Raw genomic sequence first — 70,748 nt, 5'->3', positions numbered from 1 at the left:
TCCCTGGTGGGCTCAGGTGGCCGTAGCCATGCCTGGTCCTCACTCTTCCTCCTTGGGGTCTTGTACCCCATAGGGCTTAGGTGGCCATGGCTGTGCCTGGCCCCCACTCTCCTCCCTTGGGGTCTTGTACCCCATAAGGCTCAGGTGGCTGCAGCCGCACCTGGCCCACACTCTCCCCTGCAGGGTGTTGTACTCCATAAAGCTCAGGTGGCTGCAGCTGTGCCTGGCCCCACTACCTCGGGTGCCACCCGAGCCACCTGAAGGTGGGAGCTCAGGTTAAGGCATCCCGATCCGCCTTTCACTGGGGTGGTAACTGGCCTGACACTTCCTGGGGGCTCCTGCACTACTGAGACCCCACCAGACCACCCACTCCTGGCAGGGTGCAGTTTTAGGCCATGCCCAGGACCAGGAGCCTCCTAATCCTACCCCTATAGCTCCTGCCCCTATCTCCAGTTGATACCAGCAGCCTTGCGGCCAGTCAATATTGTCCTGCTTATATAGGCAGCCCTGATTCCAAAATGGCTGCCCTCAGCAGGCACCTGCTGGCTGCTGGGCTCAGGCCCTTAAAGCTGCAGGCACAAACCGTGCCCTGTCACAGTATTTATGGATCGCTGTAAGGCAGGAAAAGAGCACCACCATGTAGTCTACACTACTGGGTATCACAAACTAGATAGTTCCACTTGCTAGTCCTGACTGCCCCGGCCTCTTTCCAGGCTTCTTCTTGAAGCTGGCCCTTTTCCTATTTTCCTGTTCATTTGGGAACTGGGGGAAGGGGAAGAAAGAAAGAAAGAAAAGCGGAGATGTTTCTGTCCACTTGGAGTAATGTCCAAGGCTAAATCCAAAGGTCCCATTTTTGGTGGGGGGGTGGGAAAGGAGCATACCCATCTAGCACAGCCACATATCCCTTGGCTTGGTCTGGCCCTATGCATCTCCCTCTTGGCTGCCTGGGGAGGGAGTGAAGGAGCAGGGTATCATTTTTAAGTGAAGAGTACAAAAAGAGGCAGGTTAATTCCTAAAGTGTTTTCTGTCTTGTGATGGGCTATAATCTGGGTCTCCCATTCTCTCAAAAAGTACCCTAGTCACTAGACACTTGGCTTTAAAGATAGCCAGGTCCTCCTCCAGCACCAGCTAGTTGTTTCTTTTCTGTGGCAATGCAGAAATCCCTGGTGCATTTGGGCTTTAATATCAGCGGGATAACATTTTGGAGCCATTCTTTGGTGTTGCTATATCTCTGCGGGTAGTAAAAGGCTTCCATTTTCTATGGCATCTGATTACTCCATAAATCTTATTATGTATAACTTCATGTAATTTTTTTCCAGATATTTGCATAGCCCTCCTCACCCTATATCATTCCCAGCATGATATGTGTACCTGGAAAATCCTGTTTTGCTGCACAGCTGCTCAGCCAGAATGCCGTCCTACTGAGCTTACTCTATTCTTTCTAATTCAATGGTAATAATATTTACCTCTGAACATGATGCACAGGTTGATGTTTTCCCATTAAAATGAATTGGAAGTATGTACTCAGACCCCCTAAGTACTTATGACCACATTTGGCTTTAATGGCTGCAAGGCAGATCCCTAGCTGGTCTAAACTGGCCATGCCAAGTTGTGATCAATAGGCCAAGTCCCCAGTGGATGTAAATCAGACCCAGCTGCACTGCAATCAGTGGAGTCACATCTGCATATGGTATAGATAGATTTGGCTTCTGTGGAGGCAATAGGCCTGATCACCAACTGATTAAAATCTTTCTAGTTCCATTGGTCTTTTTCAGGAGTCCCTTAATCTGCCTGTGCCTCAGTTTCTCCATCTATGAAAAGGGACAGTAGCATCACTTTACCATAGCACAAAGTTGTGACAAGATAGTTCATAGATATTGCAGGGGATGAAGCCTATGTAGCTACCTAGTGAAGGTATTTCCCCCTGTCTTATGAATGATGTGTGGTTAAATGTATCACTGTTTATAGAGATACCTGTGATGGGAAGCATTTTGATACCTAGAGAATATTGCAGCCCCAAACAATGACCTCAAAACCTTATCCCACAGAAACCAGAGCTAGTTTTCCTTTGAGTTCAGGGTTACCAGGATTTGGGCCTACATGCTCTGTTTGATGATGAATTAATAAGAATAAAGCCAAACTCTTGGATGCGGTAACACTAGGGAGCATTCCCGACTCCAAGTGGGTAGTGAGCTCCCACTAGTCTGGCATGTGGACAGATCAACTGGAAGCTTTTGGGAACTGATCATAGACAAATAGTACAGACAAAAGACAGGAAATATAGATAATATCAAGCATATTTTTCTTGCCTTGAAGGATCCCCAGATGGCAGCAAAGGGTAAGAAATGATACATAAGCAACTTGAATAGAAACTGGATGGAAGCAGCTATTGCTTTAGAATGGGAAAGATACTTGTGATGTGAATGGTGAATGAGGACGAGTCATAATTTCAGAGTTATTAGGAGGCTCAGAGCTATTCTAGATATACCGTATATAAAATAGACACACAAATGCATTTCTCAAGGAAATCCCTGGGAATGAAAGCTGTCCAATGACCATTAAAAGCAAAAGTCAAAATAAATTTATTAGAATGCAAATTTGGATGTAGGTATGGGTATCTTATTATCATAGGTCTCTGTGCAAGCCTGATAACTTATTGACAATTATGAATGTTCCTTACTAACTCCAGATTAACACTAGTAAAGATGAAATCAGGCTCTGTCAAAAAAAGACATTCAGACAGCAAATATTTATTTATTCATGGTATATGATACAGCAAAAATGAGGTTATGACATCTTGAAAAAGGATGGCTTTTGCTCACTTGTGGTAACAATCCTTTTTTTCTGCCTTCCTGCCTTCAACAGACTTTGAAAAAATACTTCAGAGAAATAAAGAGAGGGAAATAATCGGAGAAGCAATATGCTTTAAATTAATATAAAACCCTGGACCTCAATGGCCATTTGTACACACAACTTTTTTTGCCCTTTCCCGCGCTGCATCTGTGTGACTGTTTGCATGAGCAGGATGGACACTTCAAAAGTCCTTCAGGTACATTAAATTAAAACTCTTTGGACGTAGTTTAGTTTGGCTCACCAGGAATTAAAGCATCGCACCCATGCATTTGTTGCGTGCACACACAAAGGAACTCAAAGACATGTAATTAGCCTCTGGTGCTGCTGCAACTTTTTTGTACTTCACTCCTGTGCCCATCAGATGTCTCTTCGAATTGTTGTGAAAGCAAACAAAGGTTTCATTAATGTCTTATGGAAAGTTTAGTTTGACACCCCATAAAAAATGAGTAGATGGGCTGCAAATGCCAGTCTAGGATCCAGAAAGTGTATTTATAGAGCAGGTCTCCAGAAAAAAATAAAAGAATTAATTTTGACAAATATTGGCTCATTAACATCAGTGGTCCGAGTTAGATACATGGGCATGAGGCATTTGTACATCAGCTGAGATATGTACAGTACAGGCATATTTCTATTTCAAAAACGGCTTTTTTATTACATACTTACTGTTTTACTACATACTTACTGAACATTTTTATTACATGTGAGCAGTTTTCTTACCTACTTACTGAAAAAAAATAATGCAACGGTACAATGAAGTAAATCAGGAATAATTTGTGACACCGTGAGAGCCACGACATGTGAAAATATTGTTATGCAATAAACTCTGGCAAAGTTCTCACTGGAGTTTATTGCTCTGGGCAATACATTTGCACCCAGAACTGCAGCACACTGAACTGGGGGGGAGCAGCCCCAGCTGGCAGGGGGCCCCAGGGTTCACCCTGTCAGCCCGGGTCTGCTCCAACCTGGCTCAATGTGCTGAGGAGGGGCTATCTGGGCTATGATGGTGCTCCAGTGCAGGGCTAGCCGGCAGGAAGGCCTTCACTATAGCACCCTTGTATCCCAGCCTGCCCTGCTCAGTGTCTACACATGCATTGTGGTAGAGTGAATATCTCCTCCATACAATAATACTTGTGTCTGGCAGCACTAGCCTACAGCTGAGCTAATTAGTTTACTCTGGCCTAATAACACTGCACATGTGCTTTACTTCACAGTTAATTAGTCAGCTTCACAGTAAACATCTCATGTAGATGTGCCCAGTGGATGCATCCATATGTGTGCTTTACTGCAGAGTTGACTAATTAGTTCTGTACTAAAGTGTCACCATCCACACATGTGCCCACATTAGGGCATAGTAGATTAATTGACTACTCTGTAGGATAGTACTGTCCAGGACAATTCTATCCTATGGTGAAGTCATTTAGTGCACTGAAATGCACGTGTGAATGATGAGCAGGGCTGGCTGGGGCTGCCTGCAGGCAGTAGCACCCTCATGCCCTGGCCAGTCCCTTCACCACCTGACACCACAACCTGGAGCCCAGGGCTGACCCCCCGCATCCCTACCAGCCCATATCTGCTCTGCTCCAGGTCAAACAGCTGTGGTCCTCAGTGCACATGTATACGCTAAGCCTGGGAGCAGCAGATTCCAGCATTAACTCCACCGGGAATTTTTGAGCCATGCTAATAGCATGTGTAGATGCACCCAGTGGCTGTGTCTACACATGCACTTAACTGTGGAGAAGACTAATTAGCTGCAGAGTAAAGCACCACTGTCTACATGTGTGATAGTATTAGGCCACAGTAAACTAATTAATGCCACAGTAAGATAGTACTGCCATGGGCATTACTATCTTATATCTTAAACCAAGGTAATTTACTGTGATTAAACTCATATGTAGATGCTGACTGCCAGTGTAAATTGTGCCCAGTCTGCCCAGCCAGCTGAGGCCAGACTCTTGCCTGCTGCCTAGCCACACAGCTCTGCACTTTCAGGACCCTTGTGCCCCAACCGGCCCCTCCACTGCCTGATGCTGCCACCTAAAGCCCAGGGCTGAGCAGCCCTGGTGTAAACTGCTCTGCCTTGGCTCAAATTGCTGCTGTCCTGAGTGCATGTTTAAATGGCATGTTAGTTTACTCCAACTGAAACGGATGCAGAGGTTATTGCTTCAAATTAATTGCACGTACAACATGAAAAAGAAAATATATGTCGCCATTGAGTTTGGCTTCTTTCTAAGCCTTTGCAAGAAACACAACTTCATTCCCCGAGGACTAAACATCTACAGCTGACATATGTGTTCTTTTTTATTATTGTATCATATTCCAGCCTCAGACTCGATGAAACTGAAAGCAGCAACCAACCCACAAATATTATCAATCTCTCCACACACACGCTTACCAAAACTGAAAAATCTGTCCTTCCTAAGGCCTAAATTTCTGTCCAGAAAAATACCCTAATAAAATACTTCAATGTGGACAGCTAGAAGAATTCTTCCGATGCCTGCGCCTCAAAGAATATTTCCATGACCAGACTGAACCCACTCCCAACAACAACGCATCCTCTGACGACATTCAGGAAAGGATCAACGCCAAAAAACCCTCCCCCAAAAAATCAGATTGGACACCTCACAGTGGACGAAACCCTAACCTTGACCGCTACATTGACTGCTTCAGGGAAAGAATGAACAATGAAATAATCAGCAACACACACCACCACAACAACCTCTCTCTACCAGAGAAAAAGGCCAGAGAATCTCTAAGATCCAACCACCAAATAGTAATAAAACCAGCAGATAAAGGAGGAGCCATAGTCATCCTAAACCGTGAGGATTACATAAAGGAAACCAACAGAAAACTCTCTGACACCACCTACTACAAAGAACTACAAGAAGATCCTATTCCCCTTTTCACCAAAAAACTCAACAATACCATCAAATCATTTCCATCAAGACTACAAGAAAAACTACAGACCTTGATCCCCCCACTACCTAACCCGGGGACTTTTTACATGCTCCCTAAAATCCACAAACAAGGGAACCCTGGCAGACCTATCATATCCAACCATGGGAACCTAACTGAGGAAATATCAGGTTTCGTTGACTCAATCCTAAAACCGCTTGTCACCCACAGAGCAAGTTTTATGCAAGACACTACAGACTTGCTACGGAAACTTAAAAACATAGACCACCTTCCCAGCAACACACTCCTAGCCATCATAGATGTTACCAGCCTATATACCAACATCCCACACCAGGATGGCATCCAAGCCTGCCTTACATATCTACAGGAACAAGATTACAACTCAGAATACAAGCCCAAAGATATTACTGACCTTATACACTTCATCCTCACACACAACAATTTCACTTTTAATAACACTTCCTCCAGATGATGGGAACTGCTATGGGCACTAAAATGGCCCCACACTATGCCAACCTTTTTATGAGCCACCTGGAAGGAGACTTCCTCAAGAACTGCACCATCAAACCCTTGCTATACTTAAGATACATTGATGACATCTTCATCATTTGGACTGAAAAACTTGTTGATAATGTTGGAGTGGCAGAAAGGTAACCAAAAAGTGTTACCAGTGTGCAGTGCAGAATAAAGAATAGCACTGACCCATGCACTGACTGCCATCTGGACACAAGCACTCCTCTTCATGATGGTCTCATAATGCAGTGGTTTGCAGATGGCAATACATCGATCGTATGCCATGATGGTAAGGAAGGCAAAGTTGATTGTACCGAAGAAGAAGAAAAGGACGCATCCAGCATAGGATATCAACCTGGTGTTCCACAGGGCATTGCCTATGGATTTGGGGACAATGACAGAGATGCTTCCCAGGTCTAGGATGGACAAATTCATGAGGAAGAAGTACATGGGAGTGTGAAGGTGGTGGTCGAGGGCTACCACCATGATAAAGAGGAGATTCCCTATCAGAGCTTCCAGGTACGCTGCTAGAAAGATGGCAAAGTGTAAAAGCTGCAGCTCCCGGATGTCGGAAAATTCCAGGAGGAGGAACTCAGTTACAGTGGTTTGGTTGGACATTGCCTTCTTCAGTCCATTGGGGGATGCCTGTGGTGGAAAGAACAAGGGCAGTGGTCAGGATCCGAAAAATAAAGCTCAAAGGCTCTGATTCTCCTGTCAGAAACATCTCACAAACTATCTTCCAAACATTCACATGTCACTCCTTCTTCTTCAAGGGTGTGTGTGTACTTATGTGTGTATATGTATATATATATATGTATGTGTGTATATATATATATATATATATAATTACATATCATATATATATTATATATTATTACATTATTATATATATATTACATATATTATTACATACAAGCTCATACTATTTGATATATATTTCAATAGTATGAGCTTCTATATAATAATTCCACCCCCAAGATTTGTGCACAGACTGACTGCCACCTGATGGCAGACTAACATATGGTGCTACATACCAGCTGGATTGTCATCTCTATGTGAAAAGCAGATATACTACTATCTCTCTGATACTTCTGCTCTGTATAACCACTCTGTCCCCTGCACCAAAAGCTGAATTTGGGAGGGAGTCTACCTTACTACTTCAATGCTCTTCTCATTTATGCACAGCATTTGGTTTCCTCTTGCAGCAACCTGGCCAGACACATAATCCCAATCTCATTGACTTTCTTTCTGTCCCTAGCTTCCCATTCTATGCATTCAGACTCGAAGCAATTTACCATGCTGTTTGTGGGTTTTTTCCACAAGCTTCTGTTGCATTTGATCCTTCGCTGACAGGATCCTTTGCTCAGTGCATAGCTCTCAACCTTCTTAAATACTCTTTCTTCTGCCACTGTGTTTCTAGAAGACAGGCACTGATATTTGATTCAAGCCTATTTCTATGTACAGATGAACTGGGTGTCACTGCCCCTGAGCATCCCTGTCATGAAAAAACAAAAGCTGCAGTAAGGTGCTTTATCTGTGTCCCTCTTCTAAGGGCTTGTGAGACTCATTCCCTAGAGCTCTGGATAGCTCCAAAGCAGAGGCCCAGAGGCAAACACCCTTGAACGAATTGTTTTTAAAGATAAAGAGACAATTGTGAATCTGTTGTTTGATCTACTGTAAGGCACAGGTCATAGGTTTCACCCAGGGCTCCCTACTTCTATGTATCCTGTGGGACGGAACAATAATAGATTTTTCGCACCCACATGCAGACAGATGCTCAGTTGAATTTAGCAAGCTACATAATCTGTTTGGCTAGTTCCTTTCGCTTAGGAGCTGTTTTAAATCGCATGAGCTGCTTACCTAAATCTTTAAGAATCTCAGTGCCTATGATACCCGATCCTGAATGTATGGCATCATTTATACTCTCTCTCAACACGGGGCAAACTGCCATGAGTCAGGTTGTACCAAACATGCACCAAGTTATCATGAAGTAGCAAGTCTTCCCCCTTATTTATTTCAGGGACACTTCTTTAATTTCCTGTCCTGATAGAATCCTTGAAAATCGTAGTCAGACATGATAGCAGGAGCAGCCAGGCACCAGGCACTGAGAGAAGAAGTTAAGATGACTAGGTCTAAGTGAGATCCAAGTCAAATGCTGCAATGAAGGCCAGGTAAAGTTTGCCCTCAATGATTCCTAAGCACCTAAGATTTAGCTTCTGTACACCTTTGGAAGCAATGCAATTTAATCACCTAGGAGCCTGTTTCCCTTTTAGGTTCACCTATAATCTAGATAAATGCTGGAGGGGTGACCAGTCCTTTGGGGGAATCCAATCCAGTGGGTGTGCTCCAAGCATGCCTAAGGCACACGGACAGCTCTGAGCCTAGAGCACCCACGTTGGGCTTTAAAAGCTTAGTGGTTGAAGCACTCACCCACAGATCAGCAGACCTGAGTTACAGGCCTTTCTGCAGTAGTGTCTGCTGTCTCTGCAGATAGGTGGAGTGGATTGATTTGGGACAGAAAAAATTCTCTTAAGCATCTCAATACATTTCTATTCCTCAGTCCTACTGCTTTGTGAAGCCCCTGCCACCCGCCCTCCAGTTCTGCCCCATGCCCTCACCCAAGCTGAGCCTGACTGGATGCTGGGTAGACCTGCAAGTTCCCTATGGCCCTCTTATTTCTGTGGGTACCTTACTGTTCCCAAGAGGTTTGTCACTTGTAGCCTGTCCTGAGAGAGAGAGAAGGGGTCCCATGCCAGTGGCCCAGCTTTTCTGGGAGGAGTGCTCCACTGCTGTCACTTCATTTGGTGGGTAGCGGCAGGAAGAAGAACCCCAGTGTATGTCCCCGCATTGTCTTCATGAAGGCTTGATGGTCAGGAGAAGCTGGTCTGGCAAAAAAATGCCTCTCTTCCAGAGGTCCGTGGGAGCCAACATTTCAATCACATGGAAATGCCAGTATTTCAAAATCTGTCTTAGCAACAAAACTCACCCTCTCAGATATTTTTTATTTCAGCCTTTCCAGAAAAATCTCAGAGCAGCTTATGCTTAAAGAGAAAACATATGGAAACATCATAAAATACCAAAATAAGAAGGTTAGAGCCAAGCAAGCCCTGCCACTCCAAATCTCCAGCATTCAAAGCAATTCACCCTCACTCTCCAACTCCTTCCTGCTCCTCTGCCTCTGAGCAAGGAGAGTGCCCCCACTCCCAACCCAAACCAACTGCCCATCCTGCATTCACAATCTCCATGAACACCAGCAACATTGTGTATTTCTTCCCCAGCTTCCCTCCTATCCCTCCCCACTGCCACTCCCCCGCTTCTCAGTTTCCTTACCCCCTGTTCATAGATTCATAGATATAAGGGCTGGAAGGGACCTCAGTAGATCGTTGAGTCCGAACCCCTGCCCTGGGCAGGAAAGAGAGCTGTGGTCAGTTGACCCCAGCTAGGTGGTTGTCCAGTCCCCTCTTGAAGACCCCCAAGGTAGGGGAAAGCACCGCCTCCCTTGGAAACTTATTCCAGATTTTGGCAACCCTTATTGTGAAGAAGTTCTTTCTAATGTCCCACCTAAATCTTCTCTCCATCAATTTGTGGCCATTGTTTCTAGTTGCTCCAGGGGGTGCCCCAGTAAATTGAGTGCCGTGCTGATTTCCTTTCAGAATTATTTTCCCTGCTGGGCTCCCACAAATGTGATCCTTAATGATTTTTTCCAGAGTTTTCCCAAGGATAGAGGTGAGACCAACTGGCCTATAGTTTCTCGGTTCCTCCCTCCTCCCCTTCTTGAGAATAGAGACCACACCGGCCCTTTTCCAGTCTTCTGGGACCTGACCGAGGCACCATGAGTGCTCGAACAGCAGTGCCAGCGGCTCTGCTATGACACTGCCAATTCCTTCAGCACCCTTGGATAAAGTTCATTCGGGCTCACTGATTTGAATATATCCAGCCCCTCCAAGCCCCCTTCACTAAGTCTGTGCTAAGAGTTGGTGGGCTGGTGTCCCTCCTGTGTCTATCTATGATCCAACTGGAAGATTTGTCTAGGTCTGTGTCTAGGAATACAGATGAAAGAACTCATTGAAGAGCTCAGCTTTGCCCCACTCCTATTCCTACAGTGTCTTACACCAATGGCAATGTTGTGTGGGAGCACAATCCAGCTGTCATTGTGTGGATGAACAATGCATCTTAGCATGTCCAGCTTCTTTGCTACTTGTGGTCATGTCAGAACTATGGAAATAGAAAGAATAAATAAAATAGGAAGCAAGGTGTTTCTTCCTGGACCAACTGCATCGTTGGGAGAGAAGTCTGGCAAGCTTCCAGGCACAGACTCCCCTTCTGCAGACCTGAGGAAAGGAAATGTGTGTTGAAAACCTTGGCTGACTTCTCTCCCAATTATGTAGTTGGTCCAATACAAGGTGTTGTGGAAAAAAACGGTTCTCATACCGTTCCTGCACCCTCATGGCTACAGAAACACTAGAAGCTAAAATGGGATCTACTGTTACCAGGGGCTTCATGGGTGTCAAAGAGCTCCAAGTAGTGTAAAGTTGGTGTGTAGGAGAGAAGAATCTGCAACATTTCGAGTTAGACTCTCAGCAAGCCAGCACAGGTCTGCTGATTTGATGAAGCTTAACGGATTTATGCACTTTGGGGATCCCTTCTCGTGCCTTCAACGGAATCTGTTTCTATCAGATAAAGACTGGTCGATTTGCTTTAGTGGCATGATTCATCAATTCATAGTTGTTAGGGGCTGGAAGGGACCTCATGAGCTCACCAGGTACAGCCCCTGCTTCCTTGGGCTGTCTCTGGCACCCAAGAGTAACACAATACATACCCTAGTGTGAGGCACCTTGAAACAAAGACTCCAAGATGAAGAAATGGAAGGAAAGCAGGACAAAGCAAGAGTCCCAGGAAAAGAAAGTTTGGTCTTTTGACTAATGGGACTCTATTCTTGACTCGAGCCTAGCAATGGTGACACAAGGACTCTGCTGGCTGTATTGCAGTAAGCCAGTAAATGCAGTCTTGCTTCACAGGGGCTGCATGCTTTCTGCACATGTGATCCTTTCTCTTTGTGAGGCAAAGTACCTCTCCAGGAGTTAAGCCAACTGGAGCTCATTGTGGAGCTCAGCTAACTCAAGCACCAGCTGGAAAGCCTGGTCTTGTAGTTTGAAAAGCCATGTGTTCATCTCTCTAGAAGCTACATCTGGGCTTGGTTTTCAGCAGGACACAAAGAAACCACATTATGGTTGAATATTCTCTAGAAAGAGCCCCTCTAGAGAACGCGTAATAGGGTGAACTGCAGTTCATCAGTGGATTCTGTAGTCAACTGTCCAGAAATTCAATTTCATGAACAACATATACTTACTTTCTTTATTTGACATGATAAAAAGGACCTTAGTTAGAGTAATACATGGGCACACATAGTTTAATTACTCAATAATACTGGCAGCCTTAAAATAATGATTTCAACAGGAGCTGAGCAATGCTGACACTTTCTACTTGTCTTTTCCACTCTTCATCACTGTGGAGAGAAATCCATTCCCCCCCCCCCGATTCCCCATTTACACAAAAACAAGGCTATGAGGAAATAATAGCTGAGCAATCATGCAGATTTCCCTCTAAGCAAACATTTCCTACCCCGTCATTGCATCCATCTTCCCAAGCACTTCCAAATACCTGTCCTGAAGAAAAAAAGTCCACTGCTTGGCTGAAGAGGAGTATGGATTTAAGGCTCAAAGATGAGGTCTTAGCCTACAGAATGCCAGAGGTTCCCTGAAATCCACTTCTTGACTTTCATCTGCTATTGATTTTACAAGGAAGTTGATTAATTAGCACAAGTATGGCTTTTAAGTCTTAATGATCTGTGAGTTCCAGGGGTTAGCATGATTTACATACACCAGTTTCTGGAGTCAATAGCACATAAGGAAGCTAGCATCACATCCAGCCACCTTTGCTGTGAAGGACTGTTAACCAAGTACATGCTAACAAGAAGATTGAATTAAGGGGGACGTTAGCACAAAGCCAGAGCAAGGTTTAATTTTAACTCACTGGAGCTGTAACAACATACTGTAGCACTTTGTCAGCAAGCTCCTTTAAGATGGGAAAGAGGGTAGTATAAACTTTTAAGGAAAGAAAGTCTAATTGTAATCTTTAGGCACTTTAATTTCTTCAGTGGAGTTGGATTGCACATTGCCTTACTTTTGTGGATTTATCTACCAGTTAAATACCTATACGCAGAAAAAGATAATCAAATGACATTTATGAGAAAACGATGGGCTCTTTATTCAACTGAACAAATTCCAGGCAATATGTTTCCCAAGGGCAGCTTTGATTTCCTTGTTCCTAATGCTGTAGATGATTGGATTGACTATTGGTGGCAGTACGGCAAACAGAACATTCCCCATGAGATCCAGACCTGATGGGGAGTTGGATGTGGGCTTCATGTATGCAACCATGCCAGTGAAAATAAGCAAGGAGACCACAACAAGGTGAGGAATACAGGTTGAGAAAGCTTTATGCTGGCCCTGCCTTGAAGGGATTCTCAGTACCACACTGAAGATCTGAACATATGATACAACAATGAAACCAAAACAGATTAAATATAAACATGCACTAAACACAATAATCCCAAATTCACTGAGATAGGAGTCAGAGCAGGAGAGCTTGAGCAGCTGGGGGACATCACAGAAAAACTTGTTGATGATGTTGGAGTGGCAGAAAGGTAACCGAAAAGTGTTACCAGTGTGCAGTGCAGAATAAAGAATGGCACTGACCCATGCACTGACTGCCATCTGGACACAAGCACTCCTCTTCATGATGGTCTCATAGTGCAGTGGTTTGCAGATGGCAATGTATCGATCGTATGCCATGATGGTAAGGAAGGCAAAGTTGGCTGTACCGAAGAAGAAGAAAAGGAAAACTTGGGCAACACATCCAGCATAGGAAATCAACCTGGTGTTCCACAGGGAATTGCCCAAGGATTTGGGGACAGTCACAGAGATGCTTCCCAGGTCTAGGATGGACAAATTCATGAGGAAGAAAAACATGGGAGTATGAAGGTGGTGGTCAAGGGCTACCACCATGATAACGAGGAGATTCCCTATGAGAGCTGCCAGGTACGCTGCTAGAAAGATGGCAAAGTGTAAAAGCTGCAGCTCCCGGATGTCAGAAAATTCCAGGAGGAGGAACTCGGTTACAGTGGTTTGGTTGGACATTGCCTTTTTCAGTCCATTGGGGGATGCCTGTGGTGGAAAGAACAAGGACAGTGGTCAGGATCAGAAAAATAAAGCTCAAAGGCTCTGATTCTCCTGTCAGAAACATCTCACAAACTATCTTCCAAACATTCACATGTCACTCCTTCTTCTTCAAGGGTGTGTGTATATATATATATATATATATATAATATATATATATATATATATAATTATTATTATTACATACAAACCCACACTATTTGATATATATCTCAATAGTATGAGCTTCTATATAATAATTCCACCCCCAAGGTTTATGCACAGACTGACTGCCACCTGGTTGCGAACTAACATATGGTGCTACATACCAACTGGATTGTCATCTCTATGTGAAAAGCAGATATACTACTATCTCTCTGATACTTCTGCTCTGTATAACCACACTGTCCCCTGCACCAAAAGCTGAATTTGGGAGGGAGTCTACCTTACTACTTCAATGCTCTTCTCATTTATGCACAGCATTTGGTTTCCACTTGCAGCAACCTGGCCAGACATATAATCCCAATCTCATTGACTTTCTTTCTGTCCCTAGCTTCCCATTCTATGCATTCAGACTCGAAGCAATTTACCATGCTGTTTGTGGGTTTTTTCCACAAGCTTCTGTTGCATTTGATCCTTCGCTGACAGGATCCTTTGCTCAGTGCATAGCTCTCAACCTTCTTAAATACTCTTTCTTCTGCCACTGTGTTTCTAGAAGACAGGCACTGATATTTGATTCAAGCCTATTTCTGTGTACAGATGAACTGGGTGTCACTGCCTCTGAGCATCCCTGGCATGAAAGAACAAAAGCTGCAGTAAGGTGCTTTATCTGTGTCCCTCTTCTAAGGGCTTGTGAGACTCATTCCCTAGAGCTCTGGATAGCTCCAAAGCAGAGGCCCAGAGGCAAACACCCTTGAACGAATTGTTTTTAAAGATAAAGAGACAATTGTGAATCTGTTGTTTGATCTACTGTAAGGCACAGGTCATAGGTTTCACCCAGGGCTCCCTGCTTCTATGTATCCTGTGGGATGGATCGATAATGGATTTTTTGCACCCACATGCAGACAGATGCTCAGTTGAATTTAGCAAGCTACATAAGCTGTTTGGCTAGTTCCCTTCACTTAGGAGCTGTTTTAAATTCCAGAAGCTGCTTACTTAAATCTTTAAGAATCTCAGTGCCTATGATACCCGATCCTGAATTTATGGCATCATTTATACTCTCTCTCAACACGGGGCAAACTGCCATGAGTCAGGTTGTACCAAACCTGCACCAAGTTATCATGAAGTAGCAAGTCTTCCCCCTTATTTATTTCAGGGACACTTCTTTAATTTCCTGTCCTGATAGAATCCTTGAAAATTGTAGTCAGACATGATAGCAAGAGCAGCCAGGCACCAGGCACTGAAGAGAAGAATTTAAGATGACTAGGTCTAAGCGAGATCCAAGTCAAATGCTGCAATGAAGGCCAGATAAAGTTTGCCCTCAATGATTCCTAAGCACCTAAGATTTAGCTTCTGTACACCTTTGGAAGCAATGCAATTTAATCACCTAGGAGCCTGTTTCCCTTTTAGGTTCACCTATAATCTAGATAAATGCTGGAGGGGTGACCAGTCCTTTGGGGGAATCCAATCCAGTGGGTGTGCTCAAGGAGAGCAAGGAGAGTGCCCCCACTCCCAACCCAAACCAACTGCCCATCCTGCATTCACAATCTCCATGAACACCAGCTACATTGTGTATTTCTTCCCCAACTTCGCTCCTATCCCTCCCCACTGCCACTCCCCCGCTTCTCAGTTTCCTTACCCCCTGTTCATAGATTCATAGATATAAGGGCTGGAAGGGACTTCAGTAGATCGTTGAGTCCGAACCCCTGCCCTGGGCAGGAAAGAGCACTGTGGTCAGATGACCCCAGCTAGGTGGTTGTCCAGTCCCCTCTTGAAGACCCCCAAGGTAGGGGAAAGCACCGCCTCCCTTGGAAACTTATTCCAGATTTTGGCAACCCTTATTGTGAAGAAATTCTTTTTAATGTCCAACCTAAATCTTCTCTCCATCAATTTGTGGCCATTGTTTCTAGTTGCTCCAGGGGGTGCCCCAGTAAATAGAGTGCCATGCTGATTTCCTTTCAGAATTATTTTCCCTGCTGGGCTCCCACAAATGTGATCCTTAATGATTGTTTCCAGAGTTTTCCCAAGGATAGAGGTGAGACCAACTGGCCTATAGTTTCCTGGTTCCTCCCTCCTCCCCTTCTTGAGAATAGGGACCGCTCCGGCCCTTTTCCACTCTTCTGGGACCTGACCGAGGCGCCATGATTGCTCGAACAGCAGTGCCAGCGGCTCTGCTATGACACTGGCCAATTCTTTCAGCACCCTTGGATAAAGTTCATTCGGGCCCACTGATTTGAATATATCCATCCCCTCCAAGTGCCCCTTCACTAAGTCTGCGCTAACAGTTGGTGGACTGGTGTCCCTCCTGTGTCTATCTATGATCCAACTGGGAGATTTGTCTAGGAATACAAAGAAAGAACTCATTGAAGAGCTCTGCTTTGCCCCACTCTCTGTCACCAATTGCCCTAGTTTGTCTTATAGGGGTCCTATGCTTCCCTGCACTTTCCTTTTTCTCCCTATATACCTAAAGAAGGACTTTTTGTTGTCCTTAATTTTTGATGCTAATCTAAATTCTAATCCTGCTTTGGCCTTCCTAACTGATTCCCTGCAAGTGTGAGCCAGGGAAAACCCCCTGTTTCCACAGCCTGTCTACCTCTTTCTTTGCCCTTGGGCTTCCCTGGACTTCCCTGTTCAGCTATTGCTAACTATCCTTTCCAAGCTCTTACATTCCTCTCTCATGGGCTGTGGCTGTTCCCCAAACTCAGTCATTCTCAAATTGAAACAATAACAGGAAGCGAGGCAATACCCTCCACCCCACTTGGCAGTGGTACCTACCCTGCATGGCCATCCCAGAATGGCCTGCAGTCCTTTTGAAAGCCAGCAGACCCATCACCTTTTCATCTCAGGTAGACATGTAGTGTTCCTGCTGCTTACTGTCCCAGCATCCCTGTGGTCTCTGAGCAGGTGGAAAGTGGGGCAGCAATGTTAGCAACCCCTATAATAATACTGGTAGCCTTAAAATAATTATTTCAACAGGAGCTGAGGCCCGGATGCTGGAGTATAGCAACTTTGGATGGTGGAAAGAACTGGGTGTTCCCTAATGCCCTCTGATTTCTGTGGATACCTTACTGTTCTTACGAGGTTTGGCACTTGCAACACTTTTATCCCCAGTGGATGTGTCTACACATGCATTTACTGTGCAGTCACTTACTGCACAGTAAACCGTTTTTAGACCGGCATCTACACATGTAGGCATTACTGTGCAGTACCTCTGTGTCTGCACTAGCTTTGGAGCAAAGTTACTCCCAAGTCAGTCCACATACACAGTGTTACTGCTCAGTAAGGTGTCTACTCATGCCTTATTCCTCACTAACTAAGTGGGCGTAAATTTGCTAACTGCATTATGCAGGAAGCAAATTTGTTCCCAAGTCAGCATAAGTTGCCATAGTTACTGTGCAATACAGGTGCACGTGTATAGATGCATGCCTCTACTGTGCAGTAAGTGTGCACATATAGACGCGCTCACTGATAGATACTCTTGTCTTTCTCAGAGCTGGCTATAATGTTCCCATGGAAATGGGATTTGAAAGGAGAACTCAACTCCTTGACATGTCATGGGGATTAAGGCTAGAGATTGTCTTGCTGTTTCAGGAGGCCCTCCAGACCACAGTCTCTTCCCAATCTTTTTCCCAGTGTTTAATTTCTGCAGGATATCACCCAGCAATTAGGTAGTGATAGCAACCACAGAAGTCAGACTGCATAAGGAATCCTTTAGGAAATACCCAAGAGAGACACAAAGCTTTGATTATCCCATGGAGAATTAACAGAAGTCTGGGTGGTAAACAGCTCAAAAGACCGGTCCAAAATAATTCCATGAAAAAAAGCATGGATTTCCTAAAACAGAACCAGGGATTGGATTGACACTGCAAAGGGACCTGACAGACTTTGAAGCATCTTGGACAATTTTTGCATTAACACATTTTTTTGTTCATTTTGCAGAGAATGGAAAAAAACTGGGTCTTCTTACTTCACATCACGATTTGCATCTGAATGGGACTAGATTTTCATAGATTTCATAGACATTAGGGCTGGACGGGACCTCAGAAGATCATTGAGTCCAGTCCCCTACCCCAGGGACAGGAAGTCAGCTAGGGTCAAAGGATCCTAGCAAGATAAGTGCCCAAACATTTCTTAAAGGAGTCCAGAGTAGGTGCTTGCATCACCTCTGGAGAGAGTCTATTCCAGGCCTTGGGGGCTCAGACAGTAAAGAAGTTTTTCCTTATGTCCAGCCTAAAATGGTCTTGGAGGAGTTTGTGACAGTTGGAACTTGTCATCCTTTGGGGTGCTCTGGCAGGCATTCCCCCAGATCCTGATGCAACCCCTCATGTACTTTTAGGCTGCCTCCAGGTCACCCCTAAGCCTGAACTAGTCCCTTTGACTGTACACAGGGAATTTAGCACTTACCTGTCTTTGATTATGCCAGCCTTAATACACAGGGTTCTCTACCATGTCCCCATACCTTCTATTTTAACTCCCTTTCTTGTAGCCCTGGGGGTGAGATTTAATCTGATGTTGAACTGTCACATTTCTCAAAGAAATTGTAAAAGGAAGGGTACTCTCATATTTGCAAGCTTGTCTGAGTCTATCCAAACCATGTTTACAATGTATGTGTCACATTCCCACCTGGTGTGAATATGCATCACACCACTAAAGCAAATGGATCCAGTCCGTATCTGGTGGAAACAGATGTAGCTCCATTGAAAGCACTAGAAGAGATCCCTAAGACGTGTAAATCTGTTAAGCTTCATTGAAGTCAACAAAACTGTGATGGTTTCTTGAGAGTCTAGCTCTAAAAGTTGCTTTCTGATTCTTTTCTCCTATATACCAACTTTATACCACTTTCAGTACTTTGACACCTGTGAAGCCCCTGGTAAAAGTAGATCCCATTTTAGTTTGGAGCGTCTTTGAAGCCATGAGGGTGTAGGAACGGTATGAGAATCAAATGTTTTGTTGCAAAACCTCTTATTGGACTAACCGCATTGTTGGGAGAGAAGTCAGACAAGGTTTTGAGCATGTGTTGCCTTTCTTCTGGTCTGCAGAAGGGCAGTGTGTACCTGGAAGCTTATTAAACTTCCCTCCCAACAATACACTTGTTCCGGGATAAGACACACTGCTTCCAATTTCATTTATTCTTTTTCTTCTCATAGCTGTCATGAGACAACTGTCAGTAGAAAAGCAGCCTTACATTTTAAGATGCGTTGTCTCTCCACAGAATAAAAGCTTGATTGTGCTCCAACACAACATTTCCATTGGTTTAACTACATAACTGAGCTGTAGGTTACTTTGGTGTGAACTAGCCCAGCTTCATTGTCTTTAGTGGGCACTGGAATCTGGACCCTTTTGACCAGATCCTTTTTCCTCTATTAGGTGCCTCCCTGGACTTGATTACATAAATGCGTTACTAGGAGTAGAAACCTATTGAGATGCCTAATAATTATAGGCAATGGGAGTGGGAAGGGACCTCAGGAAGTCATGTAGTTCAACTCCCTGCTCAAAACGAGGACCATCCTCAACTACAGCATCTCAGCAAAGGCTTTGTGTACCTAGGAGTTGATAACTGCTAAAGATGGAGATTCCAGAAACTCTCTGGATAACCCACTCCAGCTCTTTACTATCCTCCTCATTAGAAAGTGTTTCTTAATATCTAACCTAAACTTCTCTTGCTGCAAGTTGAGACCATTGCTCCTTGTTTTGCCATCTGCCACCACTGAGAACAGTCTATCTCCATCCTCCTTGGAACCTGCTTCAGGTGGTTGAAGGCTGTTGTTAAAAGCACCAGACCACATAAACCCAGTTCCCTCAGACTCTTCTCAGAAGTCATGTGCCCCAGCCCACTAACCATTTTCTTTGCCCTCCACTGGACTCTGCAATTTGTCCACATCCTTTCTCTAGTAGGGGCCCCAAATGTGGCCCCTTTCTCTAGTAGGTGCACTCCAGACCTGCTGAATATTATTTTTAGGGGGAATAATCACTTCCCTCAATCTGTTGGCATAATTCCTACAAATGCAGTCAGGGGGTTCACTGGGGCTCTCAGGGGGTGCATGTGCACCCCTGTGCACCCCCTACGCATCACCACTGAAATTAACCTGGGAACTGACCCCTGGCGCACTCTACTTCATACCAGCTGCCAACTGGACATCAAGCCATTGGTTACTGCCCTCTAAACTTGACAATTAAGCCACTTTTCTATCCACCTTGAAGTCTACTTCATCCAACCCATACTTCCTTAGCTTGCTTGCAAGAATGATGTACAAGACAGTATCCAGAGCCTTGCTAAAATCAAGGTATGTCACATCCATTGCTCTCCCTGGATCAACAGAGCCCATCAAATCATCATAGAAGGCAATCAGGTTTAACAGCCATGACTTGTCCTTGGTGAACTCATGCTGACTGTTCCTAATCACCATCTTCTCCTCCAAGTGCTTACAAATGGATTCCTTGAGAATCTGCTTCATGATTTTTCCAGGGACTGAGGTGAGGCTGACTGGTCTGTACTTTATCAGACTCTCCTCCTCCTTTTTCTTCAAGATGGGCACTATATTTGTCCTTTTCTGGACCTCCTCCGATCACCATGAGTTTTCAAAGATAATGCCCAGTGGTTCTGCGGTCACTTTGGCCAACTCTCTCAGCACCCTTGGGTGCATTTCAGTGGGCCCTATGGACTTGTACACATCCAGCTTTTCTAAATAGTCCCTAACCTGTTATTTCACCATTGTTGGCTGCTCTCCTCCTCCCCAAATTGTACTGCCAGGTGCAGTTGTCTGGCACTTGACCTCTCCTTTGAAGGCAGATGTGAAAAAGGCATTGAGCACTTCAGCCTTTCCTGCATTTTCTGTCACTAGGTTGCCTTCCCCATTCAGTAAAGGACCCACCCTTTCCCTAATCTTCCTGGTGTTGCCAACATACTTATAGAAACCCTTCTAGTTAACCGTCACATCCCTTGCTAGCTGCAGTTCCAATTGTGTTTTGACTTTTCTGATTTCATCTCTGCATGTCCAAACAATATATAATATATAATATACTCCTCCCTAATTGTTTGTTCAAGTTTCCCCTTCTTATACCCTTCCTTTTTGTGTTTTGTCTCACTGAAGTTTCTTGCTAAGCCAAGCTGGTCTTCTGCTGTACTTGCTAGTCTTCCTGTGCACTGGGATACTTTGTTCTTGCTCTCTCACTAAGGTTTCTTTAAAATGCAATCTGTTCTCCTGGACTCCTTTCCCCCTTAGACTGGCTTCCCAGAGGATCCGGCCCCTTAGTTCCCCGAGGGAGTCCTAGTCTGCTTTTCTGAAGTCCAGAGTCCGTACCCTGCTGCTCTCCCTCCTTTCTTTCCTCAGGAGCCTTCCTTTCCTCGATTCCTCTGTCCCAAAACAATTGACTCCAGCGCTCTGCAGACTCAATAGACACTGCTGCAGAAGGGCCTGACACTCAGGTCTCCCACTTGGTGGGTGAGTGCTCCAACCACTAATCCTTTGTGCTAAAATAAGGTACACGAAGGTCGCAGCTGTCTGTGCGACTTAGCCATGCTTGGAGAGCAACTACAGGATGAGATTCCTCCACAGGATGAGGCACCCTCCCAGCATTAACATGGATTACAGTGGAGCCTAGAACGGAAACATGCAGTTAGGTGATAGAATTTCATTGCTTCTGAACATGTACAGAAGGTGCATTTTAGGTGCTTAGGAATCCTTGTAGGCAAACTTTATCTGGCCTTCATTACAGCATTGGGCTTAGATCTCACAAGCCCTAATCATTTTAACTTCTTCTGTCCAGTACCTGGTGCCTGGTTGGTCTTGCTGTCAAGGTAGACTATGATTTTCAAGGAACCTAAAGGGATAGGAAAAATAAGTCTCCCAGAAGTAGAGGAGGAGGAGATTTCCCTAGTTTGTGATAACTACCTCTGTGCATGGTTTTACCCCATAGTGGCTGCAATCTGAGTCATGGCAGTTTGCTCCTTATTGAGAAAGGGTATAAAGGATGCCATAGATTCAGGACCAGGTTTCCATAAGCATTGAGATATCTAAAGATTTAGGTAAGCAGCTATTGTGATTTTAAGCACCACTTAAACAAAAGGAAGTAGCCAACCAGCTCATGGAGCTTTCTAAATTCAACTGAACATCTCTCAGCATCTGCGGGTGCCTAAAAACCTTTGTAAATATGTCCCAAAACTTACACTAAGCTAGGAGCCAGGGAACCCTGGATGAAACTTATGACCTGTGCCTCACAGTAGGTCTTTCATCAGTCCCATGGGACGCCAATGCCCGCTACAGGACAGGGAAGTCCGGGTGAGGGTGATCCCCTGCCCTCCATTGATGCTGACTTCGTGAAGGAACATCTTGAGAAGCTGGATACCTTCAAGTCAGCCGGCCCTGACAGTCTTCACCCCAGGGTACTCAAGGAGCTGGCGAGAATCATAGCCCAGCCTCTAGCGCGGATCTTTGAAAACTCTTGGCGCTCTGGTGTAGTGCCCGAAGACTGGAAGAAGGCCAATGTGGTGCCTATCTTCAAGAAAGGGAGGAAAGTGGATCCAGCTAACTATAGGCCCATTAGCCTGACGTGGGGAAGATCTTAGAAAAGTTTATTAAAGAGGCCATCCTTAATGGACTGGCTGACGCCAACATCTTAAGGGATAGCCAGCACGGGTTTGTTGCGGGTAGGTCTTGCTTGACCAATCTCATTTCCTTCTATGACCAGGTGACCTATCACCTGGACAAGGGAGAAGAGATTGATGTCATATATCTTGACTTCAAAAAAGCCTTCGATCTGGTTTCCCATGATCGCCTCTTGGAGAAACTAGCCAATTGTGGCCTTGGGTCCTCCACAATCCACTGGCTGGAAAATTGGCTCCAGGGTCGGACCCAGAGGGTAGTAATTGATGGAAGTCACTCATTGTGGTGTCCTGTGACCAGTGGGGTCCCCCAAGGCTCTGTCCTTGGACCCATACTGTTCAACATCTTCATTAATGATGTGGACACTGGAGTCAGAAGTGGACTGGTCAAGTTCGCCAATGACACCAAACTTTGGGGCAAAGCATCCACGCCAGAAGACAGGCGGGTGATCCAGGCTGACCTGGACAGGCTCAGCAAGTGGGCGGACGAGAATCTGATGGTGTTCAACGCCGATAAATGCAAGGTTCTCCACCTTGGGAAGAAAAACCCGCAGCATCCTTATAGGCTCGGCAGTGCTATGTTGGCTAGCACTATGGAAGAAAGAGACTTGGGGGTCATCATTGACCACAAGATGAACATGAGCCTGCAGTGCAGTGCTGCGGCTAGTAAAGCAACCAAAACGCTTGCTTGCATCCATAGATGCTTCTCAAGCAAATCCTGGGACGTCATTCTCCCCTTGTACTCGGCCTTAGTGAGGCCGCAGCTGGAGTAGTGCGTCCAGTTTTGGGCTCCACAATTCAAAAAGGATGTGGAGAAGCTTGAGAGAGTCCAGAGAAGAGCCACGTGTGTGATCAGAGGTCAGGGAAGCAGACCCTACGATGACAGGCTGAGAGCTCTGGGGCTCTTTAGCCTGGAAAAGCGCAGGCTCAGGGGTGATCTGATGGCCACCTACAAGTTTATCAGGGGTGACCACCAGTATCTGGGGGAAGGTTTGTTCACCAGAGCACCCCAAGGGATGACGACTAGGTCGAATGGTCATAAACACTACAAGACTGTTTCAGGCTGAACATAAGGAAGAATTTCTTTACTGTCCGAGCCCCCAAGTTCTGGAACAGCCTGCCACCGGCGGTGGTTCAAGCACCTACATTGAACACCTTCAAGGTGAAACTGGATGCTTATCTTGCTGGGATCCTATGAACCCAGCTGACTTCCTGCCCTTTGGGCAGGGGGCTGGAGTCGATGATCTTCCAAGGTCCCTTCCAGCCCTAATGTCTATGAAATCTATGAAATCTATGAAAACTACAGACCCAGGATGGTCATTTTGCCTTTAAAAACCATTAAATCAGGAGTGTTTACTTTGAGGCCCCTGCTTCTGAGCAATGAAGAGCTCTAGGGAGTGAGTCCCACAAGCCCTTAGGAGAGTGACACAGATAAATCACCTTACTGCATCTTCTGCCTTTTCAGTACAGGAGACTCAGAGGCAGCTACAGCCAGTTCATCTGTAGACAGAAATAGATTTGAATCAAATCATCCGTGTCTTTATTATCTAGAAGCTATAGTGGCAGAGGCAAGAGAGACTAGATAGATTGAGATCTGGGTAATGAACAACGAATACTGACAGCAGAGGACCAAATGCAACAGAAGCTTGTGGAAACCCCGACAAAGACCAGCACGGTAAGTTGCTTCAAGTCTGAATACACAGAACTGGAAGCGAAGGGCATAAAGAAAGTCAGTGAGGCTGGGATTCTGTGGTTTTGGCCCCGTTACTGCAGGCTAAACCCAACTGCTGTGTAGCAATCACCGGAGTAAGGCAGACTCCCTCCAAAATCCTGCTTTTGGTCCTGGTGGCAAAGTGACAGCTTGGTTATACAGAGCAGAAGTATCTGAGTGATAGTAGTACCTCCTTTGCACATAGAGATGACAATCCAGCTCTTATGCAGCCCCGTATGCTAGTTTGCAACCAGGTGGCAGTCAGTCTGCGTGCAAACCTTTGGTGTGGAGTTATTTCTTACAAGCAGGTCCTGTGTGGTATATCCTCGGGAAGATGGAGCGATGCCATGCTGAAACATTACTGTTACTGTTTGCTGGACACACTGTATGGTTTTTTTCACAGTGGGGTTGGGACCTTTTCACCTAAAGCTTTAAACCTAAAGGTTGTGTTTGCTCTTATTTTTTCCAGCTGAGTTTTGGGACAGATGCTGCAGGTGACTCAGCCCTGCGAACGCTACAGAAGTTCTACCATGTAACAGTAGTTTCATAATGAACCTGAATACAACACTAATTTTGAAAGCGTAGTGAGTTTACACCTCCTAGCTGATAGCAAGAATGTCATCTGTCTCATAGTGCCTGCTGAATAACGCTATTGCTCAGTTTTGTATCCAAATCAAAATATACCTTCAAAACCAAACTTTTTCCGTAGACTAAAGATTTGGCTCCAGTTGATCCTGTGTGTATTTGAAAGTGAGCGTGTGAGATGTTTTTGACAGGAGAATCAGAGCCATTCTGATACTGATTGCTGAGCTTTTTGTTCCCTCCACAGGCAACATACAATGGTTTGAAGAAGGCAATGTCCAACCAAACCACTGTAACCGAGTTCCTCCTCCAGGAATTTTCTGACATCCGGGAGCTGCAGCTTTTACACTTTGCCATCTTTCTAGCAGCGTATCTGGCAGCTCTGATAGGGGATCTCCTCGTTATCATGGTGGTAGCCCTCGACCACCACCTTCACACTCCCATGTACTTCTTCCTCATGAATTTGTCCATCCTCGACTTGGGAACTATCTCTGTGACTGTCCCCAAATCCATGGGCAATTCCCTGTGGAACACCAGGTTGATTTCCTATGCTGGATGTGTTGCCCAAGTTTTCCTTTTCTTCTTCTTCGGTACAGCCAACTTTGCCTTCCTCACCATCATGATACATTGCCATCTGCAAACCACTGCACTATGAGACCATCATGAACAGAAGAGCTTGCATCCAGATGGCAGTCAGTACATGGGTCAGTGCCATTCCCTACTCTGCACTGCACACTGGTAACACTTTTCGGTTACCTTTCTGCCACTCCAACATTATCAACAAGTTTTTCTGTGATGTCCCCCAGCTGCTCCAGCTCTCCTGCTCTGACTCCTATCTCAGTGAGGCAGGGATACTTGCCTTTAGTGTCTGTTTATATTTAAGCTGTTTTGTTTTCATTGTTGTATCGTATGTTCAGATCTTTACTGCAGTACTAAGAATCCCTTCAGAGCAGGGCCAGCATAAAGCCTTCTCCACCTGTGTTCCTCACCTCATTGTGGTCTCCTTGTTTCTTCTCACTGGCATTTCGGCTTACTTGAAACCAACTTCCAGCACCCCATCCATTCTGGATCTCATAGAATCTGTCCTTTATGCCATATTGCCGCCAATGGTCAACCCTGTCATTTACAGCATGAGGAATAAGGAGATCAAAGCTGGCCTCGGGAAAGTGATTGTCTGTAAAATATTCACCGGGAAGCAAGTGTCCATCTTTTTCTCATAAGTGTTATTTAATTATTTTTTTTTCTGCATTGAGATATATATATATAAATATATATGTGTGTGTGTGTGTGTAGTATAATTGATAGATATGTTCACCACAGTAAAGCAGGGTGCAATCCACACCATCTTCACTGATGTAAGTAAAGTTCCTCTAGATTTAAATCATCTTAATTGCAATTAGACTTCCTATACTTAGAAGTTGATGCTACCATCTTTCCCATCTCAAAGGAGCTTGGTGTGAAAGTGCTCAAGGTATGTTGCTACAGCTCCAGCAAGTTAAGATTAACCTTGCTCTTCCCCTGTGCTAATGCCCCTGCTTATTCAGGTCACCTATGAATGTGAACTTGGTTAATAGTCCTTCATGGTCAAAGTTTGCTGGATGGGATGCTAGGCACAAAGCTTCCTTATGTGCTATTTTGCTACTGGAACTGGGTCACTGTGGTAATTCATCACCTTCCTTGTCAAATCAATAGCAGAGACAAGTCTGTAGTGGATTTCAGGGAATTAAAGGTGTTCTGTGGGATGAGAGCTTACCTGTGTTTCTTAAAAGCATACTTCCCATCAGTCAGTCAGTGGGCTTTTTTTCTTCAGGATAGGTATTTGGAAGTACTTGGGCAGATGGATGCATGGGGGGTGGGGTGGGGTGGTGGTGAGGAAATTAGGAATGTTTGCTTAGATGCCCATCTGCATGATTTCTCAGTTAGTATTTCCTTATATCATGGTTTTTCTTTTTAAATGGGGAATCCCAAGAGACAGAATATTTTAATGCTGCTGATACTATTGAGTTATTAAAATTGAGTGTGTCCATATATAACCTTGACTAAGGGTCATTTTTTTAATCACGTTTAACATCACTGAGAACAGCCCAGTTGCATCCTCTTTGGTACCACCCTGCAGGGAGTTAAAGGCTGCTATTAAATCCCCTGTCAGTCTTCTCTGCTCCAGACTAAATAAGTCCAGTTCCTTTAGCCTCTCCTTAGAAGTCATGTGCCCTAGTCTCCCTTGCCATTTTTGTTGCCCTCTGCTGGACTCTCTCCAATTTGTCCACATCCTTTCTGTAGGGGCAGGGGACACAAACTGGACACAGTACCCCACATTTGGCCTCACTGGTGCTGAATAGAGGGGAAAAATCACTCCCCTTGACCTACTGGCAACACACCTACCAACGTGGTCCAGTATGCTGTTAGCCTTCTTGGCAACAAGGGCACACTGCTGGCTCATATTCAGCTTATTGTCCACTGTAGCCCCAAATCCTGTTCTGCAGAGCTGCTGCCCAGCCAGTCGGTCCCCAGCATATACTGGTGCATGGGATTGTTCTGTCCTAAGTGCAGGACTTTGCACTTGTCCTTATTCATAGATTCATAGATGTTAGGGTTGGGAGGAACCTTGGTAGATCATCAAGTCCGACCCCCTGCCCTGGGCAGGAAAAAGCACTGGGGTCAGACGACCCCAGCTAGGTGCTTGTCCAGTCTCCTCTTGAAGACCCCGAAGGTAGAACCTCATGAGTTTTCTTTTGGTCCTATCCTCCAATTTGTCCTCCAGGTCACTCTGAATCCTAGCCCTACCTTTTAGTGTATCTGCTACTTCCCACAGCTTGATGGCATCTGCAAACTTGCTGTGGGCACGCTCTATGCCATCTTCTAGGTCATGGATGAAGATATTGAATAAAATCAGCCCCAGGACCAGGCCCTGGAATACTCCACTTGATACCAGCTCTCAACTACACATCAAACCATTGATTACTATCCTTTGAACCCAATTATCCAGCCAGTTTTCTATCTGCCTTACAGACCATTTATCCAATCCATACATCCTTGGCTTGCCTGTGAAAATGGTGTGGGAGACCATATCAAAAGCCTTGATATCATATCTACTGTTCGCCCTACATCCATAGAGCCAGTCATCTTGTCATAGAAGGCAGTCAGGTATGACTTGCCCTTGGTGAATCCATGCTGACTGTTCCTAATCAGTCACCATCTTCTCCTCCAACTGCTTAGAAATTGATTCCTTGGGATCCGCTTCCATGATTTTTCCAGGGACTGAGATAAAGCTGCCAAGTGGATCCCTGGATGGGCACTAGATTTGCCCTTTTCTAGTTGTCCAGGATCTCTCCCAGTTAACCCCAAGTTTTCAAAGGTACTGGCCAGCAGCTCTGCAATCAAAAGTTTCCTTAAAGTTCTAGTGCCCAGGTTCACATTTAGTGGCTTACACCCAGTCTTGAATTCATATCCTTGTACTTGCTAGCTCAGCATGCAGACCCTTGAGCTACAGAACAGACCAGAAAAGTAGTATGACCAAACTACCACCAGTGAATGCAGTGAACATAGTCTATTTGGACTTTAGTAAGGCTACGGATATAGTCCCACATGACTTTATCATAAAATTACTAGAAGTCAGTAATTGGTTCAATAACTGTTTGCAACATCTAATGATAAATGGATTAATTTTTGACTGGCAGAAGGTTTCAAGTGGGATCCCACAGGAATCTGTCCTGGGCCCAGTAATGTTTAACATGTTTATTAGTGGTTTACAAGCTCAAGGAGAAAGCTTCCAGATCAAGATTGGAGATGACAGGAAGCTGGGAAGGATTGCAAACTCATCCAAAGATAGAACTGAAATTAAAAAGGATCTTGATGATGTAAATTATGTGAATGTGATGAATCTGCATGTGTGAATCTTAAGTTACTTTCTGGTACTTTCTGTTGAATCAGCTCACACCAATGCAGGTAGAGTTTTACTTTATGTTTTCTATATAAGCTGTGCCTGCCAGCCTGGGAGGGCTCTTTCCTACTCTAGTGGCTGGAGTCTTATTTATGGAGGCCCTGAGACACCACCAAAAATAGGTTTGGGAGCTGGGCTAGAGTCAGTAGAATAAAGTTAAGAGCAGACCTACATAAGGTGCTGCATCTAAGAAAGAAACATGAAATGCAAAATACAGAATGGGAGACAACTGCCTGGGTAGCAGCACTGCTGAGATGAATCAGGTGGTTTTAGTGGATCACAGATACACCATGTGTGAGTAATGTGATGCACACAAAAAAGTACTTGTAATTTGGAGCTATATCAACAAGAGTTTTAGGCTCAAGATACAAGAGATGATGATATCTTTCCACTCCACACCGGCTCTGCCAGACCTAGAGTATTGTGTACAGTTATTGGCTTCACATTTTAGGAAGGAGGTAGGGAAAGGGAAGAGGGTCAGGAAGGAATTTTACCCCATGGTCAGCTTTTTCCATGGATGGTGAGGGGTTTTGCCTTCTTCTGTACTAGGTGGTGTGGTCCTCTTCCTTGGATCTCTTGAGCATATTTTAACAAACTCTTTTTTTGCTCTTGCAGTAGCACTTAATTGATAGCACACTCACTCCCCACCTTTGTTTGTGGCAAATTAAAGGGTGTTTGATATTTCAGGTTTTATGCCTGGTAGGTAGGTGTGAGGGTTTGTTCTTAAAACATTAAGAAAAAAACTGATAAACACTTGTGCAAGGTGGTTTAGATAGGGATGATTCTGCCTTGAGTGAAAGGATGAACTTCGTATCTTGTGAAGCCTCGGAGCTGCGCAGATATCTATGGAGGGCAATGCTAGTCATGTCTGCTCTCCCACAGAGGAAACAGGAGGGCAGTGCACCTGCTCTGGATACCTGTGCGGTGAGGATAGGCAATGATTTCAGGACATCTCCCTCCTCCCCAACATACATACCAATGTGCCAGCAACTGTCTGGAAGCTGTGTCAAGGCAGAGGCTCTGCACACTGGAAGGCTACAGAACTATACCTGGGCACCTTTCTGCCCTGGCCAGGGAAAACCTGCTACTCTTCCTAGGGCATTGCAGCAGGAGATTGTCGACTCAGCTCCTAGCACATGGGCAGAGGGCACATTGTCACAGCAGCTCTCATATAGAGAGATAAAACTCCGGCTCAGGATGTCAGTGGATTCTTTGTCCCTCTCTATTAAAAAAAACTTGCCCTAAAAGAAGTATCTGGTTAGCAATGCTGTCTTGATGTTGTGCTCAGGCTGCCTCTCCCTTGGCTAGTGCCTCTACAGGCTCTCTCATAGATTCCCTGGATACCTGAGTCAGCTTGCCCATGAGCCCTGAATTTGGTCTGGACCTTTGGGTACCTAACCTGACTCTGGTTTGATCTCCTGGATACCCATCCTGGCTGGCCTCCTGACCCTCTGGATCTCTGACTCTTTTCCCCAGGTAGCTTCTTCACTCCCTTAGACTCAGACTCTGCACACTCCCCTCAGATACTAGTTTCTTCTTGTAACCCTGGGTGACCCCCAGACCTGGCCATCCAGAATGACACTATGCCTACTTTCTTTTCTCTCTACAGCCACATATGGCCCTGGGGTCCCCTTTTATGAATAGGCTGCTCAACGGTCAGCAGCTACATATGGAACAACTGGCAAAGTCCTGGTAGCTGTGCTTTTAGCACAGCTATGTTTTCTAGACTACCCAGGGCCCATGTAGGCTGTGGACAGATAAGGGTGTGTAACAGAATTGCCCAAGAGTGCAGATAGCTACCACACATCTCTCTGGAGAGGGTGTGTAGCTCCATGCAGCATGTTCAATGGCTGCACAGCCAATTTACATGGTTAAAACATAGCCATGCAATTCATCTATATACATAGATCATAGAAAGTTAGGTTTGGAAGGGACTTTAAGAGGTTGCATCTAGTCCAACCGCCTGCTCAAAGTAGGATCATCCCCAATTACAGCATCCCAGCCAAGGCTATGTCTAGCCAGGTCTTAAAAACCTCCAAGGGTGGAGATTCTGCAACGTAATTATGTAATTGCAATCAGGCACATAGCTACAGAAATTGTACTTACCAGCCACTCAATCAGCTATCTGGGGTAATAGGCTTCTACCCAAAGTGCTTGAAGAAAGAGCTCATGGCCATAACCCCCATTTTATAGGCAGGCAACTAAGATAGATAGAGGGGAAGTAATTTGCCAAAACTAACCAGCTGGCCAGGGACAAAAACCACATTTAAAACCGAGATCTACTGAAGCTGTCTGAGCTCTCAGTTATCTAAGTAGCCTTATTTCTGCATATGAGACAGCTATTAACAGTAATGGTAAAGAACAATTTACCAACCGACATAGTGGTTTGTCCTTCACTTGAAGACTCTTGAGTCAAGATTAGATCCCTTTTTCATAAAATATGTTTCATAAAATATACCACATATTCCCTGATTGCTTTCTTCAGGGGCTGCTTTATTTCTTTGCCTCTGTGATTGTATGCGAGGTCTGAAGGAAGGAGTCAGAACACAGGACTCTGTTTGTAGTGGAAGAGAAAAAGGAAAAAGAGCACTTCTTACATTTCTCTTAGGGTATGAGCAGACCTCACATGTGTCCTGAGCCCAGTCTTCCCGGCATTTGTGCGTGATCCAGAAAGTCATGGGACTGGCATGTACACCCATCACCCTTCCAGTTGGGGCTTAGTGAGTGTTTGAATGCACTGCCACTTCTCCATCAGCAGGAGGCTACTGAAAGTGTCTGTAGTTTCTTTGGGTTTCCTCAGCCCTGAGCAAAGCACCCATTGCATGTTCAGCTGGGTGGGAATGACTGGTAAAATGTTTGTGGGAAGGACTTTGGTGGAAGTCACTGTGCTGCTCTTGCCCTGGCGTTTTCACTGGTACCACAACCACCTATGGCTATTAGCCAGTCTTCAGAATAGATCCAGACATGGGCCTTGTTTTGCAGGCATTGTAAGCTTGTGCTCATGGTTGGTTGCATGGAAGAGGTATCATCAGTAGACCCTGATGTCCTTCACTTGTTATACAAATGTCTGAAGTCAGGTTGGCCAACACCCAGGGAATAAGCTCGTGCACTTCCAAGCACCAAGAGGCCTTCCTTGTGGCTATGCCTTGCTCTCCCTTCATGCCAGCAGCTACCACACCAAAGATATATTCAGGCTAATGTGGGAGCCTCTCCAAACCAGGGAGGCCAAGGAGAAGCCCTTATGTCAGCAGCTGATGGTTGAAGCAAGAGCTGTCCCTGGAAGCTACATGAACTGTGCTACAGATCATGATGGGGATGTCAGTCACATGGAAATGCATATGTGTGTGTGCCAGGTGCCAGAGTCTGGGATGAGGGTCTGCAAGGTGATTTGTAGAGAGGTCTTCTCTTGCAATCCATTAAACATTGTCAGCAGAATCTGCACTCTTGTGTGATTATTTCCAGCACTAGGGGTGTGTTAAGATGCAAGTACAAATGTATTAGTCAAGGCTAGAAAAAGCAAGCAAATAACACAAAGCAGATTCACCTTACCTGCCAAAGACAGATTCCCAATTTATAATGGATATTTAGGCGTTCCCACCATTACCACTTTTCTTACGAGGATCTCAACACAACATTAGAAAATCCAGCTTCCTACATTCCTGTGTTATTTCAGCAGTATAATTCTCATGTCCAGGCAGGAAAAACAAGCTGTTCTGTTAAATCTCTTGTTCATTCACTAGAGTGCAGTATAAACCTACACAGGGCTGGCTGTGACTTAAGTGAAACACATATTTACCAATGAACAATTTGAAAGTGAGTTACAGATGGAATAAAGTTTGTGTTCAAGTCATTTCTGCCCATTCTTTTAGACAACCTAAACTGTTTGAGCGATAGGATACAAGAGTGTGAACAATTAGTCCAAGAGATTAGGTTTTTACCACATCAGCTTGATAACACCCTGTCTGTGTGCAACGTAAAAGGAAAGCTAGACTTCAGATTTGGGCCTAAGCGTAGGAAGCCTTTGGTTGAAGACAATCTGTGTATACTGGCTTGAAGCACAGAGAAGTTATCCTCTTAAAATCCATTCACTATTTTTATCTGGAGCAATTTTTAAGTGAACACTGTGGTAGCAGGACAATCCGTTCAATAGAACAGGGTGTGAAATGTAATAAATCTCTCAAAAGTTCCTCTTCCTTTTAGAATTCACCAGAAAACCCCTGGGCCAGGAGCCATTCATTTTCCAGAGCTCTGATTCCTGTTATTTCCATTTTGCTTCATCCTGCTAATAGAGTTTAACAATGTTTGCATTCCTCTCCAATTCATAAACACACAGACAGCTTTCCGTACAGCCTCCTTGACTTCCTTGTTTCGCAGGCTGTAAATGAGAGGGTTGGCCAATGGAGTCAGCACAGTGTAGGAAAGAGAGAATACTTTGTTCAGGGCTCTAAGGGTGTTGGTTCTTGGGAACATGTACACTAAAATTAGGGTCCCATAGAAAATGGTCACCACAATAATATGAGAGGAACAGGTGGAAAAGGCCTTTTGTCTCCCAGTAGTGGAAGAGATTCCCAGTATGGTGGTGATAATGCAGACACAGGACGTTAGAGTCAAAAGGAATGGGGGCAAAAGGAAAATAAAGCTAAGACTAAAAACTGTCAGCTCAATCTCATAAGTGTCACTGCAGGAGAGTTTAATCAATGGAATGTAGTCACAAAGAAATGGTCAACTTGATTGGGCCCACAGAAGGTTAATTGTAACAACAAGAGAGAGAAAATGGAGGCAACTATAAACCCACTGATCCATGAGCCAGCAGCAAGGCTGAAACAAAATCTGTCACTCATAAGGGCTGCATAATGCAGTGGTTTACATATGGCTAAGTACTGATCATAAGACATCACGGATAAGAGACAACACTCTGTAACTATCAAGATACCAAAGAAAAAAAATTGGATGAAGCAGCCAGAGAACGAGATGGTTCTGTCTCCAGTGAGGAAGCTGGCCAGCATCCTGGGCAGGAGGGTGCAGCTATAGCAGGTCTTCAAGCAGGACAAGTTCGCCAGGAAGAAGTACATGGGGGTGTGCAGATGCTGAACAGCTATGATGAGTGCAATAATGAGGACGTTCCCGGGCATGGTAGCAATGTAGAGTATGAAAAACAACGGGAAGAGAAGTATTTGTAAGTCTGGAAGAATTTCAAATCCCAGGAGGATAAATTCAGTGACCAAAGTGTGGTTTCCTACTTCTGCATCTGCCATGGCATCGGAGATTTCATACAGCTCTTCAAAAAATGTGAGAAAACAGACACGTTTGAATTGCAAGGAATCAGTCAATCTCCTGAGTTTTCAAGATACTAATTTTCCCTGAAAATGATCCATCTAGGTTCGCGTTCCAGAGATCCATCCAGGAGGTGAATAGTCCGGCATATTCATTTCCAGAATGCTTTCATGGAAGCCATTGCCCCACCTGTGTCATTAAGAGAAAAATAAGGGAAAAATTCTTTGTAAGAACTGTTTTACAAAATCTGTAATACTGTAATAAAATGGTGGTAGGGAAAAAAGAGCAAATTTTGCATGTTCTATATTGAGCTACACACTCAAAATTACAAATGATATGTTTTAATTTTACACAGCTGATAATATTAACATGTCATTCACAGTCTTCCTGTTGTTTCTGGAATTGCGCTGCTATTAGAAGTTGGCTCTAAGAAGGTTAATCAAAGGTTTATAGTGTTTTAGGCTTAAATTTAATGAACTCCAGATAATAATTCTAGTCAGTCCCTACACTATAAATGAAAAATGTAACAATTTCTATCATTGCTAGTTGTATAAATATGGTTTGGCATCTTAAAGCACTGGAATCTTTCTGATTCCAGAATCAGTACATCATGAAGAATAACGAAGAGATTCTGAGTCAGAATAAAACTCCGCGGTCTCCATAAGCAGATGGAAAGCAGTATTTTGTCCTGTTATAATTGTTGGGTTGCTCTGTTACTGCATTGGAAAGTACTGCTGACCCTAAAGGTTTGAAAACATTCATGAAATTCATCAAATCACAAATCATAGCATTGAATCAACTTGAAAGACATGTCATTTGAGGAGTAAGTACCTTTTTTTCCTCCCTACAAACAGAGCTTGTTTCAGGAAAAATGCAAGTGAGTAAAATATGTCCATATGTGTTGCTACTGAAATTCACACTAGGTACTTTGAAACAACGCTGAGAACCAAGTGTAGAAAATTCATTACACTGGTTCTGCACTCTAGTCTAAAAGACAGAGATGCAACAGGACGCTTGAGTGTCCTGAACGATAGTGTCACACACAGCAGTGTCCCTGGCTGCTGTTCCAATGCCAAGGTTAACTGAAGGGGACCAACCAACCTATGCACTCCTGCCCTGGCTCCTGAAGTGGTATGGCAGACATCTCTTTGACCACTTCTGGATCCACCTATGAGGACAGTGGTATTTTCTAGGGCTGTGCGAAGCTTCGGTCCCTGACTCGATTCAGCAGAGATTCGACCTGATTTGGTGGCCAAATCTCCAAATCTGAGTGTCTAGAATGACTGAGACCCTGAATGCTTGGACTCTGTGACCTGGTCTTCTGATCCCCATATTTACCCAATGTGATAACCAATTAGGAAAATGAGGTATACAGCATAATTGTAACATAAACACACCCAACTTTTAGCAAGTTTCTTGTAGTGGGATTCAAAAAAGATTAAAAATGTTAAGACTGCATTATTCCAGGAAGAGCACGCAGCAGCTGCTGCAGCGTCCTTAGCCTGACGAAGGGTTTTTGAACCCGAAAGCTTGCTTAATAACTATTCTCCAACCATTTGGGTTGGTCTAATAAAAGATATCAAATTCACCCAAGGAACTTTGTCTGCCTATATCCTTAGACCAACACGGATACAACCTAAACCCCTGATAAGAAGTGAGACATTTAAGGACTTTTAATTTAAATACTGTCTGTAGATAAATATTTTCAAATCAACACAAAACACCATTGTTCCTTAAAGATATATATTTAGTCTATACATTTTAGTCTACACTAAAATAGCAGTTTACAGGTTTTTGTTCTGTTTTGTTCAGCTTCTCTGAATAATAGAATATGGATCAGTATTGAAAAAAAAATGTGTATATTCAAATAAGTTAATTAGTGTATATTAAAATGGCCAAATGCTGATATTCTAACATGTGAATACTGGTTGTGTTTTGGCACATTAAAGCACAACCTTATGCTTCTGTTGCATAAATAGCTCATCAGTATACTGTATATATAAAACTTATTTCCATTTGTAAGTGGACAAAGCAGTTCCATCTCTTTATCTATCCATCTCTCTGTCCATCTATTTACCTACCTAGCCAACAATTCAACCCAAAGCAAAGATAAGAATCTTTAAAGAAAAGAAAAATGTTTCTTTACCTTACAAGGATGCAGAACAGCTTAAATCTCTGATGTGGTCCCTTCCATCATTATTCTGGAGATCAAAGTAGGGGTCTGAAATCAATCTTCTATCCTGGTGCATTTCACATACATCATTTCTCCCAGGTAAGAGACCCACATATTTTCAGAAAGATGCTGTTTCCCAGATCTCACATGCAGGTACTGCTGCTTGGCACCCATAACCACCCTGAACACCTACGTCCCCTCTGTCCACCCTGCTAGCTGCAGGTGAAGGGGAAGCCCACCTCCATACTGCACAGGAAGAAACTTCACGCTCAGGAGTCATAGCCATGGGGACCAGGGAATAGCACAGAGCAGGAAATCTCTCTGTAGCAAGAGGGACTGCAAGGTTTCCTTGGCCATGGTCTGGAGCAAGGTGGTTGTGGAGCTGGCTGGCGATGTGGAACGGAGCCTGCTGAGCAGGGTCGACTCAAAAGCCATCAAGGGGTGCAGAAAGTGTTAGGCTAAGCCTTGCCTTGTGTCTGCAGGGAAGGGGATACCCCCAGTGTGAGAAACACCCCCTTTTCCACCTCTTGGGAAGAGAAATGAATTCTTGTGCGCCAAACCCCTGCCGTTCCCCCCCCCCCCCCCCCCCCCCCACACACACACACACATAGAGAGAGAGCATCTAGGCCAGTTTGCAGTTGCAGCTGTTTATTGCAAAAAGCAGCTGGAAGGTTTAGCTCTGTCACAGCTTTGAGGACTCCTCATCAGGATGCTGGAGGATTGGCTGCACGTTCCTGCTGCCTCTGGATTTGGGCAGGGAGGGGAGATGCTGTTCTGTATATTGGGCGCTAGGGGCCAGAAGAGGAGAACGGCTGGGCTGGGAGTGCCTGTTCTGTATACTACATATGAAATAAGCAGTAGCGCGACTAAGGAGGGGAGATGGACATGGGACGTGGGACGTAACTTTAGATGTGGGAATGACAGCGGCTGCCAAAGTTGTGCAACCACGCCATAAGTCACCGCTTCCCCACTGCGTTGTCCCTGCCCTGTGAACCAGGCTGCTCTGTTGCACCTCTGACTGTAACTAGTGAATGAGGTGGATTTGGGGCCTCTGTGACCAAGCCTTTCGCTCCAAGCAAAAGCTGAGGGATGCAGCGGGGTCAAGGCCTGCCCCACCCCTGGCTACTTGGGGAAGCACTCATAGATTTCATAGACATTAGGGCTGGAAGGGACCTCGGAAGATCATTGAGTCCAGCTCCCCGCCCAAAGGGCAGGAAGTCAGCTGGGGTCATAGGATCCCAGCAAGATAAGCATCCAGTTTCATCTTGAAGGTGTTCAATGAAGGCGCTTGAACCACCTCCGGTGGCAGGCTGTTCCAGACCTTGGGGGCTCGGACAGGAAAGAAATTCTTCCTTATGTCCAGCCTGAAACGGTCTTGTAGTAGTTTATGACCGTTCGACCTAGTCATCATCCCTTGGGGCGCTCTGGTGAACAAACGTTCCCCCAGATACTGGTGGTCCCCCCTGATAAACTTATAGGTGGCCATCAGATCACCCCTGGGCTTGTGCTATTCCAGGCTAAAGAGCCCCATGGCTCTCAGCCTGTCATCGTAGGGTCTGCTTCCCTGACCTCTGATCACACACGTGGCTCTTCTCTGGATTCTCTCAAGCTTCTCCTCATCCTTTTTGAATTGTGGAGCCCAAAACTGGACGCAGTACTCCAGCTGCGGCCTCACTAAGGCCTAGTACAAGGGGAGAATGAGGTCCCGGGATTTGCTTGAGAAGCATCTATGGATGCAAGCAAGCTTTTTGGTCGCTTTACTAGCCGCAGCATCGCATTGCAGGCTCATGTTCATCTTGTGGTCAATGATGACCCCCAAGTCTCTTTCTTCCATAGTGCTGGCCAGCGTAGCACTGCCGAGCCTATAAGGATGTTGTGGGTTTTTCTTCCCAAGGTGGAGACCCTTGCATTTATCGGCATTGAACACCATCAGATTCTCGTCCGCCCACTTGCTGAGCCTGTCCAGGTCAGCCTGGATCACCCGCCTGTCTTCTGGTGTGGATGCTTTGCCCCAAAGTTTGGTGTCATCGGCGAACTTGGCCAGTCCGCTTCTGACTCCAGTGTCCACATCATTAATGAAGATATTGAACAGTATGGGTCCAAGGACAGAGCCTTGGGGGACCCCACTGGTCACAGGACACCACGATGAGTGACTTCCATCAATTATTACCCTCTGGGTCCGACCCCGGAGCCAATTTTCCAGCCAGTGGATCGTGGAGGACCCAAGGCGACAATTGGCCAGTTTCTCCAAGAGACGATCATGGGACACCAGATCGAAGGCTTTTTTGAAGTCAAGATATATGACATCAATCTCATCTCCCTTGTCCAGGTGATAGGTCACCCGGTCATAGAAGGAAATGAGATTGGTCAAGCAAGACCTACCCGCAACAAACCCGTGCTGGCTATCCCTTAAGATGTTGGCGTCGGCCAGTCCATTAAGGATGGCCTCTTTAATAAACTTTTCTAAGATCTTCCCCGGGATAGAAGTCAGGCTGATGGGCCTATAGTTAGCCGAATCCACTTTCCTCCCTTTCTTGAAGATAAGACACCACATTGGCCCACATTGGAAAATCAGTATATTCATTTCCCAGTCCTTTCGGCATGCACAAACCCTTGCCCCCAGCTGCATGTGCAGTCGTGAGCACGTGCACTCGAGCATACATTCCTCAAGCTGTGCAGAACACATCACAGCTGTGGGGCACAGGCCCATGCTATACACAATCCCTTTTATACTGGGATCTTGAGAATTGCCCACTGGATTATTTTACTATGGTTTCAAAAGCCCAGCAACAGCTTTACTCAGCTGGCATACAAATTGACAGGTCAGGAAAAGCCTACGTGCGTAGGGAAGGGGGTGTCATACAAACTGACAACTATTTAACAGCAAATGCTGGTTTCCTCTGCAAGCATTCATTGGGTGGTTCCTTTAGAGGTGCAAGTTCACGTGCTGTGTGTCACTTGTGGGTTGAGGCCACCGTATCCATCCATCCAAGCTCCTGCCAAACCCCCAGGCCAATTGTGGCAGCTCGTGTTACATGTCACTTCAAACCACAGATGCCTCCCGCCCTCCTTCCACATACCCCACAGCCCTGCCAGTGTTCCTCACACCTCAGCCCCAGCTCCTGTGATCCGAGCCCTGGGCTCCCCACACACAGCTCTGCTGCTGCCCCTCAGTAACCACAAACAGTCCTCTCCACCCTCAGCCCTCGGTCTCCATTTTGGGGCCCCTTTTTCCTGGCCCTTTCCCAGCTGTGCCAGAGTTCAAACCCACGGATGCCAACACACAAGTGCATATTCTGGAGAGAGAGTGCCATTTGAACATGCTGTTGCAATATAATGACACTGGGTGTGTGCCCCAGTGAGATCTCCCAGTGGTGTCTGACTTAACTAATTTCCAAGTCTACTCTTGGGGCCTAATTAAAATTGATGCTCATTTCTTGCTGCCGTGGAGGGAGCATTTGCCCTTGCCCCTTGCTGCTGAAATTCTCTGCTGGCAATGGCAGAGCCTGGGTTCACGTGGGAAGTCCTTAGTGAAGACAAGCCCCAGAGAGGCCTTTGATAACACAGGGCATCAGCTCTTCAACTTCCTAGGCCAACAGACCCATGTCAGCCCTCCAAATGCCTTGCACAGCATGGTGCACCTTCATCTGCAAACTTCTGGCTGAGCATGGTGAGGCCTACGGGCCCTCAAAAGACAGCCTAGCATGGCCGTGCACCAGCATCCCATTGAATTAATCCTCCTGTGTGCTTTAGCACAACACTTTCCCTTTCTGGACAGGGATGTGTGAAGCAGCTGCTCAGGGCACACCCGACGGTGGTTCAAGCGCCTACATTGAAAACCTTCAAGAGCAAACTGGATGCTTATCTTGCTGGGATCCTATGACCCCAGCTGACTTCCTGCCCTTTGGGCAAGGGGCTGGACTCGATGATCTTCCAAGGTCCCTTCCAGCCCTAATGTCTATGAAATCTATGAAATTCTGAGAAAGTTTTGCATTGCAGGCTGCAGTATAACAAAACCCTCGTGGTCCAATAAATAATAATGATTCAGACAAGCAACGGTCGCACATCTCCACGAGAAGAAGACTGTAGCATGTAACACTAATGCTGCTAGCTGGAAAATATTGCCCCTGCACCTCTCTCTTCTTGACCTTTCCTGGCTTGCTTTTGTCTTAAACTGCCATCTAAACCACTTCCTTCTGCTCAGCACGTTGCTCTTGACCCCCTTGACTAAGGGTTTCAAGAAACAAACCGTCTCCAGCATTTATAAGTTCAATGAGGCTTGAGGAGAACCGCTTAGTTGAGCCTTGGCCTGTCGTGCTCTCTATACGAATTGATTTTGGTTCATCAGCGAGATGTATTTTTTATCTGCATTTTTTCCCTTCAGCATATTCTCAGTTTTATTAGTTATGACCTTTTTTCCTCCTCTAAACAGGGTTTTGCAATTTGCTGAATAGCATCAACGGTCAGCGTTCCCCATTAGATACTTATCCAAAGGTTGCAAAATGAACTGACAGACTGATACCAATCTTCAAATATTGCAAAGGGTGCTGCAAAGAGGAAGGCTATAAGCTGCTCTGAATGTCGGCCTTGCACAGGACAAGACACAATGGACTTGAACTGCAGCAGGGTGAATTAGGCTAGACATCAGGAAAACTTTTCATGTGTGATGATAGTTAAGCCCTGGAATAGAGAAGCAAGGGAGACTGTGGGATCAAGAACAAGCTAGATAAATATCTGTCAAGAATGATTTTGGGATGCTTGATCCTACACAAGGATGACCAGATGAGTTTTCAAAGTTGGTTCTACAATATTGGCTCCAATTCCCAAGAGATCCTGTACTATAATCACGTGCTTGTTGCTAAATTTGGATAGGTTTTACAAAATGTGGGATAGAAAAATGGACATTAAAGCCCTGAGAGAATAAACAGCTTTTGCAGCGTAGCTGGCGTAGAGAGGGCAAGACCAGACCTGCATAGCAGTACTCATGGTGGTGGTGTCGGTGCTATCTGACCACTAGTGCTGCCCTTCCTACAGTGATATTTGCTGTCTCAAGTCTGATAAAGGGAACATGACAGGGAGGAGATGCAAGACGGGATCAGACTATGTATCTAGTCAGTTTGACACCCCTGGGATTTGCTCCTCAGCCGAGCCAGCCCTAGCCTCCTGCCTCTTCTATCCCACATGAGCCCCTGGCCAGGCAGCCCGGTCTCTCCCTGCACTTCCTTCACATCAGCTCTTGGGCCCAGATACCTTAGTGTCCAGGGACTCCTACACAGACATGGCACACAGGCCAGCCCTTTTCAAATGGCCTTGCTGCTGTAAGAGGATCGGTTCTTTACACCTGGCATCACCTGTCCCCTGCCCCCTTCACCCATTGCTCTGCTGCTTCTGCCTAGGGCAGCACACAGGTAGTAACATGATGGCTGGGCTGTTGGTCTGAGAGGTGAAGGGGCACTAGACAGGGAGGACGGGGAAGGGCAGCTGTATCCTGGGCAAAGGGGGCAGCAGGGTGGGAACAGGTAGCAATGCAGAATTACAGTTATGGAAAGCGACTGGGACGTTTCAGTGGAGGGGCCCCAGGTCCAGGAGACCCAGGAGCAGGTCAGGAAGAGCCAGAAGCACCCCCTTCTCTATGCACCGAGGTAGAAAGGACAGCTAACTCATTTTCCCAAACCTCCCAATCTTGGTGTCTTCTTGCTCTTTTCCAGATTTCAGTGATCTGTGGACAGGAGGAGGGTGAGGAAAAAGTGCAAATTGTTAGCACCACGTTTCTACAACCACGCCCTGACAGCGAGGTGGTGGAGGAGGTCCTGAGAACAATATGGGCTTCTCCCAGGCAGGGAAAGAGGATGCAGCAAAGACACCTCAGCAATGCCAAAGAGCAACATGCACAAACAAGGCAAAGTGGAACATGTACAAATGCCAAAAGGACTGGGAAATGAAGACAATGATTTTCCAAAGTATTAATAGCAAATTATGATGAACAAAATAATGAGTAAAAATTCCTAGCAAGGGATACCAAAAACTACAGCTAGCCAGGAGAAAGTCCTGTGTGCTTCCTGCATTTCCCCACATGTCAAGGACCTCCAGTTTGCAGCAGACAAGCGTAACGATCCCATGAACAGTGCTGAGCTGCATGCTTTGACTTGCCACCTTGAAAGGGGCTGCTATTCACCCCCTGCTCTTTTGAATGTCTTGTGTGTGATTCTGCATGACTCAATGTACAGGTAAAAATGAGAAAGAGAGAATGTGCTTGTGTGTCGGCATCCGTGGGTTTCAACTCTGGGACAGCTGGGAAAGGGCCAGGAAAGAGGGGCCCCAAAGTGGAGACCGAGGGCTGAGGCTGAGCAACAGCCGCCTTCCAGTGCCCCCTATACCTGAACGCGGGACATGCCGTGGGTGTGCATGTGTATCTGTGTGGGCGTGTTGCCTAAAGGTGAAGAAAATCAGCCCAACCTGAAAGAGGGAGAGGAATGACTGCCCACGGTGAAGCCATTTCCAAGCTTCATCTTGCATGAATCCACGCTCTGGCATTGCCAGCAGAGAATTTCAGCAGCAAGGGCAAATGCTTCCTCCACGGCAGCAAGAAATGAGCACCAATTTTAATTATGCCCCAAGAGTAGACGTGGAAAGTAGTTAAGTCAGACACCACTGGGAGATCTCCCTGGGGCACACACCCAGTGTCATTATAATGCAACAGCATGTTCAGATGGCACTATCTCTCTTTAGGCCTCTAGCTATCCCCATATCCTGCTTTCCCCCACTCCCTACACCAGTGCAAGCCTTGCTGGGACATCTATCAATCTATACTGCTCCCACAAAGGCTTTCCTAGCATTGACCAGAGTAAGCCTAACCAATAAACCTGACTGAACCATGAACTCCTTACTTAAGCAAAACTGCAGATCCTGAGACTTCAGCACTGACAGCATTTCAATGACACCGGATGCGGACAGTGATGAGAGCCAGCCTACATTTGACAGCCCAGAAAAGAGAGAGAGTGGAACAGAAACAGGGCCTTGTTACGCATGAATTTTAGGCAGCTCAGGGAGCTCTTAACCCCTGGGTTGTCCACACACCAACACCTGGAACTAGTTTTAAGCACACTTTAGTTGGCTTCAAGTTGTGCCACTCCAGGGCATGTTTATCTCTGATCTGTGTTATCCAGCTCACGGTCCATGAATGTGTGGACATTTTCCACACTGTCCCAGGAGACCCACTTGGGGAGGAGAGTCGACAAAGTAAAAGCTTATTGGCGCCACCAAGCTAGCTTAGCAGTAGGAGGACGAGATCACACCCCAAGCCGGTTTACGCAGCCAGCATAAGGGTTGCAAGCCTGAGATCAGGCCACCTTGGGAGGGAGGGGCTGGAAATGAAGTCTAAACAAGGAAGACTAAAACTCAGGAAGCCAGTTGAAGTCACCTGATGCAAGCGATAATCAAAGAGGTTAAATAAGAGCGTGTGCAGGAGAGTTGGCAGCAACCAGAGAGGAAACCACTGAACAGACCAGCGACTGGAGGCAGCTGCCCCAGGACCTGCACCCCATACACAGAAGGAGCAAGTGCGGGAGAGCTCGAGCAATAGACAGAGCCTTTGGGAGCCGGGTGAGAGACCTGGGTTGGTGAGTGCCCGAGTGAGATTCGTTCACTCTGAACACGGAGGATTTTGTTGTGTTAAAGCAACGACTTATTTTCCTGTTTGCACATTTCCCATGTTTCTGCCTCGGTGGGGCTGCCTCTGTTAGAGAGAGAGCATGCCGGTTTTGTTCTTGTGTAAGCTTAATCATTGTGGGGGGTGTTGAGTTAAGATGTGAACCTGCCACTCTGTCTCTTGTATGACCAGTGGTTTGGGTTGGGAGAAAAGGGCAGGACAAGGTCCCAGTGTTGCCCAGAGCAAGAGGGAGACTGGGCCCAGTACAGAACAGGGCAGAGATGGAGGCCAAAGAGGGACAGAGACCAAGGGCTGGGGGTCCATGGCACTAAAGGGCGAGACAGGGCTTGTGTCCCAAGGTTGGGAAGGACAAGGCAAGGGCTGGTGCCCAAATAAGCCAAGGTCCGGTGCAATGGACCTGAGCAAAAGGGGCCAGGTAGAGTGGTGGGGATCCCAACTAGGGAAAAGGACCGAACAGTAACACCTGGGTGGCATGGACATGGCTGTAGAGGCAGTTTGAGGCCATGGACGCAGCCTGCTGCTCTGGAGATCTCCCAGAGGCTCCTGGCACTGGCATCTGATCTCTTGTCTGATCTGCAGCCAATCTCCTGGTCACATCTGTCATGGCAGGGCCAAACCCACTGTGCTCAGCAGTAACCTCACCCATTAAAAGAGCCAGTTCCTGCCTCGAGGAGCTGGCGTGGTGGGGGGCTTTTGGCAGGGAAGGGTCTTTGGAGCTGTGCAGGGTATGAGAGAGTAGTGGGAGGGTTGTGAGAGGGGAAGGGCAAGAGGGAGTAGTCATCCTTGTCCCTTGTTGGCTCCAACCAGGTACTTGGAGCAAATCTAAGGAAGCCATGTCTCCAAGAGATGCCTGCCCTGCCCTGCTGCTCCTCCTGCTAACCCTGCCGTCAGCCTGGCCAGCCGTGGACAACAGGGAAACACCAAACCAGAAGTTTGAGAGGCAGCACGTCGACCCGTCTACTAGCCCGCCGTATAATGATGCCTACTGTAATCACAGGATGTATGTTAAGGAAATGACCTTCGGCACCTGCAAGACCCTGAACACCTTCATCCATGCGCAATCAACATCAATAAATAGCATCTGCACTGGGGAAGGGAAAAACAAACCAGGAACCAATTATTACTATAGCAACAATATCTTCCTTGTCACTGACTGCAGATTTGTAAGCGGCTCCCCACCGAAAGACTGTAAATACAAGGCTAGCTCCTCTAACCAGAAGATTTGCATTGCCTGCACTGACAACTTGCCTGTGCACTACAGCCCAGTGAGAGACTGCTTGCCATGAATCCCACACTGCTCCACAGCTTTTGCTCGCAGCGGGTCCCCAGGGCCAAAGCCTCTTAGCCTGGCCCTTTCCCTGCTCCCTCCTGGACCATGAAGCCAGATCATTCTGTGTCCCCAAATCTTAGTGTCCCCATTCCAGCTCTTCTGCTGCCATCAGGGTCTGTTGTGCGCTACACCCACCCCTTCCACCTCCTGCACCCACAGGAGGGGCCGGATCCTGGTGCAGAGCAAGTGCCCTCCTGCTGCTGAGTCCTCGGTGCTGTTACTGAGCTGAATTTCTTGCTGCTTTCTGCAATAAACTTTGGCAACTGCAAACTGACCCAGAGTGTTTGTTGGGGCTCGGGGCAGAACAAATACCCACTTGGTCTCCAGGAGCTTGTGGGGAGCATGAATCATGGGGTGGTATCAGGGCCCTTTCCTATTTAGGGTGGCATTCCCCTTCCCTGCTGCCCCAAGGGGAAGGAGGGGAAGAAGGAAGATCTCTTCTTGTCTTGGTAGCCATCTCCGCAGGCATCTTTCTCTTCTTCTGCATGGAGCCTAGGCCCTGGGCAGGTGCAGCATTCGCTTCAAAAGCAACAAATGCTTCAAAAAGTGAGTGAGCAGACAGCAAGCCCTAAGAAGCCCTCCAGAAAGGGCCACAGTGCTCCAAAAAATGAGCCCGGCTCAAGAAACTATTGTTAGCCTTTGGTTGTTGAAGCACTTCCAGTCATATCTGCACGCTGCACAAGGTGTCCTGGGAGGTTGCTCAGGTCTTGGGCATCCCGCAGCGAGCGGCTCTCCCCGACCTCCGCAGGGCAGTGGGGCAGGACAGGGGGAAGACTGGGGTGGGCAGCAAAGCAGGGCGCTCCAGGGTGCCTGGCAGTTTTGCAGCTGGAGAGCAGGAATAGCTACGTGCATCTCTGACTCGGGTCCCTGGCCCCCCAGGGTGGGGTGCTCAATAATCCCCACGGTTTTCTGACCTGACACTTCTGCTTCATCGCACTTGGAAGGCAGCTCCTAAGTTCGACTGCGTTCTGCGTTATTCCACTTGGGAAACGTGCACGTTGAAACACCCTTAAATGTTGGTTTTCCTGCTACCTGACATTGCCTTCTTGTTTGAAAATGCAATTTAGTTTCATTTTGAGTGGAAATTTAAGGCACAAATATTGAATAGTTTTTGCAAACCTTTGTTTGTGTCATTGTAAAATCAGTTGTGCTTTGCACTGACCATTCATTTTTCTTCATTTGAAATTTCTAGCGGAGGGCATGGACCTCTTCCTCAGATCTCTTGAGCACGTTTCAACATGGTCCATGGTAGATCCCCGATAGCTCTCAGCCCCCAGCTTTGCCTATGGCAGGGGAGGGGGTTTGGGGAGTTTGGTGGCATGATGCCATTGCCTTGTAGTTGTGCAACAAGGTTCATTGTGTAATTTTTGGAATATGTTAGCTAAGGAGTTACATATCAGGGGTGCATTACTGCCCACCGCAGCAGGTAAGGGGGGAAGAGGAAGGAGAATGGGGGTGCAGATCAAGGCCCCCATGCTGAGGGTGGGTGTGAAGCAGAGAAAGGGGTGGGCGCGGGGATGAATGGTGCCCCCGGGGCAGGTCGCGGGATGCTCGGAGCCCGGGAGGCTTGCCCAGGGGTGCAGGGGGCGCGCACCTCAGCACAGCCCCGGGGGGGCACATGCCCCCAGATCTGTGCACGGGGCAGAGACAGGCTGCTGCTGCGGGCTGTACAGGACTTCAGTTAGATCAGTCTTGTCAGGCCTGATCTGTTAGCCCACATCACAAATAGGGTTAACTTTGGTCTATAAATGGGCAACCTGATCCACCAAACTTCCTGAACTTCTGCAAAGTTCATACTTCGATCCCTAGTTAGGTCAATCAAGTTGAAGGTCTGCACCCGAGTGAACTAAGTTAGATTGGGTGGCCATTTTTAACCCAATCTAACCTCCCTGAACATCTGTACCTAGCCTGTGTGCCTGGGAGAGCCCCAGCTCCTGGTTAACACGTGGTAGCACCTATGCCCTGACTTCAGCAGCAATGCCCACCTCACTGCCCACACAACCCCCCAAAAGCAGGACGCCCCAACCAAGCAGACACACGCTCCCCAACCTACCAGGCTTCGCCCCCTCTCTCTCTCTGCCGTGTTCAGGACAGAAGCCACAACAGCCACAGGAACCAGGAACAGAATTTATTTACAGAAATCGTGCGTGTGCACACACATGCATGTGTAGCAGCTTGCTCTTAGTTTGTGCCGGGCCTCAGGCACCCAAAGCAAAACATAGAAAATATACGGGGCAGAGTACACCCATGGTTTGCGTTTGGAGATGTTACCCTTCCCCAAGGGCTTTTCGAGATTGCCTCCAGGACCTGGGTGGCCGCGACTTGGACTGGTGGTGATGAGTCCTTTTCCAGAGACCTCAGAGCTGGAAGGAGAGAGGAGACGTTCATGAACAGACCACTCGTGCTAGCAGCGCCACAGGCGGGTCATCCCTGGGCATTGGGGCTCAGGAGTGATGTGGGGTGGGCAGTGCACAATGCATGCAGACGTGCGGTCTCTCGGGGTCCTGCAGCCTCTCGGCTTCTTCTGGGCTCCAGAAGGGAAGGGCAGGGGCTGGATTTCTGACTTACAGCTCTGCAAGTGGGCGATGTTCAGCCACCTGGTAGTCCCTGGGCTGCTGTACTCCAGCATGATGCCTAAACACACAGCAGGGACAACCGATCAGCTTCCCCCGGTTGGGGTGCAAGGAGAACTCAGCCCCGAGGCAGGTCGCTGGTTCCCCTGTGCTGTGTTTGCCATCGCAGGCGGTTACAACCAACACACTCCCTGCACGCTGCGGCCCAGTAGGTCCCTGCCCCATCCCATTTGCCTCCCCCATGAAGTGGTGCCGAGCAATCCTGAGCCGTGCCGGGTGACCACGTCCCAGACACGTCTCCATCACTCAGGATGACTGAACCACGGCCCAGGGCTTCTCTGCCATCACCCCCAGCCCTGCTGTCTGGTTCAGTCCCCCTCCACACCAGCCGTGCAACACTGGGAGCATCATGATTTCCCAATGCTTTCTGAGGAGCCTGAGGCACGGTTTGATTTGCAGCCCGATCCTGCTCAGCAACAGCTTTCCCATTCCTCGTGGGGGTGGGGGAAACGCACGGGGACCAGGCATCCTCTCTCACCGGTAAAATGTATTGCTGCTGCCCGGATCTCTGGCCAGGAGCTGGTGTAGTACCTCCTGGTCCTGTAGCACAGACCCTCCAGGAGTGCCGGTTTTTCTTTGACCTGGGGGGACCAAGGACACATGAGCTCCCGGTGGTGAGAAGACCTCCCGCACCACATGCTGATGCAGATCAGGAGGAAACAGGAGCACCAAGGAGCAATCTTGGCCTGTCCCGTGCCCCGTGGTCCTGGACCTGGACCTTGCAGGCATTGGCACTGCGCCCCGGTTCCCCCGCTCCATCCTACAAAGAGCCCTGCCCTCCCTCACCTCCTGCCGCTCACAAACTCACTCACCAAGTGCCTGCAAAGGTCTCGCAGCAGGACGTTGACCCGCACCTCTCCTGACCCCTGCACATAAAAGGCCAGGACTCCCTGCACCCTCCTGAGCCCCAGGTAAGGGCAGCAGAGGCCCACAGCTCTTCTGCACTCCTGAAAAACACGGTCACACCAGGTCTGGACTCCCTGCTGACTGCTGAGCAGAGCCCAAGGCTTGCCTCTTGCCCCACGACTGTGCCCAGGCCAGGAGCAGGAGGGGCTGGCCAGGAGGAGTCTGGCACTAGGCACAGAGGAGAGGCGGTGGGCAAAGGGAGGACTTCTCCTGCCTTTCAGGTGCCACCTGCAGCTGACCCCCATCTCCCGCTCAGTAAACCATGCGGGGAGACTTCCTGCCTGCACAGGGGGTCAGATGTGCAACCTGCCCTGGACCTGGGAGGCAGCCCCAAGCTCAAGGAGGTGCCTGCATGGAGCCACCCCAGTGGGAAGGGGATGGCCACCACAGGATGCAGGAATGGCAGAGCTGCCCTGGGGCTGGACGGGGGAGACCTGGGGGGACTGAGGACACCAGTGTCACCGGTCCTTACCTTGGCCACCTCCTTGTTGGGGTCCTGCAGGTGCAGCAGCAGCGCTGCCCAGCTCTGCCGCACCTGGGTTTTATACCAAGCGTGCCATCTTTTTCTGAGGCACCCTGCCAAGGTGGTGAACAGGGCAAATGAGGCTTTGCGCAGGGCATCATCCTTCTGTGGACAAGAAACCCCAGTGGGGTCACAACCAAACCTCTATCTCATGGGCTTGCTTTTCTTCCTGAGAACTCATTTCTTCCACAACAGTTAAAATCTTCCAGTTTGGACTGGAGCAAGGGGCAGCAAGTGCATCCCCTCCCCGACAGGGCCCACAACGAAGAGCAATCGAATGGGGATGGGGAGCGGTGCTCACTCACGTGGTCGAAAAAGGCCCTGACGTGTGTCCCCACAGCCAAAATGACGGGCCCTGTACTGGTCCCTAACTGGCTGAGGACCTTGGCCAGAGATATCATGCCCTCTGTCATTAGCTTATCTGAAGATGGCACGAAGGAGGCTTGGACCAGGGTGTCCAGGATGAGGGTCCGGTGGTGTTTCAGCTGGACAAACACAAGATATGACACACGGATCAGTGCCTACGCTCCTCACCTCTGGGGGCCCCATTATTCCCAGAGCATTCAGGACTTCATCTGTCCAAGCAAGCCCCCGCAGCTACATTCCCGTATGCCTGTGAGATGCAAAGCACCCACTTCTGCACCAAAAGTACACTCGTCACCCCAACGGTCCGTAGAGACACCGTAGGGGCGAGAGAACAACACTGGATATATGTCGGGGAGTTGTGCACCCTTTCAGCCCTGCCTCATTGTCTGGTCTCTACGGTAAAGCTCTGGTCCAGAGAGGGCAGAGGGATTTTGACCTCACCTGCTTAGGGGCACCATGTGCCACGTTCCCCAAGGCCCTGGATGCCATCTGCCGAACGGCGTAATTGCCGTCCTTGGCTCGTTCCGCCAGCAGAAGAAGGGCTGGGTTCAGCAGCTCCTCGTCCTGAATGGACGGGTCACTCGTAAGCTAAAAGAAACCAATGCATGCATGAGATCCAGCACAGTCATTGCCAAGAGCCCAGCCCTGCAGCAGAAAGGTATCCCGTGCCAGAGCAGAGTCCCACACTACACCACGAGGAAGAGCCTCAGCCCGTGGTGCTCTCCTGTTGGACGTGGGCATGCTTGTCTGCTTAGATCCAGGGCAAGCATCAAGACAGGGGCCTAGTGTGAGCGGGAGAGGTGGCGCCGATGCGAGTAGATGGGGGCACTGCTTGGTTGAGAGCAGCGTCTTCCTGGGATGCTGGGTGCTTATAGAGGATGCACTAGTTAGGACCAAGCTCGGAGCTGCTGGCTAGAAAGAGGGCGCGGTAAGGAAATCCCTCTCCTTGTCACGTGGCAGAAGTGGTGAGGCGTGGGCAAGGGCACAAGAGAAACCTCTCAAGTTATTCCAGTGATCCTCCCTCCTAGGAAGGGGCTGGGGCACTTCCCAGGGAAAGAGCACAGCAACCAGCCACCTTTCCATCCAACTGCTCATTCTCTACGGGGCCTTACCTGGCTGAGGAAGGCTGTCCCTGTGAGCCTCAGCTTTGGTGACGCAGCCCGCACCCATTTGAGGATCTCCTTGATGAAATTTGGCGTTACCATGCCCGACGGCAGCAGAGCCCTGCAAGAGAAACCCCTGGCTGTGGGACCGGCTGGGCACTGCCAGCGCTCGGTTGCTCGGAGGTGGCAGCTCTCATCTCTTGGGGCACAAGCTCCCTGTCCCCAGCCCCACGCGACCCTGCAGCTTCAGCACAGAAAGTGCCCCCTCCGCCGCTCTCCCCTCTGCCTAGAGCGCAGATGCAAGGCAGCCTGCCTCTTACCTGGCCAGCTGGCACACCCCCTCGTGGTGTGTCTCTGGGCACTCGAGCAAGGGCCACGTTCCCTCCTTGCACAGGGATGCGGCCACACTTTCCCCTATGCCCTTTGAAATGGCGCAGGCCAGGGCCTCCATGGAAAGCCTGGGGAAAGAGAAGGCCACGTGGACAGGCTGTAAGGAGGTGCTGCAGCCGGAGCAGGACCAAAACTCCCTGTCACTTGGGAGGTGCGTTACTCAGACACTTATACACACCCAGCCAAGTGCGGTGCGATACCCGTGTGCCTGGCCCCCCAAAGGGAGAAAAGGCCCTGTCTGCCCACAGCTGCAGCTGTAGGGATGACAAAGGTCTCCAAACTGGTTGCTACTTCTGCTCTCCAAGCCTTCCCGATGGCTAAGGCAGACAGCTCAGATCAAACCGATGCTGCCATTGTTTCTCATGCCTTTGTCCCCTGGCAGGGACAGGGTGGGCTGGGCTTTGCACACATCAATGCTGGAAGCCAGAAGGCAAGCATGGAGGCTTTCCCAAGCCCAGAGGAGGTCAGATGGGAGGATCAAACAGCCGTAACATGTCAGACTCAGCCCTTGGCAGACAAGCCCCGTGTCTTTCAGCTGCCAGGACCAAGACAGCTCAGCACAGCCCTTGGCAAGGAGACATCACCCTGCAGGCAGCGGGCCTGAAGTGAGGCCAAACATGTGACAGCAGTCTGAGCCTGCCCCTCACCTGCAAGGGTTGCCCACTACGTGGACTTGGCCATCCGTTATGCTGCTCAGGCTCCCGCCGGGCGCTGGCATTTTTTGCCCCACAGTGTGGCTTGTTTGCTCCACAAGAGCACGCAGCATGGCTGAGAGCATGTCCCTCAGCACTTGGCCACACTGCAGGGTGCTGATAATCTCCAAAGCAGCACAGGTTGCCTGAAGGGAGAGAGAGGACCAGAGTCAGCCCGGGGAAGACATCTGGAAATCCACAACTCCAAGTCCAAAGGTCTCTTCCTCACATCCAGGAGAGCACAGGACAGCCCGGGGAGCACCTCCCTTAGCAATTGGCTCTCCTCCCAGTCACATCCCTTCCCAGTCAATCCCTTCCCAGTCACATCCATGCACACCTGGGGCTGTGCTCTCACTTACTGCCAGTGGCTCAAATGCTGCGGTGAGTGAGCTGCTCTCCGTCTCAGCCCGATGGTCCAGCTTGGCGAGGAGCAAATGCAGCACATGGACGGAGAAATCATCGCCTCCACCCACCGCCCGCCACAATTCAGAGGTGTCACTGCAAGTTAATCCGAATTACAGATGAGCTGCGGATACTCTGGTGATGTCATGAAGCAATAGGGCATTGAAGCAAAGATCAAGGGTGCTGATGGGGTAGGACAGGGTTGGGTCGCAGTGATTCCTCTGCCAATGCCATTAGGCACAAGCCTGGCATTTCCTACACAAACCCACCAGGACATGGCTCTCCGGAAGTCATCCCAAGGGATCTGCACCTGGCTTGACCCCCTACGGGCTTTTCCAGGCTGTGGGATCTGCGTGTCCCTCGGTACAGGAGGTGGGGAGTGGCAAGTACCTGTCTATGGGCAGAGGTCTACAAAGCAGGCTGCTGGTGACGGCCTGTACGTGGAAGCCTGCTAGACTGGCCACAGCTTCCAGCAGGCAGCTCTTCATGCACCCTTCCTGCATAGCTGGCATGTGCATCGTTATGGTGCCCAGGATGTCCGGCACCTGCAGGGAAAAGAAGAAGAACAAGGGCCCTTGCTCACTCGCCAGCACAAGACAAACCAATCCCTCCCACGCTTGGAAAGATGCTGCCATCTGAGCTATCCCTCGCTTTAAGGGACTAGTGTCCAGACACTGCCACCTCAGGGTGATCCATAGCAATGAGCACGTCCCTATGCCCCTGCCCGGGGTGAAAGTGGGCGCTGCTACACATGCGCCGACACCCACCAACCCACAACCCTCAGCCCCTCATGCACCCATGTGCACACACCTACAACCTAATGGCATGTGCCACCTGGGACCTATTTCTGCCTGCCTTAGCCTCGCACAAGCACCCCAACCAATATCAATATCTGGGAGCTGATTTAAGATGCTCATTTTGGCCTTTTGCCTGTGGGGGTGCTCAGGTGAGGACCAACAAGCACCACCAACTTCACACCCCCTGATCCGCGCATCCCCATCTCAGGCTAGCAAGGGAAATGGCCCTTGCTTCATGCCCAGGGATCAGCGGTAAGATCGCTGTCCACACAGCATGAAAGCAGCATTTGAAAAGCATGAAGCAAATGCAGAAATCCTCCTCAGCTTCAACTTCACCTCCTTCAGCAAGGCCTCTCCATGTTCCTTGATAATGCTGAGGAGCCAATGTCCTCCTGCTGTGACACATGTGGGGCTGGCTCTCAGCATGCCATTCAGCACGGTCTCCATAAACTCATGGGTCTGGCTTGATGGAAAATATTTTCCAAGGACCTGGAGACAAATTGAAAGAAGGGAAACTGCGCTGAAGTTCTTCTCCAGGTGAGACAACTGGAGAAGACCTAAGAGCTGCTGCTGAACGACGGTTCATGAGCAGGTGCTGCAGGAGGGATCTAGCTCATCATTGGGAATGGCAGCTACCCCAGAGCTCAAGGCTGATGTTAAAGAGTCGTGCTGTGCAGAAGCCTCTGCCCTATGGCAGCGTGGTGTACGTGCAAGAGGCAAACCCTGAGCTTAAATGTTGCTTCCGTTTTCAATGGAGAGAGCCTCATTTGACAACACCAAATGATCCCAGCCAAGCTGCGCCCCAGGATATGTCGAAGCAGGCACAGAAGGTGACCGAGTCCTGGTTATAGCTCTCATTTGGGTGCTGTACTGACACAGGTTTCTTCTTGTGTGCAAGGACAGAAGTATCTATAAAACTTTCTAATCTAGCTCTGACTTCTTCTTTCTACCATGCACAAGGGGAAACAGCAGCAGGCAGTGGATGAACAATAATTGCCCCCAATGCCTCGCCCATGCACTCCACAGAAAGAGGTAAACCGTGTGAGCAAAGGAGTGGACAGTGAACGACGCCCGGTCCCCAGAGTCCCCACACCAGCCTCTTGAGACACTCACCTTGGCCATGCGGGAGGATGCGGCAAGCACAGTCTCGGGGGTGGAGGCTTTCAGCTCCTCCCGGATCCCCCTCAGCTCCTCCTCCGCTGCATCCATGCCCATGGACTGATCTGGAATAAAAATAAAGAGGATGGAGGGCTGTAATGATATCTGATACGGTACCTTGGCTCCATGGAGGACCCATGTGCAATGTCATGGGCAGTGCGGTCCAAGGGTGACGTCTGAGGTCTGAGCTGCTTCAGGGGGGCGGAGGTGCGGTGGGATCAGAGCTGCTACAAGCCTCTCCCCACGCAACTCTCCTCTCCCAGGAGGTCATCCCAGGGCCAGTCATGGGTCTTTTGAGATAACTTTAGACTAGCAGCGAATTGACAGAGAAGAGCAGCGTTTCCAGATGGAGAAAAGGGGCAGAGTTACTCGCACCTACTCCGAGTGCCCTCACCTTGTATGGGGAGGAGGCAGGCAATGCAGTCAGCAGCCCACAGCCAGGATGTGGTGAGAGAGGCATAGGTGTAGGGCGCCAGCAGCCCCAGCAGGAACCCAGTTTTTCCGAAGGGCTCTTGCAGCTGAGAAAGGAGGAGAAAGACCTGAATGAAATGTGCCTGGGTCTGCCTGGAGTGACATTCAAGTTTCTGGTCCTGGGAAGGTGAGAACAGGAATGCATCCCTGTCTGCTAGGCAAGATGTCTGGGTCTCAGGGGTAGGCTGCCACAACAACACCAAGACAAGAGAGAGTTAGCCCATACTTACTCTGCAGTAGACGGCCTCTCGGCGGGCAGCAAGCAGCTGGGCGCTGCCTTGCAAGGCCCTGTCCCTCTCCCACTCCTTGTCAACTGAAAGCCATGGCTCAAGAAGCTGTCGGGAGAGCAGACTACTGTCAGAGGCACCTCCAAAACAGCTCAGATGAACCATTTCAACTGCAGACATCACCATTGCCCCTGACATCCCTCCAAGCAACCTGATCCTTTCACCCTCTGGACACATCCCAGGGGGACCGTCATTGCCCTGAAGCCGCAGGACCTGTGCAGTGACCCTGGCACAACAAGGGGCAGCTACGAGGCATGTCAATGGGATGCCTGCCCATACCCCCAAGGACACCTCTCATTTGCCCTGCTGAAGGAAACCTTCCTCCTTGTCTCTTGGGCCCATCCCTGCTTTCCCAGAAAAGAGAGCTCTGCCTGCTCCTGCTGGCTACTCACGTGGAACATCTCCATGACCCAGCTCTCAGTGGGGTCTTCTTCAAGGAGGCCCCTCATGAGCTTGCCCAAGGCCTGCATGGACAACTCGTGCAAGGACTGCAAGCGGGAGACAGAAGAGGGAAGCTGGATCGTGTTCACAAACCCCAGACCCCTTTGGGGAGGCCAGGGGTGACTGCCAGGCCCAGGGCCGGCTGGGGATCATGCCAGTGGTCCCAGCAGGCGATGCCACAAATCGGCTCTTTAGGCGTACCTGTATTTGCAATGAGTCCTGAGCTGTCTCCCCCTCCTGTGTCAGGTGCTGCACAGCTGGGAGAGGTACCAGGCACCTGAGGCAGGTTTCAAGCAGGCTTCTGTTTGCATCCCGATTCAGGGAGGGTTTCACCTTGCTGGCAGGAGACAGAGAGGAAGAAAAGCCCTCCGTCACACTGGAAAGTGGGTCTAGTGCTCAGATACGATCTGAACCTGGAACCCGAAATCCAGACACCCCTGGACATGGTGGCTGAGAAGCTCTTGCACTGCCCACCACTCCTACTTGTCCCACCACCACCTCCAGGTCTTTCCATCCAACTCCCCAAGTGGACCAAACACATTGCAACCCCCTGAACCCCGCTGCAGGCAGGGCAGCCTGTGTCTGGAGCCCTGCATGTGTCTCTCAGCTCCACATCTGGCAGGAAGAGCACCCCAGGGTGAAGCAAGGAGCTCATCTCTGAGCAGGGCATCCCAGCGCTGAGAGCCAGGGCACGAATCGCCTACCTCAGGTGCTTAATGGCAAGCATGGCCGTGAGGCGAACAGGAGAGGCCAGGGAATCCATCGGTTCCTCTTTTATGAAGTCCTAAAAGGCATTAGCAGAGATGTGACTCAGGGGAAGATGGATGTGGAAAGCAGTCTGCCTCCACAAAAGAGCCACTCCCAGGAAAACCAGTCCCGCTAGGTTCCCCCCAGGTCCTTTGCAGTTTGGGCCCCCGGCCTCCTCCCCACTCACCAGCATGTACCCCAGCAGCTCCTCTTTGTACGTGAACTGGAAGCTCTGGGAGCCGTCAGCGTCCTGGATGGCACGGCTGATCTCAGTGACTGACCGGATGAGGGTCAGCTTTAAGTCCAGGTCCTGAATTTCATGGAGAAACGACAAAGAGATGGGGATGAGGAGTGGAGAAGAACCGAGGTCTAGAAGGCAGCCTCCTTTGCACCCCTGAGAGATGTCTACAAGCCCCAGAAAGCCCCAGATCCACACCCGTCTCAGACAAGGTGCATGGCAGTGTAGGGGCTCCCGTCTGGGGTAGGTAATCGTGCCTCAGTGACGCAGGGAGTTAGGGGCTGGGAAGTGCATGAGCAGATGTGGGCTCATTGAACATTTACCTTATTGAGGATGGTGATGCCAAGCACCTGGGAAATAAAATGCAAAACTACCATCAGCACCTGGGACGGCCCCAGAGCGCAGCACACTGCTGGGTCCAAACAGCGGCCGGGCTGGGGAGCGCAGAGCAGCGCAGGGGCATGAATGCACAACCCCTGCCAGAGCAGGACAGGTTGTGAGGAGTGTCTAGCCCAGCACTCTCCATACGTGGGTCCTTCCCCCTGCCCATCACCCCAGGAGCATGAACGCGGATGCTCCTCACAGGCAGGAGTTCAGGGGCATCAGAGCATCCGAGCCGTCCAGGCACCCCGGTGCAGAGCAGACATCAGTCCCACGGCAGGCCTGTTCCTACCACGCTGCACTCCAAGGCTCCTACCTGGCAGCTGCTCATGTAGTGCTGCAGGACCCTCCTGGTGATGTCACGCTCCACGCGGGGGAGCAGCTGTGTTTGGGGGGCATGCACAGCAATTTGGCTGTAGGCCACGATCAAGGCCCTGTGGGTCCTGCCTCTTCTCCCCTGGTGAAAGTCCTGCAGGGGTGACACGACACTCGCACCAGGGCTTCCCATGCCCTCTGCCCCCAAGTAGGAATCACTACTGACCAAGAAGCTGCCCCAGCAGTGGTACCAGCTCTCCCTGCCAGCCCCATGAGACCCACAGCTCTCACAGCACCATCCCCAGTGCTTTGTTTTGGATGCCCCCAGGCCTCATCATGTCCATCCTGCACCCAGGTGGCTCGGCAAAGAGAGCTGGCGTGCTACGCTGAGACACGGAGGTGCAGGCAGGGGCGTGCGAGAGTTGGTGACCTCCGGGAAGTGGGGCAGCAGGCCTGGCGGTGGGGCAGGGGGTGGGAGTGCAGTCCTGGGTCCCAGCCCCTGCTCCAGGGCCACCTCGGGCATTTGGCCATAACAAGTCCCTGGGCACAATGCATTGGGAGGGCCGGTGTGGAGGAGGTGGCCCTGCCTGCTGTGCTGGGTGCAGAAGCTGAGCCCCATTTTCCAGCAAGCACGTAGGTGCCTTTCGACTCCCCAGCACCTGCCCAGGGAGCTGGGTGTGCACGCGGGCTATGCACTTGGAGCTGGTACTTTCAGGCTGGGCAGTAGGACTCGTGTCTCCTCTCCCACAGCTAACGGAAAGAGGTGAAAACTACACAGTCTCCTTCTCTGGGTGAACAAGAGATGTAGTTGCCTCCAGGCCCAAAAGGGGCTCTTTGAATGCTGACGCATTAACCTGAGGCATAAAAAATGTGACTAGTGCAAACTGCGCTCCCCGCCGTCTCAGCAGACCTCTGATGTGGAGCACATCCCCTGGGAGAGGGTGCCACTGCCAAGCTGCTCTTCTCCAGGGTTTGTAGGGGAGGAAGCCGGAGAAAGCCCCCAGCTCCATTACCTGCAGGAGGCTGATGATCCCAGACACCTGCACTTTACTTATGGCAGCACCAAAGTCCTCCAGGGTGCTCAGGGTGAGGTCCAGGTGGCCCTTGGCTGAGAAAGCCAGGATGCTCACGACTTGCTGAAACCCAAGAAATGCATTGGTGAGTGGGTCTGACCCGACCCGAGCATCCTCCCCATGTCCCATTGATGCTACAATGCGAACCTGACCTGGAGCAAGCAAGGGGGCTGTGCGAGGGGAAGGCCAAGGGAAAGCCGTGTAGCAAACCGGCAACAGAGAGGTGAGGACACGGGGGGGAGTCAGGGAAGACCTGGCTGTGTCTGGACAGAACAGGGCCCTCACCTCTCTCTCCGAAGCGTCCATGTAATCTGTGTCCTTCAGAAATTTCTGGAGCTGGGATTTCACGTAGGCAACATCCTGGCAAGAGGCCAGCGTGGTACCAAGTGCCTTATATAGGAAAGTCTGAAGGAAGGAGACCAACATCACCAAAGAGCTGGGAACACAGCAGCCTGCTACTTGGGACAAGAGCAGCCCAGAAACAGCCCGTCCCCAGGAAGGACCAAGAGAGCCCAGCCCCAGCACCCAGCACCCAGCAACTGCCCCACTCTGTGCAGGGAACTGGCAACTAACGGCAGGGGCAGCCCCTCCGAGCAGCTCCCTTTGGGGCAGTCAAGTGGGTAGAGGACCAAGGACCATGCCTTGGATCAAGAAAATAGATTGGAAAAGCACAAACTCTGCAGTGTCCTGTTCAGGAACTGAGGGCCCGAGTGAAAGGAAGCAAAGGGACGGGTGCATGGGCTGAGTCGTCTTCCTCCTCCTCTGCTGTGCCCTTTCTAACACCCAAGAGGCCCCGAGCAAGGCCTTGTCCCCTTCCACTTGAGCTCAAAGACACTATGGAAAGGCTGGACGATCCCAAATGACAACTCTGGACGTCAAGCCAGACTCAAGGAGACTGGCAAACCTTCCAAGTTGGACTCCTCCTGCCTTATTAACACTCAGCACCTCATTTCCCTGAGCTTTGAGGGAACCCCCCCTTCCCAGACAGCCCTCCATGGTTTGCCTGGCTGCCGTAACAGCTCTGCGAGCCGTCCTGTACCTTCAGCAGCAGGTGCTCCCACCACACGTTGTCCTGGCAGGTCTGAGCAGTTCCTGAAAGTGGGAGGCAAACAAGAAGGATGTCACTTCTGTCGGCACTGAAGAAGAGTCCCAGGTGTCTCCCTGGGCATCCCTTCTGTGGAAGCTCCTGCATCCGCACCCTGGCACCTCCTGAGTCCCAAAGTCACGGGCCTTGCCCCCCCATGCTCAATGGGTCCAGCACACATCATGCTAACAGGCCTGGGAGTTGTGCACAGCCAGTCCCTGCAGAAGTGGCCGTAGGAGGAATGGAGGGTGCTCAGCACCTGGCGGACATGCTCAGCGCAGCTCGGCACAGGGCTGGGATTTGCAGAAGGGCAAAGTGCACAGAGTTTGCACTGGGGGAGCCCTCCCCTGGGTCCCATCAGCCTCAATGCTGTCTGGCCCCTGGGTTCGTCCCCTGCGACAAAGAGCAGAAGCTTTCAAGCATGTGGCGCTGCGGCAGGGGAATGGCACCACAGGGCGCTCCCCCCCGGGTTGTTACCTTCCATAGTCATGAGCAGGATGGGGATCTTGATCCTCCACTGCTCCCCAACAGCACGGTGGATTGTGCGGTGCAGAGCCCAGAGTCCCCGCAGCGCACGATGCGCACGGGTCCTGTCGCCCAGGGCCGAGGTGACCACCTGACAGCGAGAGAGAAACAGGGGCTCAGCTCTGGAGCGGGGCTGCACGCCTTTCCTTAGCAGGGAAACCGGCCTCCAGCACACATGGCCAGAGCCTTCAGCCATCAGACACAGGCCTCGTGCTGTGCTTGGCCTCTCCACAGGCTGCGAGGTGGGGGTCGAGCCTGGCTGTGCTCAGCGAAGGGCAGGGAGCTCTGCCGGCAAAGGGCAGCTCGCGTGTGGGAAGAGGCAGAGCGTGCTCCTCCAGCCAAGGCGACGGGCACGTGGCTCCCACCCCACTGCCCTTCCCCGCTCCTCTGGCAGGGCCCTTTCCAGGGTACTCACCAGGAGTCGTGCCAGCAGCCCCTGGGCACTGGGAAGTTTGGCTGGAGAGAGAAAGAGGGCATGCCCATGGTTGACTGCTTTGCCACTACAATGCAAATGCTGCTACAAGCCCGTCCATCTCCAACGCGCCCACCCACATATGCCCTGGGTCCTGGGCACATCTGGAACTTCCATGGCACCGCCCGTGTCTGGATTGCAAGCAGCTTGCCCAGGGAGCTTGCCCCCTGCCCCTCTGTGAGGCAGGTGCTGCTCAGGCACCCCTGGATGAGTGGGGAAGCTGAGGCAAAAAGGCCCTGGCATTCCCCTATGGCACAGCATACATCTGGGGTAGCCCTGGGTTTGGGGGACCCACACCTCCCGGGGTGTAATGACCCAACTGAGAGCCCCGACATTGGGCCTTGCATTATGGACACAAGAGGTCAAGAGGCCCTTGGAGCTGGTTGAATGCATAGGGATCCGGATTGCAAACCTCCTTTGCTGGGGGGTGTGCCAGGCGCCGCTTCTCCCTCCCACTGCTGCTGCTCGGCCAGGTCCCCGAGGCATCGGCACAGCGGGCTCAGAGTGCAGCTGTACTGAGCTGGCACGATGTACTCCAGCAGCCGGGGCCATAAGACCTGGAGAGAAGAGCCAGACAGCTCCGACTCAGCTCCCACTTCTCCTGCACCCGGGAGATGCCTTGATAATGCAAGGGCACCAACTGGTCACCTACTTGGCTCATGCTACGCACTGAGACATCCACATTTTCCAGCAGCTCTACACAGGTGGCTCGGATGCTGTGTTCCTCCTCAGCATCCGCACTGCAAAGGTTTGTGGACGACTGCACAAGACACAGAGAGAAAGCTCAGGAGTAGCAGAGACGCTGGCAGGGCACTCAGTCTCCATCTCTTCTGCAGCCAGCGTGGGTTACGTCTTGACAACTGTCACATTTGTCCTTCCCTTGTCCGCCCAAGAAAACCTTTCACATTCAGCGCAGCTCACACCAATGTGCAGGCGTCACCCCTCCACTCCGTCTGCCCCGGGGGCCAGCCAGCTCAATCCTCTGTGTCCCCTCAATGTGACTGTCACTGGCCAAGCCACGTCCTGGGCACCGAGACATGTCCTTGGGGTCTATTTTTACTCGAGAGCATTTCTGTTCTCAAGTGACTCTGCCTGGCTGCCCTGGGGCGCCCCATGCTCCTGCTCCAGCCGGTGCCAGGCTTCCCCCTGCTCGGACATCAGCACCAAGCGCCCACCCTCCATTTCTCTTACCATTTGGCTGCTAGGTGAGCTGGCCTGCTTGAAAATATAGGCCACCAGCTCCCAGGCCCACTCCTCCAGGCCGTGCACAGTGAGCACCATCCTGCTGAAATGGAGCACAGCCTTCTTCACCTGGGAGGGAGGAGAGGACAGGTGGGAATGAGGACCGCCCTTGTGCCCAAAGGGTGGAGCGGCCGGCCATGGCACGAACCCTCCCTCAGCCCTTACACAGGGTGGCAGGGAGTGAGGAGGGTCCTCAGACCTCCCATTTGACTTCAAGGTTTATAAAGAGGAGCCCACTCACACGGGAAGACAGCAATGTGTCCTTGACATGCAATAGCCCCATGATGGCTGCTCAGGGAAAGCAGATGCCCTCCCACCCACCCACCGGCAATGGGAGGGATAACACTTCCCTGGCCCCCGGCTCTCCCCAACTATGGATGCAGAGGGGCAGACGCCCTGCAATGCTTGCCCTGGAGATGCTGGGAGGGAGGAAAGGTTTTCCCTACACGAGATGCAAGGATCTGGGGTGGGAATATTGTGCCAGGCCCACGTGCCATCCCCGGCACAGCCACTGCTCACACACCACCTCACCTCAATGCTCTCATCACTGAGCGTGCCCCTCATGGCCTGCACCATGTCACATTTTTTCTCCTGCATCTCCGGCACTGGAAGGAGAAGGAGGGCACGGTGTGGGCTTGCTTTGGGCACCCACCTCCACAGCAGGATGCTCCCTGGTTTCAGAAGACCTGCTTGTGGCAACCCGCACGGCCCCCTGTCTCTACTCTGCAACCAGCTCTTGGGCCAGAACAAGGTCTCATTCAACCTCTTCACTTGGGAGTGTGGCCAGGAAAGGTGCTCGAGCAGGATTTGGCCCCAGCACTCCTGCCTCATCCTGCAGGATGCAGGGTGCTCCTGGCCCTCTGAGACCGAGCAGCAGAGGACGGAGGTCTGGCTCTACCTCTCGGCAGCCAGGGCTCTTGCACGCAGCTGGAGTGGGACAGGTTATTAGTCCTGGCCAGTCCTAACGCAGGGCCTGACGGGTCAGCCGAGACGGCGGCCGACACGTTTGCTCTGCTCATACTTACAGTCAGCAGCAAGGATGCCACTGAAAATGGAGAGGGATGCCACACGGCTTGCCTCCTTGTCGGCCTGGAGCCAGGAGCCCACAAAGGAAATAAATTGGTCTGGGGAGAGACAGGCTGTGGGGAGAAGAGCACAACCCTGGTGAGCTCAGCGCTCCTCGTTCCCGTTCCCCCCAGGGTTTGGCCCGGTGCAGGGAGGTCCGAAGGAAACCCCCGTGGCACCTGGACTCTCTCGTCCTTACTGAGCAGACCGAGACAGTACAACACCTTGGCGTGGTTCTCTGGTCTCGGCAGCTGCGCGTGATCACACACCTGTGGGAGGAAGGGAAGGGAAGGGATGCTCCACAGTCCCACCTGCATGGGGATGAAAGTGTGGCGTGGATCCGCAAGTCCCACTTTCCATGACTTGAACCAGAGTTTTCCTGAGCCCCAGGAGACATCACTGCCACCACAGCAAGAGCCAACAACATAAAGGTCCAGACCATAAACCAGAGGGGATCCTGGCTTCCAAGTCCCTTCAGCAGCACGGCTGCTCTTGGCTTCACTCGTGCCACGGCGGGGATCGTTCTGGGTCTGACTCGCGAGGAAAAGGGATTTGCATGAACCTGCTCCAGGGATTTGAACTGGACTGAGGGGAAACTAGGAGGCCACAGCCTGTTTTGCTTCTTGGGCAAGCAGAGAGCTCACCAGCAGAGTGGGGCTTTGCATGGCCATCAGCTGGCCCTATTGGGTTCACGGGACTTGGACCTGCTGGGCCCAGGATGAGCGGTACAGGACCGGCCGTCCCTTACCTGGTCGTGCAGGGCGAGGCAGACGATCCCGAGTGTCCCGTCAGGGAGATGCACCTGAAAATCATAGGCCACCTCCAAGACCCGGCTCAGATTCTGCAGCAGAAGGTGACCGTCAGAGGGAGGGTCAGCGAGGGCAACCAAGGACCTCTCCTCACCCCCATCCATACCCGTGCAGACAGGCACGGGCCAGGGCTGCTTTCCCAGGCGGTGTCTCACCACGGTGACATGAAGGTTGTCGACCCCTGCCCCGTACTGCTGCAGGAGACAGGGCAGGCTCTCAAAAACAGTATCACGATGCCCCTCGTGATGGAGGAAGAGACCCATGGCGGGTCCCAGCGCCTGGACCGCAGCCTGCTGCAGCTGCAGAGAGGGAAGGCAGGACTGAGTCCCTCGCACAGACTTGCTGGGAGGTTGCCCTGGACCAGGCTAGTGTGCAGAGGAAGCAAACTCCTCCTTGCTGCCACCCCCTGGACACCACAAGACACATCTGGAAGGCCCTGCCCCTACCCCAGTGCTCACTGCCACCCATTAGCGCACACAACTGCACGCCGCCTGTGGGCAGAGCATTTCTCACACACGTGAGATCACCCCGGACACGGGGTGTCCCTGCCATGACTGCACAGACATGCACGCATAGTGACACGCGATGGATGTGCTGCAGGTTTAGAAAGACAGCAGCCCTCACCTCTGGGTCCTCGCTGCTCAGCCAGCTGCTGCTCATGAGACTGAAAAAAGGGAGCACGTGGAAACAGTAGTCGGCCGCCTGATTGATGGGAAACGGGACCTCGTCCCTGACCTGGAACTTCATGTTGGCAGCGTGAGCAAAGCCTTGCACCACTGCGGAGGGGAGGAAAGACAGGGTGTTTGCAGCGGAGGTCCCCTGGCCAGTGCGGCACGCTCCAGTGGGGTCCAGGCTCGGGGTTCGGCCCTGGGTGCCCACCGGGGCACCTGCAGGAGGGACTCGCACTCACCTGCACACAGTGCCCGCTTCATCTGGCTGGTCTCCACCAGCCGCAGCACATAACGCAGTTTGCTGAGTGTCAGCACTAGAAAGGGCTCAAACTTCAGGGCTCCAGAAGGGATGGGAGGACACACTGTGCTGTTGGAGACGTTCCTGTCCACCTTCATCCCTCACACTCAGCACTGGGACTGGGCTGGGCTGGGCTGGGCTGGGCTGTCTGCTGTGGCCTCCCCAGCCTGGCCAGCACATGGGCTTTGCGGATGTCCAGGAAACCCCCCAGCGACCTCCCCTACGTAGGGCAATTCTGTGTCTGCTGCCCCGGCCATGCCCAGATGCAGGAGAGGAGCAGGGGTGCAGGGGCATGTTGGGGAATGGCACCTGGTCTCCACTCCTTCCCATCCCAAGTGCTTTTCCAGCTGTGACGGGAGTTAGTGTCGTCCCCTTAGAGCCAGGAGGCAGACTCCTTGGGCCCCAAATCCAGGTCAGCTGTGGTGGCCCCATTGGACAGAGGTGGTATTCATGCCCTCCCTCTGCAATCCCTGAGCAGAGCCCGGAAGCGAGGGAGCAATGCTGTACCATAGGCTGAGACCAGGTCGCCCAGCGTGATCAGGAAGGACAGGGGTGGGAGCTCCATGATGTCCATGTGGCTCTGCAGCTCGTGCATCACCTCGTTGTAAAAGGTGCCGGCAAGCGCCACGAAGGTTTTTCCTGCTGCCAACTGCACTTCCTCAGTTTCTTGCTAGAATAAAAACAGAAAACTGGAGCAGGCGCCCGGCGCACACTTGATACCGCCATACGTCAAGCTGGGGATCAAGGTCCCTCCTCCGAAAGGGAGGCAGAGTGGTGCATTAGCCTCAGCATCTCCACTGTCTTAAGTCCATGCCATCCTTGGGTAGCCCTTGGCTCCAAGCAAACTGCCTCCCCCACCACCTACCAGTCACACACTGGCAAAGCTGCTCCTGAATTCACCAAATCCCCCTAATAATTCCCTGCATGAGAGCCCTCACCCATGAACGCCAATGGAAACACTTGGAGGAACTATATTTTGGCTCTAGTTGTGTGCTCAAGTGCAGAATTCACCTGGGCTGCAGCACACAGTGCCAGCATGGACCAGGATATGTCTTGGGCAATGCATGCTGGTGCTGCCCCCAGTAAAGCACCTCTGCGCTCTGGGCTGTCCCAGCACCGGAGCTGCCCCAGGTTTCAGAGAAGCTCAGCACTGGGCTGGATCCTGTCTGTGCTCTCCAGAAACATCTGGAGGAGATAGGTCTTGAGCGAGGCTGCAGCCCCTAACCAGGGTCCGTGCAGGAGACGCACCGTCGGCTCAGGCTGCACCGGACCAAACAAACTGGGCACAGACTAAGGCTTTGCGTGGAGCAACTGGGCCGAGCTCACTCACCTGGGTCTCCCTCAAGTCTTTGGAGGCCAAGTGAATGATCCTCCCGACAAGGCTCCCATCCAGGCCTTTGATGTTCCCCTGCAAGACTTGCTCCAGGCTGGAGTAAACGGTTACTCTTGTCTCCTGGGAACACACCGAGAGAGAGAAACACGAATGGGGTAGGCTTTGCTTTAGGACCAGCACCAGACCATCCAGGACTATCGTGTTGAACATCAGCCACCCAGGATCACAGCAGCTCTGACGGGGAACTTGCTCCCTGGACAGGAACACAACCCCAGCCCTGGCATGCAGATGTTGACAGCTGGCACTAGCAAGGGAGGCGTGTCAGGCACTGGGAGGGCAGGATGCACCAGGGTGGTGGGAGACGCAGAAATACAATCAGAAAAGCAGCCAGATGCATCACAGGCACCGTGCCCCGCATGCACTGGGGAGGTGTCCCTGACTGACACACGTTTCCTTCAGCCAGGGGGACACTTGGGGAGTAATAAGGGGCTGCTGGGTGACCCCAAGCAGCAAATTTAGCATTGGGTTGCCAAGCAAAATGCTGCCTTAAACCACTGTGTGATTGGGTGTGTTGCTGAATGCAGAAAGGAGTGGAAATACTTGTGTGTCAGGTTCCCCTGACACAGTGGGGTCATCCGTGGATGAGAGCACATGAGGTGGGGCAGAGGTGCTGCCAGGGTCTAGACAGAGACTCAGCACCCTTGGCTGGATGCCCAGCTCTTTTCCTGACTTGCTGTGGGCCATGGGCACCCCACTTCACCTCCCGGGACACAATGCTGAGGCTTTCTAGGCTCACGAGGTTGCTGGGAAACTATAGTTTATGTCAGCTCAATGCTGCGCGATACTTGGAGGAAGACGCTCAAGAGGCTCACGGCATTATGTGCAGGGTGAGGGCTTGTCTGAACGTGGCTTATACCATACCCACCATGCACTGGGAGCGGGGAGATGATGCCCGTGTGAGCGTGCCCTGATGTCATAGTGACATCACAATAGACCGAGGGCATGTTGTATTGGGACCTTGTTTTGGGGGAGAAGGAATGGGAAAGACGCAGCGGATGGGCAAGGACCAGCCCTACCTCCTCCCACTGGAGTCTCTCCAGCACAAGGCTCACAGCAATGGCCAGCTCCACGTCCGATGCCTGGCCGGACCCTCTCCCTGCAGAGGCATCACCAATGGAAAGACCTGAAATGGAGGGAAAGGACTCTGCTGATCTCCATGTGAGATGTCACCTTGGTCTCTCTCTTCACCCCCCGCTAGCAGCTCTGCCGGAGCCGAACCCTGTGGCCTGGCTCCAAAGCAAAGGTTTCCTAGCACAGCATCCACAGGACAGCTCTCCAGGTCGCCCTCCTGGGGCACTTTCCTTACAGCAACTTAGTTCTGCCAAAAAGCCCTTTGTTGTCAGTGGGATGGAGATGATGCTCTGGCGTTGGCCAGCTTCAAAGCTTTACAAGCTATAATCATCAGTCCCGTGTGCGATGGCCACGGCTGGACCAGCCACAGGGACCTGGTCAGGGAGAGGAAGATGCATCTTCCCCTTGCTCCTCTTCCAACTCTGTTACGCTGGAAGATTTGCTTACAAAATGACCCAGGCACTTGAAAGGAGAAATTACTGTGACATTTGTTTTCAGGAAAATAAGGGCCGTCATGTAGACAGTGACAAGTCTTTTCTCCTTGGCAATTAGTTGGAGAATTGGGAGCACACACCGTGATTGCTTAGGGCCAAAGTTTTCAAAAGTTAAGGTGCCTCTACACATTCTGGGGGTGCGGAGGGGCTGTTTGAGTTAGAGTGGTTCCTCAACAGCCACTCGAATGAAAACGGCTCATCCTCACATGTATTAAGTCTTCCACATTTTAAAATGGCCACGAGATCCCTTGCAATCAAGCTTATTCAATATGCTTTAGTGAAAGGACCTGATGTAGCTGATCAGGCTATATGAGGCACGGAGAACAGCCCGGGCATCTTACCGCTGCCGTGTAGGGTCAGGTCGGTGTCTTCCATTATTCAGAAATGGCTTCAACAAGCTTTCTGTCTCTCGCTCGCTGAGCAACTCCTATCGCGAAGGCGTCCGGAGCCACTCAAGCGCCAGGTCCAGGACACAGGGAAGAGGTGAGCCAACAGCCTTTGTGATGTAAGCACCACCATGACAACGAGGTGACCATGTGTGACCTCATAGAGGGCTGCTGACCAATGAGGGGCTGCGTATCGTGTCAGCTCTCACGTGGCTGCACAAGGCTCCACATCCAAGCGTCCCCCGAGGAGGCTCAGTTTGTTTAATGTAGGAGATCCCCGGCCCTGAGATCACCGGGGAGTTCTTCTGTCGTCTCAAGCAGCGCGGTACCGTCCAACACCGAGTAAGTATTTCGATCTGCCCACGGGTGGATTTGTAAGAGATAAAAACAGGGCAGGACCGGGAGAAGCTTCCTCTGAGCTGCTACTTGCTTGGCCTCCTTTGGTTTGTCATCTTGTTGTCCAAAAGGGCTTGTTGAAGCCCTCAGATGCTACAGGACTGGGTTGCAACCGTCTTGTCCAGACTGAGATTTGGCACGGTTCATGTTGAAGTTACATGTACTCATCATGGCCAAGGCCCACAGTGCATCTGAATGATTAAGTGTCCTTCTTTAGCGTGACTGGGGGACATGACTTAGGGGGAAAGACTGAGGGAAATGGGCTTATTTAGTCTGGAGAAGAGGAGACTGAGGGGGATTTGATAGCAGTCTTCAGCTACCTGATTTGGGGTTGGATAGAAGAGGGAGCTGGACTGCTCTCAGCGGTGGCAGGTGACAGCACAAGGAGCAACGGGCTCAACATGCAGCAATGGAGGTTTAGATTAGATATTAAGAAGACTTTTCTCACCAGGAGGGTAGTAAAACACGGGAACAGGTTACCCAGAGATACGGTGGCAGCTTCATCCTTCATCCTGCCCTCCCTCCTGGGGAAGTCTCCCCTGCACCCTTTCTTCCCTCCCCTCTCCTGCCTCAGCACCCATCCCAAACATGCACGTGCCCTTGTAAGCAGCCACTTTCTGCAACTTTCGGCAAACTTTCCCGCTCGGCTGTTGCAGGGATCCTGAGCCCTGCTGCAAATCCGCACCAGGTACGCCTAGATTATTGCTGCCCAGAGCAGGGAGGGGTTGGACTCCATGAACCTCAGGGTCCCTTCCAGACCTAATGTCTACAATTTCTATGACCAGTGGTTGTCCAACCCCTTTTGAACATCTCTAGTGATGGAGAGTCCACAACTCCCCTAGGCAGCCTATCCCACTGCCTCCCTGTCCTAGCCATGAGGAAGGTTTTCGTGCTATGCAATCACAACCTACTTGGCTGAAACATGAAGGCATTGGTCCATGTCGTACTCTCCACAGCAAGAGAGAAAAGGTGTTTGCCCTCTCCTTCATAACAGCCTTCATTTCTTTGAAGACTGTGTTCACGTTTCCCTTGAAGTGCCTTTTCTGCCAGCTGAACATGCCTGTTTCCTTCAGCCTCTCCTTGCATGACTTGCCTTGCAAGCCCTTTCCTCGTGTCTGTCACCCAAGTACATTGAATCCCTCCGGAAATAAAGGCTCATTTCCACTGGCCCTGCTGCTAGAGTGACCAAAACCCATTTCCAACATCACAAGGGGAAAATACATTTTTCTCACTGGTCATCTTTTCACTCAAATCCTGATATGAGGCTACGATAGGCGCTAATAAGGGTATGCATTTATTAAGAACTCTGAGATCCAGCACGAATCTCCAAGAATTTCTTAATAATTCCCTGTTTTTTCCCCAAATCCATTGTGATCTTCCCACCACTCCTGCTCCATGGACTCTCTCTCCATCCTCCCAACCTCGACCGCCCAGAGCTGAGCAGGGAGCGAGCGGCACAGCTGTCCATAGCTCCATGCTCCCTCCGGGTCCTGGTTTCTGAATCACTTTGGCTCTGTTCCTGAACGCCGACTTTCTAGCTGTCCCCTTGGATGTAATAACCCAGTCGCTGACTCCTGAACCCTAACCCTGAATGTGTTTTGGGCTCTGCCTCTGGATTTGATGAACTGGTCTCTGACTCCTGGCCCCTGGTGCAGCCTATGGTTTGACTCCTGTCCTCCTGCAGTTGTAGCCTAACTGCCAGGCAAGGTCCCCTGCCACCCAGTCCCTGACATTAGGTCCCAGTCTGGAGCAAGGTGGTCATAAAGCTGGGGTATTAATGGGGATGGAGGTTTGGGGTGAAGCCTGCTAAGCGGGGTTGCCTCCTGATCTCCCAGTGGCAGTAGGTAACACTGGAGTCATCCTTCCTCAAAGTCTTCAGGGAAGGTGAAACCTATAATCGTACAAAGCCAACCATTTCCATCCCTGGAGCAGGGAAAATGAATAAAACAAGTTATTATGTACAATGGGCCCTTTCCCTCCCTCTGCCCCTCCTCCTCTCCTCCCTTCCCTGGTTAGAGCAACACGCACAGTCCCAGACAATTTGCACTTGCAGCTGTTCATCGCACAAAGCAGGGGGTTGTGGTGCTGGGGGTGCTCAAGTGCATGGTGGACAGCCCCAAGGTTACAAGGCGGAGGCCACAAGAAAAGTGCTCGTGGTGCGGCCCCACCAGATTCCAAGAAACGTGTGAATTCTGCTAAATACCTCGTCACCACGACATGTAAAAGGAAAGGAAATGCAAACAGCAGCAAGAAGGCTCCTCTCCACACCTATCCTGTATAATGGTTAAGTGGATTTTCAACTGAGATGGGGCGGCGGTGCTCGAGCCAAGGTGCAGTTTTGTGGTGGGGCATAGTGCGCTGGCTTATTTCTAATACAAGCAATGCAAATCTGCCCTCTCCTGGCACATCTAGTGTATTGACAATCACTTTGTCGCAGAGCACCTCAGTGCCTGCTCCTAGGGAGTAGAAACTGCCAGGGAGAGAGAGAGCCCTGGCAGGACATAAGGAGCACAGCTGCGGGGTGGCGGGGCAGCTAAGGAGAGCCAGCTGCCTGTAGCAGGCAGGGCCTGGCCCTCATAAAGCCCAGGGCTGAGGCCAGGCTGGCAGTCCCCTGCCAGCAGCCGGAGGAGCAGGAGCTCGAGCTCCTGGAGCTAGGAGGTGAGCAATGCAGGAACCGCTCTAGCTGAGGGAAGGAGGGCAGCTCTGAGAGGATTGAGCGCTATGGTTTAGCCAGGTGGCTTGGAGTTAAGTCGTTACAGCCAGAGAGCGTTATGTTTGAGTTATAACCAGGAGGCTCGAGTTTGTGTTCAGGCTTTGATATTACACCGGTGGTTTGGGTGAGGCTATAGGGGTTGGAGGAGGCCCAGTGGGTTGTGGGCGGGGAACATAGACCCTGGGTTGTGTGCGGGGTATGCAGACCCCAGCCCCAGAGAGGGGCAGCTCTGAGATGCCCTAGCACGGGCACGACGAGCCCCAGAGAGGG

The 70,748-nt window shown here is 49.9% G+C and overlaps 2 protein-coding genes, 1 long non-coding RNA gene and 2 pseudogenes across 3 annotated transcripts; 2 read left to right on the top strand and 3 right to left on the bottom strand.

Annotated features, from left to right (window-relative positions):
• Positions 1-12,548: 12,548 nt before the first annotated feature.
• LOC132251887 (olfactory receptor 14A16-like) lies at positions 12,549-13,478 on the bottom strand. The gene has a single exon (XM_059731806.1). The coding sequence runs from the start codon at positions 13,476-13,478 to the stop codon at positions 12,549-12,551; it is 930 nt and encodes a 309-aa protein (XP_059587789.1).
• An 11,346-nt stretch (positions 13,479-24,824) lies between these two features.
• Positions 24,825-25,770, top strand: LOC132251886 (olfactory receptor 14I1-like; annotated as a pseudogene).
• Positions 25,771-32,723: 6,953 nt separating this feature from the next.
• On the bottom strand, positions 32,724-33,947 carry LOC132251885 (olfactory receptor 11A1-like; annotated as a pseudogene).
• A 9,396-nt stretch (positions 33,948-43,343) lies between these two features.
• Positions 43,344-45,206, top strand: LOC132251698 (uncharacterized). The gene is made up of 2 exons (XR_009463643.1): positions 43,344-43,539; positions 44,414-45,206. It is a non-coding gene; the product is annotated as an uncharacterized LOC132251698 (long non-coding RNA).
• Positions 45,207-47,058: 1,852 nt separating this feature from the next.
• LOC132251884 (maestro heat-like repeat-containing protein family member 2B) lies at positions 47,059-58,445 on the bottom strand. The gene is made up of 24 exons (XM_059731805.1): positions 58,145-58,445; positions 57,800-57,922; positions 56,788-56,940; positions 56,414-56,440; positions 56,040-56,162; positions 55,810-55,889; positions 55,307-55,442; positions 55,057-55,152; positions 54,608-54,712; positions 54,301-54,424; positions 53,862-54,028; positions 53,085-53,237; positions 52,342-52,496; positions 51,909-52,047; positions 51,505-51,695; positions 50,788-50,925; positions 50,477-50,588; positions 49,806-49,952; positions 49,304-49,483; positions 48,948-49,103; positions 48,382-48,516; positions 48,048-48,150; positions 47,505-47,570; positions 47,059-47,299 (listed from the first exon to the last, which is right to left on the bottom strand). The coding sequence occupies exons 1-24, from the start codon at positions 58,283-58,285 to the stop codon at positions 47,118-47,120; spliced, it is 3,132 nt and encodes a 1,043-aa protein (XP_059587788.1). The 5' UTR covers positions 58,286-58,445; the 3' UTR covers positions 47,059-47,117.
• Between the last annotated feature and the right edge of the window lie 12,303 nt (positions 58,446-70,748).

Source organism: Alligator mississippiensis, chromosome 7 (assembly GCF_030867095.1).
Source record: "Alligator mississippiensis isolate rAllMis1 chromosome 7, rAllMis1, whole genome shotgun sequence".
NCBI classification, from domain to species: Eukaryota; Metazoa; Chordata; order Crocodylia; family Alligatoridae; genus Alligator; species Alligator mississippiensis.
Note: the sequence above shows the minus strand (reverse complement) of the source record. Positions and strands in the feature narration are given on the sequence as shown.

Excerpts from the sequence above, each read along its gene's own strand:
- LOC132251887 (XM_059731806.1), bottom strand. The coding sequence starts at position 13,478 with ATGTCCAACCAAACCACTGTAACCGAGTTCCTCCTCCTGGAATTTTCT.
- LOC132251884 (XM_059731805.1), bottom strand. The coding sequence starts at position 58,285 with ATGTTGGTCTCCTTCCTTCAGACTTTCCTATATAAGGCACTTGGTACC. Across the intron at positions 51,696-51,908 it reads CAGCATTTGAGCCACTGGCA|GCAACCTGTGCTGCTTTGGA; the intron begins GTAAGTGAGAGC and ends CTCTCCCTTCAG. Across the intron at positions 49,484-49,805 it reads CACATGGTGCCCCTAAGCAG|CTGAAACACCACCGGACCCT; the intron begins GTGAGGTCAAAA and ends GTGTTTGTCCAG.